Source organism: Pistacia vera, unplaced genomic scaffold, assembly GCF_008641045.1.
Source record: "Pistacia vera cultivar Batoury unplaced genomic scaffold, PisVer_v2 Contig426, whole genome shotgun sequence".
Taxonomy (NCBI): Eukaryota; Viridiplantae; Streptophyta; class Magnoliopsida; order Sapindales; family Anacardiaceae; genus Pistacia; species Pistacia vera.
In genome coordinates, this window is record NW_022196253.1 from 857,476 (window position 1) to 926,607 (window position 69,132).

General features: G+C 38.1%; 8 protein-coding genes and 1 pseudogene across 11 annotated transcripts; 6 read left to right on the forward strand and 3 right to left on the reverse strand.

Moving 5' to 3' along the window:
• The first annotated feature begins 574 nt into the window (after window positions 1–574).
• On the forward strand, window positions 575–7,985 carry LOC116143134 (serine/threonine protein phosphatase 2A regulatory subunit B''alpha-like). The gene is made up of 13 exons (XM_031428551.1): window positions 575–1,263; window positions 1,423–1,683; window positions 2,497–2,602; window positions 2,698–2,797; window positions 3,073–3,178; window positions 3,329–3,419; window positions 3,678–3,819; window positions 4,222–4,369; window positions 4,506–4,615; window positions 5,462–5,618; window positions 5,712–5,837; window positions 6,620–6,770; window positions 7,398–7,985. The coding sequence occupies exons 1-12, from the start codon at window positions 1,114–1,116 to the stop codon at window positions 6,758–6,760; spliced, it is 1,638 nt and encodes a 545-aa protein (XP_031284411.1). The 5' UTR covers window positions 575–1,113; the 3' UTR covers window positions 6,761–6,770; window positions 7,398–7,985.
• Window positions 7,986–8,811: 826 nt separating this feature from the next.
• LOC116143120 (WD repeat-containing protein 55-like) lies at window positions 8,812–13,440 on the forward strand. Its single transcript, XM_031428534.1, has 14 exons — window positions 8,812–9,027; window positions 9,121–9,185; window positions 9,273–9,360; window positions 9,473–9,545; window positions 9,844–9,950; window positions 10,424–10,466; window positions 10,597–10,653; window positions 10,908–10,984; window positions 11,094–11,142; window positions 11,230–11,276; window positions 11,386–11,459; window positions 11,913–11,968; window positions 12,475–12,586; window positions 13,029–13,440. Exons 1-14 carry the CDS (start codon window positions 8,894–8,896, stop codon window positions 13,097–13,099), a joined length of 1,053 nt encoding a protein of 350 aa, XP_031284394.1. The 5' UTR covers window positions 8,812–8,893; the 3' UTR covers window positions 13,100–13,440.
• A 684-nt stretch (window positions 13,441–14,124) lies between these two features.
• On the reverse strand, window positions 14,125–15,846 carry LOC116143156 (60S ribosomal protein L14-1-like). Its single transcript, XM_031428577.1, has 5 exons — window positions 15,722–15,846; window positions 15,489–15,590; window positions 15,048–15,177; window positions 14,839–14,951; window positions 14,125–14,332 (listed from the first exon to the last, which is right to left on the reverse strand). Exons 1-5 carry the CDS (start codon window positions 15,722–15,724, stop codon window positions 14,276–14,278), a joined length of 405 nt encoding a protein of 134 aa, XP_031284437.1. The 5' UTR covers window positions 15,725–15,846; the 3' UTR covers window positions 14,125–14,275.
• Window positions 15,847–18,463: 2,617 nt separating this feature from the next.
• On the forward strand, window positions 18,464–22,772 carry LOC116143149 (TBC1 domain family member 15-like). 3 transcript variants are annotated; one of them, XM_031428566.1, is made up of 10 exons: window positions 18,464–18,666; window positions 18,801–18,896; window positions 19,531–19,634; window positions 20,134–20,345; window positions 20,465–20,587; window positions 20,675–20,763; window positions 21,347–21,452; window positions 22,044–22,141; window positions 22,330–22,575; window positions 22,671–22,772. In XM_031428566.1, exons 1-10 carry the CDS (start codon window positions 18,559–18,561, stop codon window positions 22,749–22,751), a joined length of 1,263 nt encoding a protein of 420 aa, XP_031284426.1. In that variant the 5' UTR covers window positions 18,464–18,558; the 3' UTR covers window positions 22,752–22,772. The 3 variants fall into 3 exon arrangements, with proteins under 3 accessions (XP_031284426.1, XP_031284428.1, XP_031284427.1); XM_031428568.1 differs by lacking the exon at window positions 22,671–22,772 and having other exon boundaries at window positions 22,319–22,454; XM_031428567.1 differs by lacking the exons at window positions 18,464–18,666; window positions 18,801–18,896 and having other exon boundaries at window positions 19,547–19,634; window positions 20,141–20,345.
• Window positions 22,773–25,275: 2,503 nt separating this feature from the next.
• On the forward strand, window positions 25,276–25,950 carry LOC116143145 (pentatricopeptide repeat-containing protein At1g63150-like). Its single transcript, XM_031428562.1, has one exon. The coding sequence runs from the start codon at window positions 25,276–25,278 to the stop codon at window positions 25,948–25,950; it is 675 nt and encodes a 224-aa protein (XP_031284422.1).
• Window positions 25,951–28,798: 2,848 nt separating this feature from the next.
• Window positions 28,799–29,635, forward strand: LOC116143147 (CRIB domain-containing protein RIC7-like). Its single transcript, XM_031428563.1, has 3 exons — window positions 28,799–28,894; window positions 28,994–29,090; window positions 29,193–29,635. The coding sequence occupies exons 1-3, from the start codon at window positions 28,814–28,816 to the stop codon at window positions 29,633–29,635; spliced, it is 621 nt and encodes a 206-aa protein (XP_031284423.1). The 5' UTR covers window positions 28,799–28,813.
• A 471-nt stretch (window positions 29,636–30,106) lies between these two features.
• On the reverse strand, window positions 30,107–31,838 carry LOC116143113 (piriformospora indica-insensitive protein 2-like). Its single transcript, XM_031428524.1, has one exon. It carries the CDS (start codon window positions 31,764–31,766, stop codon window positions 30,372–30,374), a length of 1,395 nt encoding a protein of 464 aa, XP_031284384.1. The 5' UTR covers window positions 31,767–31,838; the 3' UTR covers window positions 30,107–30,371.
• A 1,964-nt stretch (window positions 31,839–33,802) lies between these two features.
• On the forward strand, window positions 33,803–38,095 carry LOC116143112 (glutathione gamma-glutamylcysteinyltransferase 1-like). Of its 2 annotated transcripts, none has more exons than XM_031428521.1 (8): window positions 33,803–34,114; window positions 34,374–34,530; window positions 34,757–34,995; window positions 35,207–35,370; window positions 35,744–35,795; window positions 36,421–36,648; window positions 36,728–37,231; window positions 37,525–38,095. In XM_031428521.1, exons 1-8 carry the CDS (start codon window positions 34,040–34,042, stop codon window positions 37,609–37,611), a joined length of 1,506 nt encoding a protein of 501 aa, XP_031284381.1. In that variant the 5' UTR covers window positions 33,803–34,039; the 3' UTR covers window positions 37,612–38,095. The 2 variants fall into 2 exon arrangements, with proteins under 2 accessions (XP_031284381.1, XP_031284382.1); XM_031428522.1 differs by having other exon boundaries at window positions 37,426–37,548.
• An 18,134-nt stretch (window positions 38,096–56,229) lies between these two features.
• Window positions 56,230–58,428, reverse strand: LOC116143102 (annotated as a pseudogene).
• Window positions 58,429–69,132: the final 10,704 nt, after the last annotated feature.

Below are 69,132 nucleotides of genomic sequence, written 5' to 3' on the forward strand. Positions count from 1 at the left end.
CTTATAATATAATATTATATTAACAAACAATACAGATTGACTCACAAATCATCTTATAAATTTTTTTTTACAACTCCGATATAATAACAAGTAATTAGAAAAACGTGACTTATAGCGAACAAATAAGACCTATTTGTGAGCTATCACGTCGAAAATATAAGAAAAAATTTATAAGATTGGATTATACGTATAGTATTGACAATTGACAAATTCAATCTTTAACCCTTCTAATCAATACTTTAATTTAAATAATAAAAATAGCCGATTGTAAATATTTTTAAAATATTGGGAATGTCTTTTCTCGAAGGTTTAATGTATTTGTCTAGACTCTAGATCTTAAATTTAGAAGATTGAAGATTCTAAAGCTTCATTTGGCCTTTTCGAAATGACAAAAAAGACCTTCGCTCACTCTACAATATAAAATAATAATAAAAAGGAGAGGAAGAGAGAGAACAAGATAAGCATGAGCCACATGTTCGTCCGTGTCTTTGAGTCAACCCAACTGAAAAAGACCGTATAAATATACGTATTTATGTACACAGTAGCCGTTCGATTCTTACTTCTTGTCCAGTCACTCACTGGGGGCTGGGGGCTCTTTCAGTTATACTGTATACCATTCTTTCTTCCCTTCCCACTCTTCATTTTTTTACCTCGCTTCCAAACTCTAATCTCTTAACTGAATATCAAACGCAGCTTCTTGTTATTTCTTTACCAATTCCTGAGCTTGTGTTTTTGGAAAGCGTTTTCCCCGTCAAGTGCATGTTGCCGTTTTAAGACTTGCATTTGAGCTCTGTAATCTTTGTTTCAGGTTCGACCGTGGATTGTATTGTTAACTCTGGTACGCGTACCTAGAGCTTTCAAGAAGTATCCAAGATTTGATTAGTTGAAGCCTAGGGTTACGAGAGCACGCATTCGCGGTAATTTCTTAACAACTGCTTAAAGCCCGAGGTTCTTGAACCGTGGTTTAAGTAAATTGAGTTAGAAACACGAGTGATTGAATGTGGTTGGTCATGATTTTAGTTTGTTAATTGTGTGGTGATTGATGGTTTTTAAGGAGTAGATAGTTGCATTTGTGAATTGAACGTTTAGGTTTCTGAGGTGAATACTCACACAATGGATGTTGATGAAGTGGAGGAAGTTACTTGTTTGGACCCCGAGCTTTTGCAGCTTCAAGAGCTGTCTCCTTTAGCGATCAAACTGAGACCACAACTTGCTGAGGAGTTGTTCGCTCAGTGGCTTTCGCTACCAGATACCGTCCGACTGGTAAATTTTTTTTTTTTGTTTTTTTTGTTTCACTTCATCAAATTAGTTTTTTTTCTGCAAGATCATTCGAGTTTGTTTAGTAAAGGTGAACTTTATTATCTTGTGTTAAATGTGCGTAGCTTTTGTTTTATAAAGATAATTTTTCTGATGTGATTGCAGGTGAAATCTTTGATTGTTGATGCCAAGGCAGGTGCCCCAATAAATGCCCTTGGGAACTCTTCTAGTGTGAATATTTCTGTGAGCAATTCATTGCCTTCAACGTTTCCTGCTGGTAGTGCACCTCCACTGTCACCCAGAAGTTCGTCTGGTTCTCCCCGATCTCCCCGTTCTCCTCGCATTTCAAAACAGAGAACTAGCCCTTCATCTCTTGGGTCTCCATTGAAATTTGCCCCTGAACCAGTGCAAGAAGTCATACCACAGGTTTTACTTGCTTCTGCTGACTTATATTGTCAGAAGAAATACTATTCTGATTTGACATGAACCAGAACAGGGACTTATTTAACAGCTTGATGAACCTTGAAAATATTTCTACAACTGTTATGACTAGCTCTGGCTCCTTGAAATTATTTCTATAACTGTTATGACCAGCTCTGTAGCCAGCCAGAGCCTTCCCAACGGATATTACCCTTGTCAAGTGATAGCTGCCTACACATTAGCTCTAATAACTTGGCCAGTAAGTCCTTGATTACAGTGACCTCGGCTGGGAGGATTTTTTCTGAACTCTGTGTTTACTAGCTGCTTCTGAGCAACTTGTAAGCTCCTAGTGTTTGAAACTTAACTGTCCAGTTCTTCATAGGGTGACCTCTTTTGAAAGGCTATAAATAGGATTGTAATGTTTAGCTTTGAAAGATAATGTATTGGAAGAATATTTTGTTAGCTTTAGTTCTTTAGTATGGTGAGTTGCCATATTCTTTGACATGTGATTCATCCAGTTCTTAGGAGTGGTTTCTATGGTTCTAATGAGTGATTCCTGGAATTCCAGCATGGGGCCAGGTTATAATCCTCTTTTCTTTACTGTCTTTCTGTTTGTGTTATTCTACAATTACTGCAATTTCCATCCTTCGGTTAACTTTATACCACATAATTACAGCCTTGCCTACCTCTTGCTGTTTATCAAGAGAAATTTAAGCTTTTGTGCCCTATATTTTGGTATTAAGCTTCATTGAAAAACTAATTTCTGGTGTGCGACATACTGGAGAATTTAATTTGCATATTGATATATGCTGCTTGCAGTTCTATTTCCAAAATGGCCGTCCACCATCAAAAGAACTAAAAGAAGAATGTCTTTCGAGAATTAATCACCTTTTCAATAATCCTCTTGGTGGATTGCAGATTGACGGTGAGAAGTTTATTTGACCTATAAATACCCTTTTTATATTTAAAATGAAAGAAAGATTTCCTTTGGAAGGAATTAATCACTTCTTTTTTATGCAGAGTTTAAACCAGTTACAAAGGAAATATGCCGGCTACCATCCTTTTTCTCTTCTGCACTTTTTAAAAAGATAGACATTGACTGCACTGGCATAGTGACCAGGTATAAACTTAGGCAACACAACCACCGCCCCACCTTCTCCCTGACCCCTGCTTAATTTTTGTAAAGCATAAGAAATTACCAGGGGCGTTAGATGTGAAGAATCATGGATTCCATTAGAATTTGGCCTTTCTTTTTTGGAACGAATATCTTCTCCTATTTTATTTTGCCAAATTAACCTTTATTTCCTTCTACACCTCATTAAGTCTTGCTGAGTGTACTTAATTCTTTGCATAAATACTATTGCATATTAGCTTAATTGTACCAATTTTCTGTAGGGATGCATTTATTAGGTACTGGGTTGATGGCAATATGCTGACAATGGATACAACAACTCAAATATATAAAATTTTAAAGCAGCCAGACTGTGAATACCTTACTCAGGTTTGTTTTACTGGCCCCTAATATTTTCATTGAGAATTTGTAGACATTAACTGTATATTCATAAGAGCCTTTGGTCCTTATTTTTCTTGTATTTTTACTTAATTCTTTTTCTTCATTTTATATTTAAACCTTTCCGGGACTTGGATAAAGGTTGACTTCAAACCTATCCTTCAAGAACTTTTGGCATCCCATCCAGGTCTGGAGTTCTTACATGGCACACCTGAATTTCAAGAAAGATATGGTGCGTGCTTAATCATTTGTCAAGTGATTTATTTGCTATCTAGTTGCAACAATAATCCATCTGTGTTTTATTACTCTTTTCACATTTTTCTTCCTCGTTCAAAAAAATTCAGTTCAGGAAAAAGAATATGCTTTAAATTCTTGTTTGATTCCTCTAGACCCTTTGAAGCTCACTCGGAAGTTCTTAATTTTTGCACTACGCATTCAATAGTACTTATTACTGATACTGCTCGCATAAATACTTGTGGTAATGGCCCAGCTGAAACTGTCATATACAGAATATTTTATCATATCAATAGATCAGGAAATGGCCATCTTACCCTCAGGGAGCTGAAACGTGGAAATTTAATTGCTGCCATGCAACATGTAGACGAGGAAGAGGACATTAACAAAGTTCTAAGGTTGGTCTTCTGATTAAGCTTTTATATGAATAAGTTCAATATAAACAGTGACCACAAAACTCCTAAGTTAGTCTTTTTCTGAAATGTATGGAGAAAGCTGCAACATGAATCTTTCATTTTGATTGCAAAGCCCAATCTTTTGCATATAATGTTATATAAGATTCAGTATCTATACTTGACTACATCTTAATAATTTGATTTGAACTACGTGACCTGGCATATAATAATATGATTATTATATGTGACAAGTTTCCATTATCATTTCAAAGTTACATTTTTGGCTTTGTTCTTATGTGGATGAAAGAGTTTGGAACATCTGGAACATCACTTGCATCTTTTGTTTATTATGTTAAGTGTTCATAAAGTATTATGATGTGACTATGTTTTTCCTCTCTAAACTAGGTACTTCTCATATGAGCACTTTTATGTTATATACTGCAAGTTTTGGGAACTAGATACAGACCGTGACTTCTTGATTGAAAAGGAGAACCTAATCAAGTATAGCAATCATGCCCTTACTTATAGGATCATTGATAGGATATTTTCACAGGTTAGTAATGTCCTATGATACCTTCCTTTTGAAAATCTAAATGATAGAACTTCTTTTTGCAGAAGAAGGAAACAATTTTTGTTTCTTTTTTTGCAAGTTTTTAGTTTGGTTTTGTTTATGAATTGATTCATCTCAGGTCCCAAGGAAGTTTTCTAGTGGGGTTGAAGGGAAAATGAATTATGAAGATTTTGTTTACTTCATGCTTTCAGAAGAAGACAAATCATCCGAACCCAGTATCGAGTATTGGTATGTTTGCTATTTGATCTTTCCTTATTTTATTTTTCGGTAAAAAAAAAAAAATTATGAAATTCTATGTGACTTCTTTGACAAAATGCAGCCTCTGCAGACTATATATAAGTATGTTTGTAACTATGTGTATGGATGAATTCTCATGATGACATATTTCATGTTATTATTTAGTGTCAATTTACATTTCCCTTCATGAATCTTCTGATATTGTATTTCTACGGAACATATCATCATATCCAGATTGTGAGCATGTCAAATTCTTGAAAGCTTCATGTTAATTTACTTTGATCTGTCTCAAGAGGAGTTTCAGTTTCACTAAGTTGTAATTCCTTGAAAATATAGCATAAGTAAAATAAGTACTATGAGAAACAATTATTTATTTGCAGCTAAATCTGTGTGTTCCTTGCTGGGGTTTGGTATATGCATCTTTGTATCAAGAAATATTGAGCTATTTGCATTGCTTATGTTTGGCATTGTAATAATAATACTCATTCAATCTAATAGGCTATAGGTTTTGAAGTATATAGCAGCTGTCAAATGGTATATAGTGACAGGATGCTAATTACTGAAGAATATTGGTAAACTTGAAAACTGGGAAAGCTTTCCTTCATATCTTAAAATGTTAGACATGTCTTATAATGAGTATTATCATAATTTTTGTTAGATAAAGGTTGAATTCATTTTATATTCAACCTCTGTGAGCTTCATTTTATATAGTGTAGTACTTGAGCTTTTCTTTGTGTCAAGGTGTGGTGTGTAAGACTTCTTCACTCACGTGGTTTTCTGAGTGGCAGTTCCTTTTTGTTACATTAGCTGCAATCATTAATTAGGTTCTTTTTACAGGTTCAAGTGTATAGATTTGGATGAAAATGGAGTGATTACATATAATGAAATGCAATTCTTCTATGAGGAGCAGCTGCATCGTATGGAATGCATTTCCCAAGAGCCCGTGTTATTTGGGGATATCTTATGTCAAATAGTTGATATGATTGCTCCACAGGTCAGGGTTTTTTTTTTGTCTGATAGTCCAGGATCTTCTCCTATTTACTCGTTCATCATGAATTTATTATTAGTTACATGATTTTGCTTGCAGAGGGAAGATTGTATAACACTTCGTGACTTGAAAGGATGCAAATTGTCTGGAAATATTTTCAATATGCTTTTCAATCTTAACAAGTTCGTTGCCTTTGAATCTCGGGATCCATTTCTCATTCGCCAGGTACATTAAGGGTCCGTTTGGTTTGTTATTTTGGATAGAATTTTGGAAATAGTATTGTGTAGTTGAGTAGGGTGATTATTATGAGGTAAAATTTAAAATAAACAAAAAAGCCCCCCAGGTTTGCTAATTTAACTAAATACCCCAATATATAAATTTTTTATAACATGATAAAAACACCCCCACCCACAGTGCCAGATTCCGGCCACCACCGCCGGAATCTGGTCGAAATCTGGCGTTATGACGCAGACCGGTCGGATCTGGCCGGTCATGCGTCAATCTGGCCTTTTCCAGCCAGATCCACCACGAATCTGGCCGGAAAAGGCCAGATCGGTGAATTACCGGCCATTTCTAGTCGTTTGTACGTCATTGTGACAAATTCCATCAGATCTGGCCGGAAAAGGCCAGATCGGTGAATTACCGGCCATTTCTAGTCGTTTGTACGTCATTGTGACAGATTCTGGCTACCACCGATGGTGGTTGTCGGATTTTGACAACTATGGGTGGGTGAGGGTGTTTTTGTTAATTTTTAAACTATTTTCTGAGAGTGTTTAATTAAATTAATAAACTTAAGGGGTCTAAAAGTAATTGAATAAAATATAATAGTATTTCCTAAATAATGAAACATACACTTATTTTGAGAATATGATTAGGAATAGGGTAGGAAATAACAAACCAATCGGACCCTAAACTTTTTGCCAGTTTTTTAGCCATTGCACAAATGTCAATGGTGCTAGTTTAGGCATCTATGAAATAGCCTCATTCACATTTTTGGTGTTAAGCAGGAACGTGAGGATCCATCTTTGACAGAGTGGGATCGCTTTGCACACAGAGAGTATATCAGGCTTTCTATGGAAGAAGATGTTGACAATGTCTCAAATGGAAGTGCTGAACCTTGGGAGGGATCACTTGAAGCTCCTTTTTAAGATCATTGAGGTGAATTTCTTTGAAAAAAAAGTATTTTCCAAAATTGTGCTCTATTTACTGTTTTTATTTAGAAAGAGTACTGCACTTACTAACTACCCATTGAATCTCTTCTGCATAAAATGACTGTGCACTGCAGTGTGATTGTCATCTCATTTATTTTATTTTATTTTCAATTAATACAATTCCATTATTATTAAAATTATGCCATAAATTTCGAGTTTCATTATATCCCAACTTTTGCCTAACAAGTGAATATGATTTCAACATCACTTCAGATGCAAAAGTTGAGATAAAAACTTGGTGCTTTTGAAACATTTTGTTTGATAAATTGGTCCTTTTTCTAGAACAAGGAAGCAAGTATTTTATGGTCTGTGTGTCATGATATATGGATCATATGTGGAAATATGGGATATTGATTGCTGATCTACGCAAAATCACATGTATGAGATATGATGTTATGCATTGAATTCTTGACTCTTTTCTTTTTCTTCCCTTATAAAGATTAAAAAAATGTTTAGCTTTCTGCATATGTCAGAAAGTGTTTGTGGAAAATTCTATTTCTTTATTCATTGTTCTATAGTTTATAATTCTGAAAGCTAGTATCTGGAAAGCACTTTATTTTGTGTGTCACTGCAGGTGCCTACAAAGAAGATGCCATTTTTATTCCTTGATTTGAGCGTTGAATGACAGAAAACTGGTCATGTTGAAGATAATACTTTGAATGGAACTCATCAGGCGCTGCAAACTTGATCATTGAAAATTTGAAGCTTGATCATGTAACCTGATGCACATATTTAACTCAGTAGGTTATACAATTGGCTTTTGCGGTGAAATTAGAATGCTCTAGAGTTCTACAGGGAACTTCTCTATACAAAGAATGTTAGTTGCTCCTTAACAGAGGGAGTGCTAATGGCTTTCCGGTGTCTATTCATCATGGATATCATCGGCCCTGTTTGGGTATTTGTGTTACAAGCAGATCAGCTCCATAGACAAAACGTATTCTTTTGATGCCTTGGTGGGTGGCATGCATGCGTTTCTTTGTAAAGCTTTTGCAGTTCATTCATTGGATGATCATGTCATGCCATCTCCTCCCTCTCCCTCTCCCTCTCGTTTCTGTACAGTGTATATGCTCTTTGATTGGATTACGATAAAAATTGGATAGACGCTCACACTAGTCTCTCACCAGGAAAGTTGGTAAATATTAAACTGTTTTTCTTTTCTTTCCTTTACTGGCACTTTGAGCATTCAAGCACTGAGTTTTTCTGCATTTATATGTTGATTACTGTAAGATTTCAACGCTATTTACATTGAACATGTCAAATCAAATCAAATATGTTGGGTATTTATAGTTATATATCTTAATTTTTTTCTTAGTATTTGAGAGAAATTAAACTTATCAAGTTATACATAATGTAAAATGGTACTATTAATTACCACTCGATGGTCTGATGGTAAAAGAGCAAAAAAGCAAAAAGATGTTGTATAAGTTTATAAGTTTGAGTTCTCTTATGTATTAATAGAGGTGATTATTGAAGTTTTTATTTGGCCGAAAGTTTTAGGATTTTGAAGAATTAGTTATAGTGTGTGTAAACTGGTTAGATATCTCGTCTCTAGTGAAATTAAAAAAAAAAAGTAAAATGGTAGTATTAAACAACAATAAAATCTCGTTTATACTGGAAGAATACAAATATTATGGTGAAGTCCGGCCCTTCGGTTCATTATGTCACGTGTAGGCGTGTAGCTATGGATCGGACGGCCCACAGAAAAGAATCTCTGTGTATCATCACGATCAATAATATTACACATACATCATTCTCATATAACATTTCTCATACAACATTATGTGGCAAGATGTGATTGGATGAAAGTTTAATTTTAACTTTAAATTAGTCAATCATATCTTGTCACATAATATTGTATGAGAAATATTGTATGAAAATGATATATGTGTAGTATTACTCCATCACGATATGGACATCGGTTTTTTTATTCAGTCCCCCGCCCAAAGCCCACTCGGGCCCGAAAAAGAAAATAAATAAATGAGAAAATCTTTTCTCAATACTGTCCTGTAAAACCCTAGGAAGAGTAAGGGAGGGTTTTAGCAATCGGTTGCTTTCGCTGTTACTCTTGCAATGGAGATACAAATAAATTTAGGAAATTTACCTTTTGGTTTGGATTTCCATCCCTCGGACCAGCTGGTCGCTTCTGCTCTCATTACTGGCGACCTTCACCTGTATCGTTACAGCGTTGATGCGCCACCGCGGAAGTAAGCTACAATTTTCAGACACTAGTCTTTCTCTTTTTTGTTAATAACTTCAGTCACTAACTTATAATTGCTTGGCTCTTGTGTCGATATTAGGTTGTTGGATGTTCATGCACATGAGGAATCCTGCAGAGCGGTTCGATTCATTAACGGTGGACAAGGTAATTTAATTTTTTTTTTCATAATTGTGTTCTTTTTGTTTAGTTGTTTGTATTATTAAGTGTGGCATTCGGTATGTGCACGTGCAGCAATTGTGACAGGTTCAGCCGATCGCTCGATTTTGGCCTCTGATTTGGAGACGGGATCACCTATTGCCCGTCTTGAAGATTCCCATGAGTAGTTCACTTACTACTTATTCTGTCTTTGGAAGTTCTTTTTTAAACTAATTTTAATAATTGATGAATAAAATGATGTGGGATTAATGTTTTAATACGTTATAAATTTTCAGGGATGCTATTTATAGTTTGATAAACCTTACAGAGTCAACCATTGCGTCTGGTGATGATCAAGGCTGCATTAAGGTTGTACATTTCCCAAGAAACATAATCTACTACTCTACTAGATAGTTTAAATCGTGTATCAATTATGGTTTGGCATTCCTTGATACACATTTCATAATATATCCTTGATTTATTATATATCCCTGTGAAGTTAAATTGAGTCAAAATTTATCTGGACATTCTATTGTCGCATACCCTTCTTTATGGTCTTTTACATCTCTTCCTTGATGGCATTGGATGGCGGTGGCTAGACTCTTTGAACAATTTGATTGAAGCTAATCACTCATCTTTTTTTTTTTTTATCTTTTTGTTGTTGCAGGTATGGGATACCAGACAACGTACCCTTTGTAATTCCTTTAATGCTCATGAGGACTATGTTTCAGACATGACTTTTGCATCTGATGCCATGAAACTGCTGGGAGCAAGGTATACTGCACTAACCATTTTTCACCTCTTTGAGACTGTTAAGACCATGAGTTTCAACAAGGATGTGGCACTAATTATTTTGATGACCTCTGAGTCATTATTATTACAATACTGAGGGGAGTTCTTTTATTTTAAAATAGGTCCATTAGTTTAAAATAACTTTAACTATATTGTTTCAGTTTCTTTGAAGATGTCTTTCATGATAAGCTAAATTTCAACTTTTTAGAATTTAACAAAAACAAAACTTGAATTAGAGTGCTAGGAAGTGATTTTAGCTTATTACCCAATCTATTTTGTTTTTGGTATCATTAGTTACATTGTTTACGTCTGGTTCCTTTTGCAATAGACTTATTTGTACACAAGTAATATCTTCAACTTCTGCATTCCATTAATTTGCTCTTCCATTTTGTTTCTTTTTCCTTCATTATTTTTTGACAAAGAATTTTTATGTATTCTATCATCACATTTTTAAGTGGAGATGGTACTCTATCTGTTTGCAACCTGCGAAAAAATACGGTAAGCTCCTTTTCTTAATGATAAGCACTTTTATAGTGCTTGATTTATGAGATGCATATTTTTGGACTATTGATTCATAGTTTGGTTTCAGAATATATTAACTTATTAATGCATTCTATGTTAATGAAAGGTCCAAAGTCGGTCTGAATTCTCCGAAGAAGAGCTAACATCAATTGTTATGATGAAGGTGTGATTTCATTTTAAACTTGAAGTGCTGTAATTTTTTGAGTCATAAATACAGCATTTTCTTATTCCTCTGGACATGTCTTCAAAGTAACCTGGAAATGTAAATTAACTTCACAAGATTCCATATTTGTACTTCCTATCATTAATTTTCTGTAAATTTCTTTAATTGAAGATCTGCAAGTTCATATACAAATTTTTTTTTGCTGATTTACCCATTTACTGTTTTTTTGATATGCTATGTAACGACATGGTCAGAATGGTCGTAAAGTAGTATGCGGATCACAGAATGGAACTTTGTTGTTGTATTCTTGGGGATTTTTCAAGGATTGCAGGTTTTTAATTACATTCTTTCTTGTTCTGTCTATATCGCTCTATCTTGCACTCATAGACACACTTATGCTCTTGTGTATGTTGGGTGAAATATGTGTTTTGGATTTGCAGTGATCGCTTTACTGGTTTATCTCCAAATTCTGTTGACGTGTTATTAAAGGTGAGTTTGTTTAATATTGTAACATTTTTCAGTGTTTAGACTACTCTGAAGTTTACTATATTGAAATATTATGAAACTTTTTCTTAGCTTGATGAAGAAAGGGTTATTACTGGATCTGAGAATGGCCTCATCAGGTAAACAGATGTGCTTCATGGGATAAAATTTCTATCTGAAATGTTGGATCATAACTCTCTTATTGTTAACCTAAGTATTTTTTGCCTGGTTTCTCTTTTCTTTCTGTAGCTTGGTTGGCATTTTACCCAACAAAATCATTCAGCCAATTGCGGAGCATTCAGAATATCCAATTGAGGGACTTGGTAATAAAAGCCCCACTATTCTCTTTAGAGATTTATATGCAGAACCAATTAATTGAATTTAGGATGTTGTTTGGTGCATCTGGTTATTAATAAAAATCATATTTTTCATAGTGACAAAATTATTATATGGTGATACTGTAGTAATAATCACATTATTAACAATGACATATCTGTACTGATGACCAGACTATTAAAATGAGCATATACTAGAAGTAACCTTGTTCTAAATAATGACTATATCATGAAATTATAATTATGATGTTGTTGAAATATTGATTATTGTCACTTACCATTTAGAATATCACGTCACATCTCAGATCAAAATTTTTTTTCCTTTAATCTTTTATTCTTTTGCTTTTTTAGCACTTTTATTCATTAAGTTGGACATCTTAAAGCTGGATTAACAGCATTAAAGAATGCTTGTCTAATGAATGTTTTGGTTTGTTGTTGTAGCCTTTTCTTATGATAGAAAGTTTCTTGGAAGCATATCACATGACTCAATGTTGAAGGTATTTCATCTCTCTCTCGTTCTCTCTGTGCATGCGAGTGTGTGGGTGTATGTATATGTCTTCTTTCTTGAAGGTATATCTATGCACTTATGTAATACGCAAATTGTCAAAAGGGCACTTCATATGGTCAATATCAATATGGGTGCATAATGCAAGATCGATACGAAGGTAACAGGGCAATAGTAAATAAGTTGGCACTGTGATTGAAATTGTATAATCAGTAAATTTGTTGAGAAAGTTGGACTACCTTTTTTGGAGTTTGGACAGGTTACATGATCCCAAAATGCCAAATTTATGGTCATGTATTGTGGAAATATTTTTTGATTATCTTAAGTGAAGATTGATTGCTAACATCAAGTTGTTTGATTTTACTTTGTTTCTTTTTTGTAAGTCATATTCTAGAGTTTCAGTTTTCTTATTTGTCATCTTATTTGTATTTTTTATATATGTTGTAGCACCCTTCATTAATTTCTGTAACTCAAATTGGTGATGTTTCCTTAACGCAGTTGTGGGATTTGGAGGACATAATACAAGGTTCTGGAAATAATACAAGTCAAGCTGTGCTGGGAGATAGCGACAGCGACAGTGATGTTGGTGACATGGAAGTGGATAACAAAGGTATCTTGAGTTTCTTTCAAAAATATTTATTTATTAATCTTTCATCTGATGCTTATATGGATGCTGATTATAGGTCTAAAATCAATAGCACTGGACAAGAACATAATAAGTAGAATCTTACATGTGCTGTTGACATCATCAAATATTAGATTGATCATGAATTTTTTCAACCATTTTGTAGACTGTTGTAATCCTCTTCACTTTAGAGAGAAAAATAATATATGGCACTAGTTGCAAGTCTTTGATCATAATAATTATTTTGTTTATTAAAAATTTTGATTTAATTGCTCTATACCATGCAACAAAATGACTTCACCGTGGATCTTCTTTCCCAACTCTTTAAGCTTTCGCCTACTCAAGACAAGTTGGTTTTTTTTTTTGGCCAGTCTCTGCTGCTAACTTTGAAGTATGCCACGATTTCAATTTTTGTCCCCATTTGCAGGCACAAAAAGCACTAACGGTAAAAGTGCAAGTAAAGGAAGCAGTTCACATAGTTTTTTTGCGGATTTGTAGATGGATGGTAGCATACTGCTATTACATTTATACCAACTCAGTTACAAGTTTTATCAATGTGAATATTTTCAAGGAGACTCAACTTATTCTCCTATAATGAGTGATGTTTACCATATGTACCTTGTGGGATTTAATTTAATTCGTGTCACATGGGCTTTACTTGGCATCCTCATTCCTCATTCCTCATTCCCAAGCAGTGATCTTCGCGCATTTTTGAGTGAGCTTGATGTTGATTTCATCCTTTATAGGCAACCAAATTTTAGTTTTGATGTATTCTGAATTTGAGTGGAAGGAAAAGGATCCTTAACATGTAATTTTCTGTTGTGATTTTTTTGCCCTTTTACATTTGTCCAAAATAAACTATTTTTATCAACTTTCCAGAGAATGGTGCCGATAGTAGGAGAAATTTTATCTGCGAGAAAGTTGGTTGATTCATTATTTTTTCTTGACTAAGAGTGAACTTTTGTCACTCGTGCGGTGCGTATGTTTTAATGACATTGTCCTTTTCATTGAAGTAAAGATAACATTTAAGATAATTTTTTTTTTTTCACATACTATGACCAAGTGCACATTAAAATCAATATTCTTCGTCCATCACATGCTGCTCATCTTCATCATATTGGTCCATCTTTTTTTAGCTAGGTGTTTTATTATTATTATTTATTTCATTATATATATTGAAGAGTAGAATATCCCAAATTCAAATTATACTTCCAGTTTTATCCTGAACAATGTATTATTCCTTTTAATCTTCAACCGTTGGTTTAATTTAAAGGGCTTCAGGCTTCCAGTTGACGGGTGGCCACTGAATCTTAATCTACATAGTACATATAAGAAAGAATGCGAGACGGCTCACAAATACAACTCACTGTTTTTGATACAGCAAGCAACTTCACAGACGTATTTGCGCACTTATCTGAGCGGTAAAAACAGATTCCACAATCAACAAATGCTCTCTATTCAGCGTGGCCACAAATAGTAACCTACAGCATTTTCATGGAGGGGGGACTGACATTGAAATATCATTAACAGTTTCTAAAAAGTTCTCAGAATAATAATGATTAACCAAAAATACCAAGTTGGTGGTTCCTCATATCAATCAATACATTAATAAAAATCAAATTGAGACAGTAAAAACTGAACAAAAACAAAAACATATAACTCTATCACAAATTTCTAAGCTGCTGTCTCCTTCTTGAGTTTTGCAAGCTCCTGTCGGATAAGTCCACCTCTCTGCAACCCACAATTATAAAATATACATAAGAAGCTTGCAATTGGTGTTTATGAAATTCTAAATGTCAAACAGCAAATAAAAAATATATCAACTTCAACATCCCCAGTTAATTCATAAAGGGCGCAAAATTGATAATAATTAACTAACTGGCACTCATATTAGGTCCACAAAATTCGAAATAATTAACTAACTGGTACTCATAGTATGGAGGTTGGTGCACTTTTTTAACTCAAGCTACAAGGCATGGCATTTAAAGTTTCCAGATCATATTAATTATGCAAGCAATTCCTGAAACAGGGTGCTGGTTGTGAATTTAACTCAAGAAAGGCACAGTGAGAGGGAAAGGAAACTACAGTGGAGAAAAAAGGAAGGACTTTTACTTACAAAAAACTGCTTACTGATATGATAAGTAATTGATCCATAAAACAAAGGACATGATTATAAGCTTATTGGTTTACAATACCATGCAACACATCAAAGACTAAATATCTAACCAATTGCATACCTTGATCTTTGCCAACATGATCTTGAACCTATCAAAATCATTAAGAGAGGCTCTTCTTTTCTGCACAATCAGCTTCCTGCCCCAGGAGCTGTTGTCCCATTTGTTCTTAACATCTGCCGCAGTAAGATTAAAGATTTAAGGGAAAGCATAAGCAGGTTAAGGGAAAAAAAGAAAAGAAAAAAACTATATTTTTCAATCATGGCACTAACCAGCCTTCTCCATGGCTTCAATCAGAGTCTTCTTCCTGGGACCTCGTTGGATGTCAATCTTAATATCTGTAAGTGAAAGCCTCTTGAAGTTCATTTGGCTCCTCACCATATCAGGTGCATCAACAAGAGCCTAAACCACAATAAAAAAAATTACATGCTTACTCATATCATGCGAAACCAATCCAACCTAATCAAAATATACTGACAAGATATAAATCAATGAAAAATTACAATTATCCTAACCCCAAAAGTGTTTTCATAAGAAAGATCTTGACAAGCAGAATCTAAAGCACTAGAGAAAATAAAAAATAGTGCACACAAATCCAAGCTAAATCTTATCTAAAATTCCTCAGATATTTTTCATTAGTAAGAATCATTAATCAGATTTATGTGTAATTGAATTACAAATATTAAAAACAAAGAGTAAATAAATTAAAGTACCCTGTTTTGGTCGATGACATCAACGATGACGACGAGCTTCCCATAGTCCTTGCCGTAGTTAACCAGCGCCACTCTTCCTATCTCCACGTACCTCTTGAACGGCTACACCCATTTAATAAAAACAAATATAGATTAATTATTACAAATTTAAAACAAAAAAAGGAAAAAATTGGACATGAAAGTGAATGAATATATAAGTAACAGATCCAAGTAGGGTTCAAGAAAGCGCTCACCATCTTTGAAGATCTACGGAGAAAGGCAGTGAAGCGATGAGTTAAGCAAGAGGCTTTAGTCTAGGGTTTGCGAGGTTAAGTTATAGTAGGGTTTTTGACTATAATCCGGTACGAACGAGTCTATGTTAGAATTTTGACGTTCGAATTTTATTGGTGAGAAGCTAATACATTAAGAAATAATAATGGCGAAGATTGGGTTTTTGCATGGTTACCCCTTTGTTTTATGTATTTACTAATCTGGCATATATACGACTCCATACTTAAATTATTTATTTATGAGCAAACGCCATGTTCCCACCTAGGTTTAGCGAAATGTTAAGTTGATAGTGTTGGTTTCATTTATTCTAAATTTTCACCTTAAAAGTAACATCGTAAGTGACAGTTAATTCTGACACCGATGTAGAGACTACAATTACCAATTTGCCCTTCACCTCATTCCAAACCACCCCATTCTAAATCCCACAAACACCACACCTCAGATCTGCCATAGCAGCCACCCAGCCACCACCTAAAATTGCACCATTTCAATAAAAAATAATAATAATAATAATAAACCCAAATCCAAACCACCAACACATGGAAATAAACCCAATCAAGCGCCAATTAAGCCTAATTTCATCAATTAAGCAAATCCCAATTCATTCAAACCGAAAACCCTAAAGATTGGAGGCCAACGAACAACAGCAAATGGTGATTGAACGTTGACTGGAAGTATGGGGGTTTTAGAGAGGGAACATCGATGAATCAATTGGTGGAGTCAGGGGAGGTTTTGAGGTGACCAGATCAGTTAGAAAAGCTTGTGGTGTACCAACTCGAACCAATGCGATGACCGGCGAATGGCGAGGTAAACGCAGGTGGAATGAGAAGGATTTTGGTGGGGGATAGTGGGGAGAAAAATGGCAATGATGGGGAGGGTTGTCGACGACGAATTTCAGCCAATCCTTGGCTGGGGTAGTGAGGAGCAATTGCGCGAAGCAAAAAGCTACGCTAGTCGGCAATTTGGGAGATCTACGGGGTAGGGGACAGAGGGGTTTTGGTGTGGAGGGGTTGGGGGATCGGATGGTGGTAGCAAGGGGTCAAGATGTCGCCAGAATCTTTTGAGATGGGGTTTTGATATGTGGAGTGAAAAAGAAGAAGATGGGCAGAGGAGGCGGAGATGAAGAAGAAATGGGAAGAGAAGGAAAAAAAAAATGACCGTTTTAACCTATACTTTTAAAATAAAGGAAACAGTGTTACTTTTAGGAATGAAACTAGAGGTATCAACTTGGTATTTCACTAAACCTCAGTGGGAAGATGTCGTTTGCTCTTTATTTATTTATTCATTGTTTGTTTGGTTGATAAGGAAAAGAGTAAAAGACATATTCCCACCCAAGGTTTGACGAAATCCTAACTTGGTACCCCAGGTTATATTTATTTCAGATTCTCACCCTTAAAATAACAGTGTTAGCAATTTTTAGGGTTTATAAGGTGCAATTACCATAATGCCCTTAACCGTAAATTAATAAATTATGTTTTAACCCCTAAATTAGTAGAATTATACAACTTACCATTTTATTTTCAAATTATGTCAAAAACACCCTCGGTCATTACACACCCTTATTGGAAATAGCCTGATTTGGGCTGTTTCTGACGGCATCGAACCCCCTGGTCACCTCCATCACCTTCCTCATAGTCTGTCGTCCAAAACCCCATTGGTTCCTGACTCATTGGCCCCTCCAATCGTCGGCGCCGTTAGGCTTAGGGTTTCGGTGTTCTTCGCTGGATTCCGGTCAATTCTGATGGCAAAAATCCAATTGGACACCACCACTGCAACCACCGTCTTCAAATCTATAAAATTCCTACGTCCCCAGCAACCGTTTCATCGCCGTTCATCGGGCGAGAGTTCGTGTTCATTGGTTGTTTTTTGGTGAAGTGGTAGACGGCAAACGGTGAGCTGTCGTGGATGGGAAGGTTAGGGGTTTTGTAAGGGAGGATGCAAGGAGTCAAATGATGGTAGTGGTTGGGGTTGTTGGCGTTCAAAACAGCCAGAAACTGGCAAAAACCAATTGCATGTCCAAGTTGCCATGGTTGGCGATCGACGAGTGATGAGGGATTGTGAAGAGTAGGTTTTGTAGAGGGGAGGATGGGGGTTCAAATGGTGGTGACAACAGTGATTTTGGATGGAAGAATCGCTGGAAAAAAGGCAAAAAATGTCGGGGACATCGTCTACTAATGTGCGTTGGAGGATTGTTAGAGGCGGCGGTCTGTTGACGTGCGCCACCCATGTAAAATGACCAATTTACCCCTTTATCGTTACATCAAACATTTTTCCGTCACTTTAAGGGTGGGAATCTGGAATAAATATAACCTGTGGTACCAACTTAGGATTTTGTCAAACCTTGGGTAGGAATATGTCGTTTACTCTAAGGAAAATGACCGTTTTAACCCATACTTTTTTAAATTAGCGTGAGTTAATTCAACTTAATTGAATTTGTAATTACGTTAAATACTTTCTATATTATCAATTACATTCGAATATAGAAATAATTTGGATTAAAATGCCAAGATTCCTTTCTTGTCACAGTATGAATTGATGGCTCCAAATAAAATAGAATAAGAATTGATGTCCAAGTCCTCGTCAAATATTGTCACTCTAGTGAAAACTTCCGAAAACGAAGGCAGAGAAGAAATTAAGAAAGGAAATTTCCGATGAAGGTGCAAGCGTCTTCATCGCTCCAAAATTTGCAATCCACAAACATCAAAATCAGCATCCCATGAACAGTTTTTATAGTTTTTGTTTTTGTATTAAAGGATTTGCATGAAGATCATCCACTAGCAATTCATTGGTGTTGGAGGGAATGGCGGGCATTTTTCTCAGGAAATCTGCAGATGATGATCTTCATGCCTTCTATCCAATTCGACCCGAATGCGCTGCTGACGTCCCCAAGGCCCGTTTTAGAGCCCGGGTATGTTTCTTGTCTATTCATCTCTTTCGGCAATACCAACTTTCTTTTCCAAAATTTGGATTTCATTGGTTATGATTCTCTTTTGTAGTTTTTTTTATTTATGTTGTTTGAATTTCTACTTTGTTTGCTCACAGGCTGGGAAAACTCTTAGTCCAAGAAAATGGCAAGCTGCATTCTCTGAAGATGGTCATTTGGATATAGCCAAAGTGCTTAGACGAATCCAGAGAGGGGTACTTTTTTTTTTTCTTGTTTTATTGGGCGTTCTCAAGTTATAATCTGGATCTCTCATAGCACTCTCAGACATATATTATGAACACAGACTCTCTGTAAAGCTTACTGGAGGGCTTAATCAGGATGTAAAATTTAATCCCATATTGGCAAGTAGTTGTTTGGAGCCTATCAGCATGAGTTTCTTTCACCCTTCATACTTAGATCGTTAGTATACTGTGGCCAAACTTGATTCAGTCAACAAAAATTGAATGATTGTGTTTTTCACATTTTATTTGCTCCTGTGAGATAGCAAACGGTTTATGAAATTGAATAGTCACTGCATATGGATTTTTTTATCTCTCTCTCACTCTCCCCAACCAATTATACATGTATGTAAGATGTATATCAGTGATCTTGGTACTAGCATTAACGTCCTTCCATCCTTTGATGTTGTTAGTTTACATGCTGGTATGTTTATTATTATGTAACCACCTTTTTCAGATATAAAATGACTCATTTTAGTGACAAATGATAACTTTTGATACTGACGTTTTTTGCTAATGTGTAGTATACTCCACTAGCATGTAGGATGATCCTTTTAATTTGTGAAATGTAAAAGGTGTAGAGTATTTGCTTACTTGGATTCTATGCTAGGGTATTCATCCTTCAATCAAAGGGTTAGTATGGGAGTTCTTGTTGGGTTGCTTTGATCCTGACAGCACCTTTGATGAACGAACTCAACTGAGGCAATGCAGGAGGTAATGTCTTCCTTTAAATTATAATTTAACTTGTATATAAGTAAATGAATTTGAGCACTATGGCAAATAAACTGAATGCTTTATGGTATGGTCTCCTTCCATATTAGTTTTCACTAGGGCTTTAGATGTGTTTTGGAAACTATATACGATTAGACAATAGTATGAGTTTACACGCATTTATGTTGTCAACGTACATTGGTTAATTTCGGGTGAGAAACACACACACAACTACTACATTTTCCCAAACATGCATACATGTCCCATCACATAAAAAAAAAAAAAAAAAAAAAAATCATAAACATGCTTTCTGACAGTCAGCATGCTGAACCATTTGATCTATGAATTATTTGCCATTTCACAATTCGGTCCTTGGTCTTTAAGTTTGAGATCATTATCTTAATTTATAAATAGGTGTCTTTGCATGTTCCCCAATATGGCCTTGTGTGACTGGTTACTAATAACTCCCATATGGCTTAATATCTTACACCAATCATCTTAGGCAGCAGTACGGAAGATGGAAAATTGAATGTCAAAACATGGTTCCCATCATTGGTAGTGGAAAAATAATTACGGCAGCTATTGTATCTGATGACGGGCAAATGTTACAAGATTCTTCAGCAAACAATGATTCACAAGATCAGGACTGGCATGTAAATAGTGCTATTTCCGACAAGAAAGTGCTTCAATGGATGCTCTGCTTGCCTCAAATTGGTATATATGTGGTGCATAATTTCATTTCCACTGAATTTTATTGTTATCTTCTGAGTCTATTTTGTCTTTTATTAACTTTGAGAAGTAATTAGCAGAGCTGGTAAATGTTTGGATTGCAGGTTTGGATGTTGTTCGAACAGATCGAGCTCTTGTCTTTTATGAAAGTGAAATAAATCAGGCAAAACTTTGGGATGTTCTTGCAATTTATTCGTGGGTGGACAACGATATTGGTTATGTTCAAGGTGAATTACTATAAGCTGCATAATTTACTGCAAAACTGAAATAATTCTCAGTTCAAATAGTTATTTTGGGATTATTTTGTTGGGCAGGAATGAATGATATTGCCTCTCCAATGATAATTCTTCTTGAAAATGAAGCAGATGCCTTTTGGTGTTTTGAGCATGCAATGCGAAGACTGGTATGCATCAAATTCATGACATTATTTTTATAAAATCTTTTGTGCAAGTAGCGTGGACTACCTTTTTTACCTTCATCATCCAGGGAATTAGTTTAAATGAGTGGTTAATAGTGACACAATCCAAATGTTTTGGGCCAAATTGACTTGAGTTCCTCGGTAAATTATTTTCTTGATTATGCACTTTACAAGTTTTTAACTTTATTGAGAATAGCCTCTGCATTACTAAGACGCTACAGAAATTGGGATAAAAAGAGAAAATATTCAGGTCATGATCATGAACCTGACAATTTCTTTTCTGTATATATAATTGGTCGGACAGCCTACCCATATGGATGATTTTCTCTTTATACTTAGTATGCATTACTTGGTTTGATTCAGTTTCTGCTGATTGTGATTCTACATGGTGATTTTGGATTGGTATTCCTGAAAGCATTATGTCATTTAATTCAATGCTTATATCTTTTTGTGATTTGCTTTTGTGTATTTAATTTTTCATTCTTTAGGTTCTGTGATGATGAATGATATGTTCATGATTAATGCTTTTCATTCTATCTTTTAATGCCTGCTTTTGTTTCTATAACAGAGAGAAAACTTTAGGTGCACTACAAGTTCAATAGGGGTGCAAACGCAGTTAAGCACACTCTCACAAATTATTAAAACCATTGATCCTAAGCTTCATCAACACCTTGGTATGTAATCCTGTTCATCTATTTTTGGTGCAAGTTTTATGTTTTAATTTGTACTAGTTGTTTTATGTTTTTATTGCATATTGCTTGGTATCGTTGACATTATTAGTTTGATTTTTTACTCTGCTTAGCTAAATCATCCAGGAAAGGTAGCCAAAGAATTAAAATTTCAAAAAATTTGAGACAATGGTGCCTCTGGTTTGCTTTCATTCAAACAGTTAGATTTTGTGCAGCACATATAATTGCATTATGTAGGACTTGATTGTAGTAAAAATTATGTTACTTTTTCAAGCAAATTATTGCGATTGAGCTTAAGAGAAAGTTGCAGGAATAAAGCAGATTACAGTAAAGGTAAGAAAGATTGAAGTTGGGGCAATGAAATACCAATTCCTAGGGTGAGTTACTAGAAGAAGAAAAAATCACTTATTTAACAAGTAGAAAAACACAGTGCACAACGGATTTTGCTAATTCATTTTGCATTCCCTACTCCTGTCTCCTCTCCACAAAAATATGTTCGATGATGTTCTGTCATAAGCATGTCTATGAGATGTGACCTTATTTGTCAGCTAAACTCTCATTTCTTTCATTTGGCAGAGGATCTAGATGGTGGAGAGTATCTGTTTGCATTTCGCATGCTGATGGTTCTTTTCCGGAGAGAGTTTTCCTTTGTGGATGCGTTGTATCTTTGGGAGGTAAGGATGTATTATTCTTGTTTTTTGGATTTCTCTTTGAAATGGAATTTTTTTTTGTTAATTAAAAGCACTGTTTCCTGGGTTTTGACTGAATTTAAGGTCTTATTGATATAGTAATTTGTTACATTCTATTGGTTGAGTTTCTTTATCATAAGTTTATTTTAATATATAAGATAGATCGGTTTCAGCTGATGTGGGCCATGGAATACAACCCAAACATCTTTTCATCATATGAGTCAAGTTCAAATAAAAGCGAAGCATCTAAAGTAAATGACAAGCAGCTAAAGCAGTATGGAAAGTTTGTGAGAAAAAATGTGAAGTCTGGACAATCGGAAAAACAAAGTGCACTCTCTGTTTTTCTTGTAGCAAGTGTTCTTGAGACCAAGAATAAGAAACTTTTAAAGGAGGCCAAGGGTCTGGATGATGTTGTCAAGGTCTTCTTCTCCCTCTCCCTCTCCCTCTCCCTCTCTGTGTGTACATATGCATAGTGCATCAACATTAATCTGATTGTGGAACGGTCTCTTTTCAGATTTTGGGTGACATTACTGGAAATTTGGATGCTAAAAAGGCATGTAACGAGGCATTGAAGATTCCAGAAAAAGTATCTTAGTAAGGTAGTAGAATTCATTCTTTTATCTTTCCCCTGTTTTAACATTCATATACACTCCCTCATCTGTTGAGACACAGAAATTTATTTGAAGAAAGTTTTTACAATTGACCTTTCTAGTGCATTAAACAGGAATTTGGATCCTCTCTTGATTAGCATTTATTTACTTTTCAGAATCTTGTACCATATACCACTATTATTCATTTTTTTTTATTCTATTCTTTTTCTTAACTGCCAATTAATTTTATCTATGCTCAAATAAAATAGATTAGGAGAGATCGTGACTATTAAATGAATGGATTATAGTATTTTATTTTAAAATTAATAATATTGTTGATTTGTGGAGGTTGTCTTCTTTTTTCTGAGTGAAGTTTGTATTGCTGTGCAAAAATCTGATGTAGAAATAGTTAATGTTGTTGGGCATGCAGGCCAAGATGATGGGTGTAGCTCAATGGTATCACTCCCGCACCAATATTTGGTTGCGTTGAGCAGAATTGCAATTTCCTGAGATTTTGGTATGTTTTTGATGGATTATTGTTTCGGTTGTGAGTATTTTCCATCCTTTCCTCGTTTTTTTTGAGTATTTATGATTCCCTTCTTTGGAGAAGTAAAATAAAGAAGTTATGGCTTCGGCAGCATTACAACTTTACCAGTTTGTGATTCGTTTTACGGTGTTGTTTGCTGTATGCATAGTTATTACTTTCATTTTATCATTTTACGCTGCCACGTAAGTTGATATTCAAGCAATATACACAGATTGGCCCTGTCTGAACAACGGTGAGGTACCAACATTTTTGTATGTAATTGCAGTAACAAATCTCATTTTAATAAATTCATTCTTTAAAAATCTCAAGAATTATCTGTTGGCAATCAAGTTAATGGCATAATTTTTGTCACTTGATTCACTTATGTATTAAGAGTTGATCTCGTTTTGCCATATTACTAGTCATCAATAATGGAATTAGTAGATATGTAGGATTCATTTTTCAGTTTTCAAATATATTGTCATATTTTACTAAATCAGCCGGCAATATTTTCTTTTCTTTTCTCTAGAAAAAGAAAACTAAGATTAATAATGGTAATGTCGGCAATCTTAAAATATTTTATCGCTTCATATTAGTTGAAATTCAAGTTATTAAATAATTTCTGGTTCAACATAGTAGTTGAAGTTTAATTATCTCCATCAAATGTGAGGGAACATAAAACATATCTATTACATAAATATTTGACTATGTTGACCAGATTCCGAAGGTTTTTAAGCTTCAATTCTCTGTTTTTTTATCTTTTTTTTTATAATTTGGTAAACGGGGTGTTTGGTCAGTTTGTGTGCATCTCAATTAATTCTGAGGTTCATTGAACACCACATACCCAAATAATCAAGTAAGTCACAATCTTTGCGTAATAACTCAAAGTTTAAACTCTCAAGAAATGGAACAAACCTTATTGATTTTCAGACCAACCTTTGGGGTTATCCCTTCAACCTCTGTTCTTACAGTTAGAAATCAACCTTGAATGTTAAATGTATTCGTAAGTGACTGTAACACGAATCTTTAATACAAATTATTAATTTTAATGAAAGGGTTGAAGTTAATGAACTATCAAAAACATACAATCCTTTGGCTTGTAATTGCATTAAAGTTTCTGATTCTTGTTTTGGATAATAAGCAGGAAGATCACTAATATCATCCATATTGATTAAGAGATTCTTCCCTTCATTAGTTAGTTTTATGTTTAACCAGATAATTATCATCATTCTATAAGCTGCTGTTATGATTCACCAAATCTCAAGGCTCTTAATGGTAAAATTTTCAAATTCCATGCCGATGGTTGTAATTCATTGAGAGCAAAATTGTCTTGTAAGAAAAGCTACGGGAAATAGCAATGCGCCCTTCTCGTATAAAAAATAAGTAGGTAATATTTGTAAATACCATGCCAATAGCTATCTTTCTCTTGATAAATTCTGTTGAAAATGTTTCTTAAAACTTCACTGACTTCTTCAAAAACAGCTTTAAAAACTAGATTCTCATCTTCATTCACTCGTTTAAATCCCCAAGTTTTTCAGTTTCCCATAATCAACTCACGAAACCAACCAAACACACACCCACTGCCATTGCCAAACCCCAAGCTCAACTTGATGAATTTCTCCATGTAAAATTGCAATCAAGTAATTTCTCTCTCGATGAAGCACATGAATTCTTCGATTACATAATTCATGTGCACTCCATTCCTCCTATTTCATCATTTGGTATTTTGGTATTTTGTTTACTGCACTTGCTAAGAAAAAAACAATTTGATCAACTTCTTGTGCTTTTCGTGAGGTTCATTTCAGCTGGGTTGTCGCCTAATTTGATTATTTTAAGTATTTTGTTAATTGTTTATGCAATATGAACAAGGCTTGTGATGGTTTTGTGGTTTTTGGGAGTATGTTTAGGAGGGGTGTTTACCCGAATGTTATAACTTTTGCTTGTCTGATTCAAGGTCTTTGTATTGAGGGTAAGATTAAGAAGGCGACTGAATTGTTAGGAAAATGGTTGCTTTTGGTTGTAGGTTTCGTGTGATCACATTTGGGACTTTGATTACTGGGTTATGTCGAACAGGCAATATCAATATTGCCCTTCAGTTACTTGAAGAAATGGTTAATAGGAATGGTGAATTTGATGTCATTTGTAAGCCTAATATTGTTACTTACACTATCATTATTGATGGTCTTTGCAAAAATGGGTTATTTGACAAGGGGAAACAACTGTTTTTAGAAATGAAGACCAGGGGAATCAACCCAGATGTAGTTACTTACAGCTCTCTAATTCATGGTTTGTGTTGTACAAGCAATTGGGAGGATGCTAAAACATTGTTTATTGAGATGTTGGATGAAGGTGTGTCCCCTGATGTCGTGACATTTAGTGTGCTCTTAGATGAGCTTTGCAAGAAGGGGAAGATTGATGATGCAAATGGGTTGCTCCAACTGATAATTCAAAGAGTTGTGCAGCCCGATACATTTACTTATATCATAATTTTGAGTGGCTATTGCTTAGCAGGAAAAATTGACGATGCGAAACAGCTATTTGATTCTATGGTTAGTAAGGGATGTAACCCTGATGTTGCTAGCTACAATATTTTGATGGATGGTTTTTGCTTGGCAAATAAAATTGGTGATGCTAAGGAGTTGTTTGCTTCGATGATAAGGGATGCAGGCCTAATGTAGTTAGCTACAGTACGTTGATTAATTGGTTCAGCTAGAATGGACATGTTGAAGAAGCTGAGTATTTCTAAGGAAATGACTTCAAAATGAGTTAGGCCAGATGTTGTTACTTATAGCACCTCGCTAGCTTGTTGGACATGCCAGGAGATTATTTGGTGAGATGCAACTGAATAATGTTCCACCCGATTTAATTACATATATTATTCTTATTGATGGGCTTTGAAAAAATGGTTTTGTTTTGGAGGCTGTTGAACTATTTCATACTTGAGAAAATAGAAACTTTCAGCCTGACATCAGAATTTTCAATTGTCTCATTGATGAAATGCGCAAAACAGGGAGACTTGATATTGCCTGGGGCTAGGAGCTATTTCATAGATTGCAAAATAAAGGCTTGGATCCAGATGTTGTGACATATAACATTATGATTGATGGATTTTGTAAAGGGCTCCTAGATGATTTGTTATTAGAAATGGAGCAAAATGGTTGTGCTCCGAATGTAGTCTTATTTAATACGTTTTATGTATGGTTGGTTACTTATGGCATAATGAGACTTCGAAAGTTGTTGTAACTTCTGCATAAAATGGGAAAGAGAAATGCGGTGCCAGATGCATCCACAGTTTCAATAGTTATAGACCTGCTGACAAAGGATGAAAAGTATCGTGAATGTCAAGACTGGCTTCCTCCATTTTGTGCGGGAGAGTCGACTGGAACTTAAACTGTTGGTTAACTATATTTCCAGTGCAATAAGGCTTATCTGTAAAGCATATTTCCAGGTAAATTTATAAATGGAAAAGGCGTGTACCATAATCTTTGTAGTAGTGATTGTATTAATATGAAGCATTTAATGAAGAAGTCAAATTGGTGAAGCTCTTCTGAAAATAATTCTTAGTAAAAAGCTGATGGGATGGATATGCTGTTGGCTGCAATCCAGCTTTCTTTTGATTTTTCCATGGCTGCAATCCAAATCCTGATGGGATGATTATTTTTTGCACCTACATTTATGTCGTTTCTCCTTAATCTCGTAAACGATGAGATGGTGATATACTCAATAATAGTTTTTTTTTTTATTTATTTATTTTAAAATAGGCCTCTGGTAGTCAAAGTTTAGAAAAAGAGTTAAATAAGTTGAAATTATATTTATATATCTGGCATATACACAGTCACTCATGTGCTTAATAAACATATTATGAGAATTTTTGGAGAATTTCACTCTCCAAAAATAAAAACTCAGAATACCTGCTAAACACACACCCACTGCTCAACACCAAGCTCAACTCAGAATATTTCTGATGGGTAAAGTTGGAAATACAATGAAACTATTTGGTGAGATGTAACTTAATAATGCTCCACCCAATTTTAATCACATATAATATTCTTATTGATGGTTGTCTTTTGGAGGCTGTTGATACTTTAGAAAATGGAAAAATTCCAACCTGACATTAAAATGTTCAGTGGTCTAATTGATGGATTGTGCAAAACAAGGAGACTCGAAATTGCCTGAGAAGTATTTCAGAGATAGGAAAATAAAGGCTTGGTTCCAGATGATGTGACATATAACATTGTGATGGATGATGGGCTTTGTAAGGAATGGCTCTTAGAAAAGGCAAATGATTTGTTATCAGATCTGGAACAAAAGGGTTGTGCTCCGAATGTAGCTCTATCTAATACACTTATGAATGGTTTCTTTAAGGCATAATAAGACTTCAAAACTGGTTCAACTTGTTCACAAAATGGCTGTAAGAAAAGTGATGCCATATGAATTCACATTTTCAATAGTAAAGGATGAAAAATACTCTGAATGTCTAAACTTACTTCCATCATTTTGTGCCCTCATGGGGAGGGCCTTGTTGGATGTCGAAGTTTCCCTGTAAACATTAACAAAATGAAAAAAGGTGTGTGTCAATGTCATTGTCATTGTCATAGTTGTGATTGACCCAAAATCAACTTTGTTTTACTTGTAGTGAGTAATCAAATCCATTTTGACCAAATTCCAACTTAATCCGAAGAATATGCGAAAGAAAGCACCAAAATCAACCGTGGAAAACTATCACACAGACATAAATTGCAAAATAACAAATGGATTGGCTTTGGCCCATAAATATCCATTGAAACAGCCTTTCATCACAGTAACAACACCTGTTAAAACCTTGCTAATTTTAGTTACTCTAATACAATATTATTACTCTTGTCCTAAAATCTCGATGAGTTTTTGGTTCTTATTCATGCCTCTTTGGCCATTGATTTACCGAAACTTTTGCTTTAAACTGCATTTCCCTCGTTTGTTCTTCCCTTTTCTCATCACTGCTACCTCCACATACACAAATGTGTCAAAAACAGTTCATTGTTTTTGAACCATTTTTCGGTTTTTCCCTGTCGTTTCTTATTCATCTTCTAACTTGAAACACAAACAAAGATATACTATTTGAACTGGAATCTAATTCATGTGGCCGTGGCTTACCAAGAAAGTGCAATCTAAAACTCTACGTTGCATGAGCTGCTGAATTTGAGCCTGCACGGCAAGTTTTCTCTAATATAAATAAAATTTTAATTTCATATTCATTGCTATTTAGAATAAGAATTACTTACTGTTTTTGTTTTATTTGTTTCAGATCTCTTAATTGCACCTCCAACAAAAGCTACTTCAGGGAAACTTTGCAGTTGATAAAAGCAAATAATATTTCAGAGCAGAAAATGTCAAACAATAAGATGAAGGGCCTCTTAAAAGGCCTAAGATACATTTCTCATATATTTGGTATCTATTAAAATTCTTGGTATTGTAAAGCACAAAATTAATCATGAATTTTGATTAATGATACTGATGCAGAGATGGTCATTCTTATTTGCAGAAAATGAAAAAGAGTCTGAAATGCAGATTGGTTATCCCACAGACGTAAAGCATGTTGCCCATATAGGATGGGATGGTCAATCGGTAAATACTCCAAGCTGGGTAATTTTAAATCACCATTAACGCATCAACATCAAACACCTTTTGTGTCTAATAATTTTCACTAGTCTGATAGAGATACATGTTCTATAACTTGTTCAGATGAACGATTCGAAAGCACCACCCGGATTCTCATCGGCACCTTTAAGTCTTGGGGGAGAGGGTAAGGACGATTCCTCAATCAAATTGGCTAATGAAGGTGTGATATTACATCACTTTAGCTTTGTTTTCCAAGACTTTCTTATTTGTTTTTGTATTTTCTGCCCTGGATTTTGATTGTTGTGTTCATTAATTTGTGCAGAATCGAGCAAAAGTGCAAGATGTTCTCCAGCACGAGACTTGCCTGATATGCCGAAAGCATCAAGACGTCACGCATCCACAGGTTCCTCAGCTGAGACCCCCATGAGGGAGAAACCAGAAAAGACTAAGCAATCAAAAAAGTCATCAAAAGGTGTAAGCAAGGGATTGAGTATTATCAAATCCAATGATTCAAGCAAAAGCCAAGAGGTTGAATCACCCACCAAACGCCCTGAAATTCCCAAAAAATCTCGGAGGAAGAAATCCAGGGACTCCATGGAGGGATCGTCTAGATCTTCAAGAATATCATCAAGGAGAGCTAACGGGTCCAAGTCGGATTCAATTTCTGAATGTGGGTCAGTATCCAGAGCAGACGATCTTTGTCAAACTTCAGGATTAAATTCTTCCGAGGGAGGGGAAGACAAGGGATATATAGGGATTTCTTGAGAAATTGGTGCAATTTTAACTGTTACACTTGTAGCTAGAATCGTTTGCTTAGTTGAGAGCTGAAACCAAACAACACTCATTTTTAGCTTTTTACACATCACTGAGCCTTGTTTGATTAATCAAATAGTACATATCAATTGTTGAATTAATTTAAGTTTTCTTAGCAGTGTGAGTTACTGTTTTTATCTTGTGGAGTTGTTATTAATAATTCATGCAAATTGATCGACCTCAGCATACCCTGATGAAAATGGACAGTCAATAATCCTGACAATGGTCATTACAGCTTATCTGACATCAATGCCAATTGCACTTCATTTGTTATCTTCTTTGTCTGTCAATTACTTATTCCTGGCCCTGCACAAGGTAATGTTTCTTTTTTGGTCTAAAAAATTAATGCTGTGCCTCGATCACAATTCACAACCCAAACGATACAGCATATGTAGGCTATTATATTGCAGTAAGAATAAACAAATTCAGAAGAACGAGGCATAAATAGAGATGGCAACAAACTAAATGAGCTACAGGCTTTAGCATTTACACCGGAAAAAGCAAGTGTGCACAAAAGTGAAACCAGATTAAGCAAACTTCATGTACATTATATGCACCTGTCACTAACAAAAACCTGATAATTACACATTTTCGCCCATCGGACACCCCAAAAAAGAAAGTGTTCATAAAAGTCAGTATAACATGTCCTTCTTGTTAGACTTAAATCACTGTTCTGGACACTTTAATCCTAAGCCATGACCATTAGCATTACCAAGCAAAAAACAAGAAACAACAGCACACGAGAATATGCCATCAGCGCTGAAGAAGAACCACCATTGAATTGGACTGCATTGGGAATCTCTGGCTCCTTACACAACTTCAATTGTCCCAAGCTGCCACTAACATTCTTGTTAATGCTGAAACCTTCAACAACACACAAATCTGGGTTGCCATTTAACTTCAATTTGAGCCCGACTTTTAAGCTAAACTTGGCAGAAAAAGGAACTTTACCACTTAAATTATTGTTCTCCAAATTGATTTCAGCAAACTCCAAAACACCGAACTCCTCAGGCACACTCCCTTGAAGCTTATTGTTATCCAGCCCCAAGTAACACAAGTTCTTCAAGTGCAAACCCATTGAAGCTGGAATTTCCCCAACAAGATTCATCCCAGAAAATCCTATCCCCAAAATACCCCTGAGATTTTCCCATATTTCTGGGATCTGCCCTCCTAACAAGTTACCACTCAAATACACTTCACTCAATCTGGGCATCTCAGCTAAGAACAGAGGCACCCCAAAGTTACCAAAACGGTTGAAACTCAAATCAAGAAACTCCAAACTCTGCAAGGAACCAAAACTCTCTGGGATTTTACCAGAAAAGTTATTGTTACTAAAATCAAGCTTAAACAACTGAGTGAGATTACTCATCTCATCAGGGGCATTTCCGTCAAAATAGTTTTGGCTTAAATCAAGAACTCTCAGTTTCTTCAGCTTAGCCAAACTAAACGAAAACCCACCGCTTAGTTTGTTTCTCGAAAGAGTAATCTCTTCAAGACCAACCAACTCACCAACTTTATCTGGAACGTTACCATAAACACCATTCCCTGAGAAAACTAACCTCCTGAGGTTGGTATAGTTAGCGATAATGCCACTCAGAGAACCAACCAAAGATGGGTTCTCAATAAACACCAGCTCCTCAAGACTTGATCCGAAACTCTCAGGAACATTATAAGGAACCGAAACAGGCGTTTCGGTGAAGCATTGATAGAAGAAGAGCTTGCGCAGGTACTTGAAGGAGGTGAAAATAAGAGGACTGAGAGTAGAGTTTGAAGTACAAGGCGGGTTTGGCGTGTAATCGGAAACATACCCGAAACTCAGCTCAATAATGTGAAACGTCTCGGTTTGAAGGTGAGAAACGGTGTGGTTGGTGGCTTCAATGAAGTACCCACATACGACGCCGTGTGGGGGAGACGAGCAAAGGTCGTCGGAAAAGAGTGAACGCCAAGGAATAGTAGGGTTGACAGAGTGAAGGACTTGATAAACAGCGTCTTGCTCAAGGGAATCAAGAAGAGGTTGTTGGTCGGAGATGACGAAACAGGAAAAGAGAGTTGTGAAGAAGAAGAGAGAAACAGGCACAGCCATTTTGGTAAGATGAAAAACAAAAGTAAGAAGGCAAGTTTTGTAAGGTTTTTGTAGGGTTGAGAGGATGGTTATGGTTTTTGTAGGGTTGAGAGAGAGAAGAGGTGTTGTTGGGTCATGGCGAATTTGTTTGTGTTAGTGGATTTACGGAAATAACCTTTGTCTGTGGCGTTTTGAGGATGAGGGAAATTAACTGTTGGTTAAAAGGATGGAAGATTAGGGATAATGCGATATCACCATGGCTATCAATATCAATAATTAGTCTTCTATTTCTGATTAATGTGAATTGAAAGTTGAAATGAAACAACAATAATGCACCTTGTCACAGCTAATGCATTGATATCATACCCTTATCTACTAGCTTTCGTTTTATTTCATGCACTATTTAATAACTAGATTATTGTAGCAAGTGAATAAATATCTTTAATTTAGAGGATAATTCATTATATTAAGTAGGAGTATAAAATAATGTTACAAAAATTATCACAAGCTATTCCAAAAGTTCCGTTAAATAGCCAACATTTACAAAACAACCCACCAGGGTCATTTTGGACTTTTAACGGTAGACCGTACAGCTTCGCTATTCGCATGTTAAAAGAACACAACTTTCGGGGCCGGAACAAAATTATAGATCACCACAGATACCATAGTACATAACACCTCGTTAATAATAATTCTTAGATCAACGGCTATGATCACTTCAGCGCCCTTTTTATATGCATTTTGAACTTTAACTGTTTAACACATTCTAAAAAATTCCACTTGGTTTTGGCTTCCAAGGAACAGCCGACAACAACCTGCGGAAAAAAAATAGCCGCGGAAGCCGACAATGACACGCCGCAGCCGCCGACTTACTGTCAGATCTGATTGTGTAGAGAGTTGCAGTGAAAGCGACGTTTAACAGAAATGGAACGAAAGAGCCGAGGCGCGAGTGATATGGGTTGGATTACATGTCGACGTGGCAATGGGGGATGAGGGACCGACACGTAGATATAGCAGGCGAAATCGTTTGGGGAAACGACATTACATACAACTCCATTTCCATGAAAGGGCAGTCTAATAGAATTCCAATATTTCTGACAGCGGGTTCTGTCTGAATTACTAACTGTTTTGATTTGCCCTTTGCCCTCGGTTTTGTTCGGCTTTTCACCGTTTGTTTTCTTGCTACTTGTAGTGTAAGAAGTAGTGTGTAGCTAACCAGAAAGAATGTTGAGGAATCAATAAAGTAAACAAAAATAAAAAGATTAAACTGTAAAAGTCAAGGCATAGTTTGTTAATAAAATAATAAAAAAAAGTATTTAATTTTAGACGAATATATATATATATATATAATACTCACTCAAGTCGTTAGATTTGATTAGGTGAATTTTGTAATTTAATTAAACTATGGAATATTCATATCAGTTAATATATAAATTAACATGAAAAAGATTTTTTTGTTAATGTTCGTATCAAAATGCTTTTATGTTTATCAAATTACGGAAATTAGAAATCGCTTTGGATACTTGTATGCTTGAAACTCTTCAACAACAATGGCTGTAAACAAGCTGAATATCAATATCTTCTAGTTAACAAATATAGTATAAAAGATACAATCAAATCTTAGCTTCTTAATAGGGAAAAAAAAAAAGCATTTGATCTCATATATTTTTAAAAAAGGAAACAGGTTTGAAATAGGGAAATATCAGATTTAATAACATTAGAAAATTGCAAATCTTCTGAATAATAGATTGTACAGTTTTAGTTATTTATAAGTTTAAAAATCGAGTTTGATAGGGGATTTAACTACAATAAAAATTTTATTTTATTTACTTGCAAATATCCTTTTTGGTAATTTAAAGTTTGAATATATATTAATAATGGAGTTTAAAAATAATTTTATCGTGACTTAAATAACACTACTAAAAAAATAAGAAAAAAACTCACTTCTAAAACTATGAGCCCAGCCCATCTATCAGTGACTAGCCCACACACAACAACCAACAGTTAGTAAAATTACTAGTCAGCCCCTCTTGAACTAAAGTTTGACATGAGCGGAATCCGGCGTCCAAACGCCAATTCATTTTCTAGTGTTATAATTGACGCGGTGGGCGTCACAACCGCAACGTGCGCTAATCTTAATTCTTCTTATGTTTCTCGTTTGACGTTTGCTTCTCGTCAAACTAGAATCCTAGTTCACACTTTGATCAAGCTTTTACATTTTGCTTAATTTCAACCAAACCTACATTTTCCATTACAAAGAATCCTAGTAAAATTGGGAAAAAATAATTGCAAAAATGGCGATGGCCGGTCTGTATAGACGACTGCTTCCTTCTCCTCCCGCAATTGATTTCGCATCCTCAGAAGGAAAGGTACTTATTTTTAGTTTGAGAAATTTTTTTTTTTTTTTTTTGGGGTATTGTTCTGTTAATATACTTTAAGCTGTACAGTATTGAATTGCATGAAATGTTTGGCTGTATATATATCAAGAAACTAAGTGTTAAAATTGTTTCATATGTTTGGATTCTGTAATTGTGATTTTTTTTTTTTTTTTTTTTTGCTTTTTGGTGATTCTTGTTATTGTTATGATTTGGATGATTGATCAATTTCATTTATGTTTTGGAATTGCAGCAACTTTTCTTGGAGGCTATCCAAGGTGGAACAATGGAAGGTTTTTATAGGTTGATTTCTTACTTTCAGACTCAATCAGAACCGGCATATTGTGGATTGGCCAGCCTTTCCATGGTCTTGAATGCCCTTGCCATTGACCCAGGAAGAAAATGGAAGGGTAACATTTTAACTTCTTTTGCATATAGTGGAAAGTTTGTTGCTTATAAATTACTTAAAACTTGTGGCGGTGAAGTTAGAAGCCATCATATCTGAGTTTTTATTATCTTTATTTTTTCTTTTTGGTGTGGATGAGTGTGGGAGTTGTTGATTTTTTATAGTTTCTGTGTCATTTCTGTTTTCTTCGAGGCTGTAGCTCAGGAGTTCCTGATTTCCCATGTATGTAGGACCGTGGCGGTGGTTTGATGAATCTATGTTAGACTGTTGCGAACCTCTGGAAAAGGTTAAGGAGAAAGGCATCTCATTTGGGAAGCTTGTTTGTTTGGCTCACTGTGCTGGTGCAAAAGTTGAAGCTTTCCGCACAAATCAAAGCTCCATCGATGACTTCCGAAAGTATTTAATAAGATGCTCTTCTTCTGATAATTGTCATGTGATCTCGTCATACCATAGAGGGATTTTTAAACAGGTAATTATCAGCTTGGATTACCTGTTTTCTCCCTGATTTTTATTAGCTGGTGGTACCCAATGTAAGAAATTTGGTATTTTTCCAACATCTTTCCTTTTCATGGTTTTTGGATTATTCTTCTGTTGATTTAATTGTGTAAGCATGCTTTTTAGGCATTATAATTGATAGGATTCATTTTCCTTGTTTTGATTTATTCAACGATGTTATGCAGACAGGAACAGGCCATTTTTCACCTATTGGTGGCTATCATGCTGGAAGGGACATGGCACTGATTTTAGATGTTGCACGTTTTAAGTATCCTCCACACTGGGTTCCACTTTCACTTCTTTGGGAAGCCATGGATAGTGTTGATGTAGCAACTGGACAACAGAGAGGGTAGGTGCTTGCATATGCTTCTGTATTGAACTATCCTATTATATTATACCTAAATTACAGGGAAGTAATAAATGCAATTAAATGAGCCCGAAGAAACTGATTAGGCAACCTCCAGAGGAGAGTGCCTTTTGAGTATTTAGTTTGCTCTTAAGTTTTGATAATTTTATCGATATGCATTTTTACTTATGCTTGCAGAAACTCGCATCTGAGACATTTACAATTATACTGTTTTCTTCCATTTGTATAACATAGTTATTGTTCTGGAAATTTGTGTAGGGTTTATGTGTATTTTCTTGTTAAACCTGATTTATAAACACTAGGTTTGCATTCTAATTTTGATTCTTGTTGATTCATGAAATTTTATGTTTCTCAGTTTCATGCTTATATCAAGGCCTCATAGAGAGCCAGGACTTCTCTATACGCTGGTATGATTACTGAAATTTTCAGCTGCGTGTGCACACACTCACGATACACTAACTTGTGCTTCAGTATTTGTTTTGTTTTATCTCCATGGTCAGTATGCTGGATCAAAACTTTTTTTTTTGTCTTTTCTATCTTTTTCAAAAGGTGAGAGTTACTCTTTGTTGAAGCTCCTCAGTTTGTCAGAATTAAAATTCAGACATAAAAAGCACAGAAAGTTAAAGCCGTCTAGTTTTTTATATAGAAAGTGTAATCCATCAGTAGAATTTATACAGCTTCTTTTTCTCATGGAACCAAATAGACTGAGAACATCATCACAGTTCACAGACACTCGATAGTTATTTGTAAAACCTCACTACAAATGTAAATCTTATCAGCTGTCAACCTTCCTGGAAAAATATGATTATTGATGCTCTGCAGAATAGGGAAATTGAGTAATTTTGCTTGGAGATACTGAGTTTGGTAAAATTACTTTCTTGGAACCATTTGTCTGTAGGGTGGTGCTCTCATTGATTGAATGAACTTCTTTCACTTGTTCACCTTGATTCTAATATCCAATGCTGTATCTGAAGATTTTCTTGTTACATTGTTATGCTGATTTAAGATACATTACTTTGGTGGTTTTCACAGAGTTGTAAGCATGAGAGTTGGGTTGGTATTGCTAGGTATTTAATGGAAGATGTTCCTAATCTTGTGAAGTCAAAGGATTTTAAGGTTATAGAGAATGTTCTCTCTTTTGTTTTCAAATCACTTCCGTCAAATTTTGGAGAGTTTATCAAGTGGGTTGCAGAAGTCCGGAGGCGAGAGGACGGTGATAACAGTCTAAGCCAGGAGGAGAAAGGGAGGCTTGCTGTTAAGGTGCTGAAGTGAGACACTAATCATGCAGTTTTATTAATATACTTCTGAAGTTTTAAAAGCCTAATTTATTTTCTTTCAGGAAGAGGTGCTAAAGCAAGTGCAAGAAACTGGTCTTTTTAAACACGTTGTGGCATTTTTATCTTCAGTAAATTCTTGTTGCAGAAACATGCCATCTTTAGGTCATAAAGATGATTTGCCTGATGTTGCTGCTAGTGTGTGTTGCCAAGGGGCAGAAATTTTGGCTGGAAAGTTTGGTTCCTCAGTAAGGTTTTGTTGCCGGGAAACCTGTGTGAAATGCTTGAATACAGATGGTGATAATCCCACTACTGTGGTGTCGGCAACAGTTGTAGATGGTAGCAGTCAGCAAGGGGTTGATGTGCTGGTTCCTTCATCCCAAATGGGAGACTGTGGCTGTGGCCCAAGTGATTGCATTGGGATGTACCCAGCTGGAAATGATATTTTAACTGTCCTCTTGCTTGCCTTGCCTACAGAAACCTGGTCTGGTATGAAGGATGAGAAGCTTTCGAAAGAAATTCATGACCTTGTTTCAACAGAAAATCTTCCTACTTTGCTCCAAGAAGAGGTAACTACATTATCTTGGACTGCTTTTATTCTTTTGTTTGGCATATAATATTCTTGAAAGTAAAAACATTGTTGGAGCTACAAGGACTTTACTATATTAGAAGGGGTACGGTGGTGGGAAATTTGAGCGTCTGAACCTGCTGCATATTCAGTTTTAGGTGTGTCAGATTTATATTGACTCTGGACGTATTGCAGTACATGTTTGTTCATCCATGGTCTATTTTGGAAGCTATTCCAATTCAAATTTTAATGTGCATTGCCTAGATTTGTCACCATCAAATATGGATTTGGCAGGTTTTGCATCTGCGGGGGCAGCTCCACCTTCTCAAGAGATGCCAAGAGAATAAGGTAGATGAGAATCTCGGCGCACCACAAATGTAGCTTCCTCTTCATCTCTGTATATTAATTTAGTGGTTACCTCTTATGTTGTAACCGAAGAACACATTTTATCTTGTGCTCTGAAAATGTATAATTTCACATACGCATTGCACAAAGCCATTTATTGCGGTTTTTTAGGTTATACTCTGGGAAGCAAATGGTGTATCCCTGGGATCGAAATGTCTTTATCAAGGAGCAAAAAGCGTTTTCCAGAGATCAAAACCTCACTATGAAGAGTTAAGGAGCACACTTCAGAGATCAAAATCTCATGGTGAAGAGGAAAGAGTTGTGTTCCAAAGATTAAAATGTTCAAAATGGAGTCCATTAATATGCTAAATAATTGGTCCAAGTACTGATTTATGTTAGAAATTTATCCGTGAACTGAAATTGTGATTTGGCCTTCATAATGCATGATTATATCTTGAATAATTTAGTATTTTTTTAAAATATAAATTGTAAATGAAAGTGCTTTTTACACTGCTAAAAGTATTGTAATAATTATGAATATAATTATTTATTTATTTTAAAATTATCTACCAAAAACGAACAGGATGTTGATTGCCAGTAACTGTATCTCCATGGTCTAAGGCTTACCATGTAAAAGTAAATCTGTAAATGTTTGTCATAGTCGTAGCAGTATGTGTTCAAAATGAAGTAGTGCAAGAAACAGCTGGAGTACATTCTCGGAAAAGCACAAAAACTTCCCGGAGTTTGTTGCAAGAACGTCAAGAAGATATTGAAGAACATCTGGATAGGCGGGATGAAACACCCCAGCCCATTATTAAACCATTAATTGTATGGGAAAACGTGGTTTACTTGTTTCTAGAAATTAGAAGGGAAACTAAAATTTATAGTTGCAGATTAAGCCAACAACATTCATGATAACGAATCACATAAAAGTAGCCAATTATTGGACACAATGGATAGAAAATTTCACCTTTCAATAAAGTTTTATGCTTTGATCAATAAGATGAAATGGTATCTGCATATCTAATTTTTATGAAACCTTTCTTCCTAATATTAGATTGGTGGATAATCTTTCAAGTATAAACTGATCATAAATTTTTTTATTATCTTGAATCATTTCATTACATTAAATGGATGGATTGTAATTACAAATTATATGTTTTTCTATCCGCATGGTCATAATCTATTTTTCTTGGTATATGATCATAACCCACAGATTTTTCAATGTAATTGTTCATTTTATCACATGAAATAGACGAATTGTAATTATAAATTATTTACTTCTCTATCCACATGATCATAATCTATTTTTTTTGGTATGTGTCATAACTCACAGATTCTTCGATATAGTTGTCCATTCAATTGGAATAGATTCTCATGTAGAATGTTTGCTTACATACAAAATCAATGGGAAATTCAAATTCAATCAATAACATATCAATTCTTCATAAAAGATCCACAAATTAATCCGAATCTGACCTTAAAAATCAAGCTTTTTCCGATCCTTCCAGCCGGATGATTAGCTGCATACTCTTCTTTGCTCAAATTCCTAGCGCCCATCATAGCAATCGCCACCGCGTCCCCAAACACCATTTGAATGGCCGTCAACGTAACCGGTGCCAATCAAACGGAGACAACTCCCCCTCAACCGACAAATGCACGTTCATATCACAAACATTATAACTACTAAGTCATTCTTCTATAATTTGCACTTAGTTAATTCAGGTCACTCGTTTCGCAGCCTATTAACGTAACGGTTTTGAACAGAAGAACTAACAGATTTTCATAAAACTCAGCATTACAGTCTAACAACATGTTACCACTAATTTAATGACGGTGTCAAGATACTAGAATCATTATTCTTCACAGCCCACTTGTGGGAGAAAAGAGGGGAAAAAGAAGTTAAAAAAGAAACGGAGAAAGGGGAAAGACAAAAAACTAAGGGTTTGTTTGGGAGTTTATGGTAGTGATTATGAGAATAAATCATCCAAACGGTTTTAAGAGTAAACCGTCGTAGCGGTTTTGAGGGGTTTTTAAAACACCCAACTTGTGTTTAGGAGTCTATTTTTCAATGGTTCTGACAGTTTTTTAAAACGATAAATTTACATATATGCCTACAAAAATACCCTAACTTTAACCAATATTTGGGAGTTTTGTTTTTTCAATTACAAGGTAATGGTTCTTTATTTGTTTTTTATTTATTAGTATTTTATAACTTCAAATGTGATAAATTCTCCATATCTTTCTTCGTCATTCTTTGCAGCATCTGGAATGATTGAAAAATTGTAGCTTCACTTCTAAAAAAAAAATCTAGAAATGAGATTTTAATAATAGTTTTTTATGATTGCTTAAAATTATTTTATATTTAATATGGTTAGAGACGAGGATAATATGGTTAGATTTTTTTTTTTGGATATAATTGGGATAGTTTTGTAGTGCATAGGGTATTTGTGAAATAAAATTTTAAAACCAATCAAAACACTCTGATTTAGGGTGTTTTATAAACCCCTAAAAAATACACTATATTGATCTGAGGGGTTTTAAGCCAGTCATAATGATTTTAGAATACCTCAAAATCAGTCTAATTAAAAACCCTTCAAAACTAGTAGAAAAAAAAACTCCCAAACAGATCTTAAAGAATTCAAGAAAAGTAAAAAATCCACTCGTAAAAAACTTGAAATCTCAACTATATCCCCTTCAGCTATTTATTTTAAGGGCGTTTTCCATACTTGCAGGTCTTTTGTGTAATTTCCTATACTAATGGGGGGTTTTAAATACCCCTATTGTGACAGTTAAATACTGTTTCTAAGATATTTTGTAACAAATTCGAGCTGGAAGTTGAAGTCACAAATGGATGCGATGAAGTCAACCCACCATCAGGGGCGAAGCTACTCTTTGGTCTTTGGTGGCCCTAGCCACCGTAAGCCAAAGAATAATTCCTCGTTCATAAGTATAAATATTATATATTTATGATAAAATATATACGATTTTACTTATTGGCCACCCCAACCTTAAGTATAATTCCTTGTTTATAAGTATAACTATTATATATTTATGTTAAAAGGCGGTGGATTTGGGTTATATATATGCAAGCTTGGGTCTTGTAAATGTCATAGAATATTACCAAAAATGCTCCAGTTTAATGCAAAAAGAGTTATAATAGTAAGTTTTTATTTAGTCCCATATCTTTGAAATCTCTCACTTTACCCATCTCTGTTTTCTTTTGTTAATCCAACTCTCTACTGTATTATTGTTATGAAACATCAATATTAGTAGTAAAATAGTATTTTAAAAGTTTATGGACGGAAAAATGTCATTAAACCATTATTTGGATGGAAAAAAGATCGTTTACTTGTTTCTAGAAATTAAAAAGGGAAACTATAATTTATAATTGCAAATTGAGCCTAAAACATTCATGATAACGAAACACATAAAGTAGCCAACTACTGGACATAATAGATGGAAAATTTTACCTTTCAATAAAGTTTTATGTTTTAATCAATCAGATGAAATGGTATTTGCATATCTAATCTTATATGGAACTTTTCTTCCTAACATTAGACAGGCGGATAATCTTTCAAGTATAAACGGATCATAAATTTTTTTATCATCCTAAATCATTTCATCACATTAAATGGATGAATTGTAATTACAAATTATTTACCTCTCTATCCACATGGTCATAATCTATTTTTCTCAGTATGTGGTCATAACTCACAAATTTTTCAATAAAACTAGCTCACAGATTCTTCAATGTAGTTGTCTGAATAAATTCTCACGTAGAATGTTTGTCTACCTTGTTAAGACTTGATGATTCATATGTTCACACAAACTTTAAACATAAGTCCTTTTTTATGTCTAAAAAATTTACACTCTGTTATACATTAATTGAGAGTTTTTCAGGCATTTCAAGTAACAGGATGTTGATTGCCAGTAACTGTATCTCCAGTGTAGTAAGGCTTACCATGCGAAAGCAAATAGTCGTAGTAGTATGTGTTCAAAATGAAGTTGTGCAAGAAATAGCTGGAGTACATTCTCGGAAAAGCACAAAAACTTGTTGGAGTTTGTTGCAAGAACGTCAAGAAGATATTGAAGACAATGAAGAGTATCTGGATAGGCGGGAAGTCCGATAAAGACCTTCATCATCATGGAGCTCCTGAAATACAACCCTGCCTGCCTGCCTGCCTTCTCCATTGTCCGGTTAGTAGTATATATTTGGTGAAGTGTTATAATATCCGCTTCAGCTGGAAGAGCTGGTTGCATTGTTAAGCAAATTTAGTGATAAACTCTGTTTTTACTAATGAATATATATTTGATTCAGGCAGGGCATAAGTATGTAAAGGTGCTCAACTGTTGACACAGAAATAAAATTAAAAAAAAAAAAGAAGGGAAAAGGGTAGTCACCTCGTATTCTTCTTGCAAGTCCCTCTATTCATTCTCCATTGAAATGAATGTAAATACTGAATATAATCTGTTCAGCATTTCATTTGTATATCTATCTTCAAGTCACTGTAAGGCCACTTACAAGATGGATAGTTGGTCTATATTTCCAATCTAAGTGTGTTACAACTGCTATTAACTTTCAAAATGCCATTGCAATAAAATAGTACCTTCTGTATCATTAAGAATTTTTATTTTTGTGTTGGGTTTTGAGTTGTGGTACTAGAAGAATCATATATAACAGTTGTTATGCTTGGAAAAGTCTGTCAGAGTAAGTAGTCAAAGCTTAGGTAAGTTCAGCAGCCATTCAGACGCAGTCACGTCGCATGCTGATGCAAGCGGCATGCTCTTGCCAGTGCAGTAGGTGTGCGCCAAGCTAGTGAAAGGCTGGAGGAGATCCACATGTCCAATCCCTGCAAGAGTCGAGTAAATCACTCGAGCAGGTGAATGACGAGATGCAAGGAAGGATTTGTACGGCAATCTGACCCACTTCCTGATTTAGTAATCATTACCTCAGTTGATCCCACTATAAATAGAGGGTTCCTCTCCCGTTTGTGGGATTAGCTGATTTCTCTCTGGAATAGCATATATTCTCTCTCTCTCTCTCTCTCTCTCCCTCTCTCTCTCTCTCTCTCTCTCTCTTGTAATCTCTTGTAAATCAGCTCGCTGAACGCGACCTGATCTCATATATTAATACGATACCAGTGGACGTAGGTTTCGCTTATTTAAGCATCCAAACCACTTTAAATATCGGTTTTCACTCTTTATTTAGCTTAATACCCCCGTACACGTGTGTCTTCTAAGTCAGCTCAGCATTTCCCACGTGCGTTTAATTGGTGTAAAAATCACGCATCAACAGTTTGGCGCTAAAAGGAGGGTCTGATTTAGTATTCGTCCTTCATCAGGAGAATCTCTGACTAATCGGTCCTACAACAACAAATGACTCTCCGATTCGAACCTGAGCGAACCAATCATGGTGAGGAAGAGATCCCCCAGGTGCAAGAGGACACTTCTTCTGAAATGCCCCTAGTCCCGCAAAATCTCGTGGGATATCCCTTTGAGCTCATGGCTTGATCCAGCTGTCATGAGCTACCTGGAGAGGTTCAACAATACTCTCCAAACGATCAACCAAAGGCTGGACCGTTTGGATCGGGTCGTGCCACTTGAATCAAATGAGGTGGTGCCACTGCAAAAAACGACTGTAGGTCGCATGAACGCGCGGACAAGGGCGATAGCCTATGTCGTGCGCACTGTAGCCCGTCAAAGAAAGAGAAAACAGGTGGCGAACAGTGAGCCTAAAGGCTCCAAGGGACCAGCGAACACCAACTGCACCCCGGGTAGAAAACCCGTGGTGCAAAGACTTGGTGACATGTCGATGCCCGAGCTATCCCGTGCCACATCGCGCGAGCACAGTGCAAGGCAGGGAGATTCCCACTATCGCCAAAATGACGACTGTGATCGTCATCGTGCGGGAAGTTCCTACCGTCCGCGGGTCAGTTCGCACCACCGCAGAGGTTGGGAAGGTTCCTCGGACCATTTATAGCCATCGCACGACTCTAGCCAGCGTGTGTCAAGAGCGGCTGGAATTGTCGGTCGAGGTGAGGAGGAATCCGAACTTCAGACTTTCCTCAACCACAATCGCGAGGGCCAAACCCGCATAGGGGAAAGCAATCCCCAAATGGCTCCGCTGCCTCAGATTGAAGAGCTAAAACAAGCTATGGATCAACTAAAGGCTCAGCAAAATGAGCGAGGGCAGATCGTAGAGGCGTCTCCCTTTTCTCTGGCTATGTTAGCCCCCCCTTTCCCATCCAGATTTAGAATGCCCGATATGCAGGTGTTCAATGGGAATTCTGATCTGCAGGATCATTTATACGAATTCAACGACCTGATGGAACTTCAGCAAGTTTCTTACTTGGCAAAATGTCGATGCTTGGCAGTGACTCTTACATCTCATGCCAAGCGATGGTTCAGATCGCTCTCGGCGAGATCGATCAACTCATGGAATCAGATGAGCTCGACGTTCCTGAGACACTTCCAAGCGAACAGGAAGTTCTCAATGCCTTTGAGCTACCTCATCAACATAAGGCAAGAGAGGGATGAATCCCTCCAATCTTACATCGACAAATTTCACAGAGAGCTCCATAAAGTAGCTCACACTCCCGAAGAGTCTGTTCGGACTCTTATCATCGCCGGAGTTCGTCCACAGACAGATCTGTGGAAGAAGTTGCAATCAGAAGACGTTGTTTCTCTCACCCGCTTCTACAGCCTTACAAAAAAATACCTCCGTATCGAGAACTTCGTGGCGGCACTCGACCGCCACCACCCCGGTCCTTCGGGTAGTACGCCAGGTTGGGGGGAAAATAGGAGGGTTGATCTTCGATGGGCTAACGATGATCAGCAAAAAGGAAAGAAACAGCGGTTTGAGCCCAAGAAGTCCTATGCTCCGATTTCTCGTCGCAATTGTGATAGGAATCAATATACCCTTTTGAATGCATCTATCTCGGCCATTCTTGACAAATCAGAAGAGGCCGGCCTGCTCGGAGAACCTGAGCCCATGAAAAATCCCACTTCAGCTAGAAACAGTAAAAAGTATTATCATTATCATCGGGCCAATGGGCATTACACCGATGAGTGCCGAGCTCTCAAGTAGGCAATGTAGGCAATCGAATACCTTATCAAGCAGGGGCATTTCAAAGAGTATGTTGATGACTCTACTCCCATAAAGGAGAAAAATCGAGAGGAACTGGGCAAGAAGCGTCGTGATCGCAAAGGTATCTGTAGCGTGGGGATAATCTTTAGGGGACCACACCTCAAGGGAAACTCACGAGGTGCCCAAGAAAGATATGCTCGCGCAGCCCATCACGACCCTATCCATGTGATGAACACGACGCAGCGACCATCAAAGGTTCGCAGAGAGGAGGAAATCACTTTCTCCAAAAAAGACGTAGTCCAATTGCATCATCCCCATGATGATGCTCTCGTCATCACGCCTAAAATAGGGCGCTGCGACATCCACAAAATGTTGGTGGATAACGGAAGCGTTGTGAATATCTTGTTCCAGCAAGCTTTCGAAAGAATGAAATTGGATGAGGCCGACCTGAAGCCCGCATCTATTCCCCTATATGGTTTTACAAGAGATCACATGATCCCCAAGGGAATGATCTCGCTTCCAGTCACGCTGGGTGACTTTGACGAGGTAACCAGGGTCACTGAATTCTTGGTAGTGGATTGCCCGTCCGTTTTCAATGGCATCCTAGGGCAACCTCTGAAAGATAGATGCATGGAGAATCAAGCATATCATACTATAACAAGTATAGTCATAGTTTAAAAATAAATTTCAATCAAATTGAAATAAGTAAGGTAGAACATGTTACCTTAAGCCCTTAGCAACCTTGGAGACTCTTAATTTCAAGAGNTATTAAATGTAATGTTTATTTGATTAAATAAATGCTTAATTTTATTAAATTAGTATAATTTTTAAAATAATTATTATTTAATAAAAATGTCATTCCCAATATTTAATTAACATATACAAAAATAATGAGTGAAATAGATTAATTGTTGATTATTACAATAAAAGAAAAAAGAGAATATTCTAAAGAATATTCTTTTTGGTGTAATATTTGGTGTTGTGGGTTAGACATGGAATAGTGTTTTGCACCAAATTGGTGTAATGGGTTGGAGATGGTCTAAATGTACTCATTATTATTCTATTTTGATTTAGGATGCAAATGGAGGCGTTAATTGCAAAACGGAACTAATTAAGTGAATTCGGACAGTTTCGACATTGTTTCTTAATCTGGGCATAAATCTCTCATCCAAGCTCCGATTAAGATGATTCAAAATGCTGTGGAACTCTAAGAAAGATATCTACAACGTTCATGTTTTGATTTTAGAGAGATACTCGCTGCATCAAGGTTGTAATCGGGCTTGAAATTGACACACCTGCACTGCCGACGTTCTGGAGCATTCTGCCTTGCCATGCAAGTACAATAGGCAATTTATTATTGGAAGATTTGAAGACCTATTGCACGCAAGTTACAGCTGGACACACCACTTTCCTATATTATTTTAAGACTTTATTTTATTTTCAATTAATCAGAATCAGATTAGGATTAATGTTATTTTGGGATAAAGCTTAGAATATTTTTTAAGAGATTAAGTAGAATTCAAATACTTGAATTGGATTTTGTTAAGGGGAGGGAGATTAGACCAGGATTACACATGCCTCTCTTTCTCCTCTACTGCAACTTTTTCCTTTGAATTTTCGTGATGGCCATGAGTGGCTGATTTTCATAACTTGGTCAAAGGAAACGGAGGCCTCAGAATCAATAAACTGTTAGATCTAATCTATTCTTTTTAGCGTTCAATTTGTGTTTTGAGTATTGGATGTTCTTCTATGCCTATTGTCATGATTGTTGCATTTAATTACCAGGAGGCCTACTAGTTTATTAATTGTTGTAATCTACTGCTAAGTTAGATATCAAATTCGTAATTGTTTGATTCCTTTAACTTGTGAAGTAATTAGGGTTTAAAAATTTGCTGCGTCAGGAATTATTAAGTCTTAAGAAGAACATTCAACTAAATTAAATACAACTGCTTGAGTTTGTGTTGTTTAGCTTCATCGATCTCTCTAGGTCTTAAGGATGCCACTAGATTAAATCTTTAGCGCTTGTCTAGGGTTGTTTAGTAGTAAGGTTAATTAGATCGCTTGTTTCCTAATTAATTACAACTAAGGAGAGATAGGAAAATAGTTCCAACGGTGGATATTCAGGGTATGAATTGATTTAGTTTTGTATCGATGATCAGTTGTAAGATTTCGATGGTGGATGTTGACCTAGACCAAGTTTCGTTATTTGATTGATTTCAATAGTTTAATTTGAATTGTTTTTCCTGAAATTATTTCTGTTTTACTCAAAAGCCCCTAGCCTTGTTCACATAACATTAAACTCGGCTAGACACTCTTCGTGGGAACGATCCCTACTCACATTACTACATGTATTTTTTAGGGTTTTAATTATGGGTGCCTACGACGGCACGCCAGACTCGCATTCATGGCATTCTCCATTTCGGATTCAAAGTGACCAACAATGAGGCCGAGTATGAAGCTCTGTTCGCTGGATTGCAGTTGGCAAGGGAAATGGGATCAACCGCGATCAGTATCCACAGCGACTTCATGCTGGTTATCAACCAGATTTTGGGGAATATCAAGCCAAGGAAGAAAACATGATCGGCTATTTGAAGAAAGCTAAGGTTGCACTCGAGCCGTTTAAGCACTTCACGATCACGCAAATTCCTAGGGACAACAATTATGTCGAGGATGCCTTGGCTAAGATAGCCTCATCGCTGGATTTGGACGTGTCAGAGAGCATTCCTGTTCGATTCATAGAGTCCCCCAATATCAGTTCACCTGAACAAGCCGTGAATGTAACTGAATCAGTCTCCTGGATGACCCTCATCATTCAGTATCTCCAAGATGGGATCTTGTCCAAAGGCAAGGTCGAGGCAAGAACCCTACGAATAAGAGCTGCTCGTTACACACTCATAGGAGATTAGCTGTACAAGCGAGGGTTTAGCGCCCCTCTTCTCCGATGTGTAACCGATGAAGAAGCAGATTGTATTATAAGGGAGATACATGAAGGAATCTGTGGTAATCACACGGCCGCATGATCCCTCGCTAACAAGGTTGTTCGTCAAGGGTATTACTGACCCTTGATTTAAGAAGACACCTACAACTTTGTTAAAACGTGTGACAAATGTCAGCGGTTCGCAAACGTACTGCGAGCTCCTTCCAACCAGCTAGAAACCATGTCCAGCCCCTGGCCATTCTCCATGTGGGGAATTGATCTCATCGAACCCATGCCAGTTGGTAAAAGGGGAGTCAAGTATGCAGTGGTCGCGGTAGATTACTTCACCAAGTGTGTCAAAGCAGAGCCATTGGCCGCGATCATCACCAAAAAGCTTAAGGACTTCATCTTTAAAAATATTGTGTGCCACTATGGGATTCCTCATACCCTTATCTTTGATAATGGGAGGCAGTTCGATAACGAGGAGTTCAAGCATTTTTACGACGAGCTGGGTATTTATAAGAAATTTACCTCAATCGCAAGACCGCAAGCAAATGGTCAAGTTGAAGCTGTCAACAAAACCATCAAGCACACTCTGAAGGCCAAACTTGGTGCAGCCATGGGAAATTGGGCCGACGACCTTCCTGAAGTTCTGTGGGCATATAGGACAACTCCGAGAACCTCTACCTTAGAAACCTTTTTTTCGCTAGCATATGGTTGTGAAGCAATGATCCCTGTGGAGGTAGGAACCGGTTCATTTCGGAAGGACCTGTTTAACGAGGTGCTTATGCGCACAAGTCCGGATCTAGTTAAAGAACATCACAGCAAGGTTCAACTAAGAATAGCAGCCTATCAGCAACGTGCGAAAAAGTTCTTTGAATCTAATGTCAGAAGAAGAGATTTCTAGGTTGGCAACCTCGTTTTAAAAGAAGTCCTTCTCGGAACTAGAGAATCAAGTGCGAGAGTTTTGGGACAAACTGGGAGGGCCCATACTGCATCGCCAAAGTGATAAGACCGGGGACTTATCATCTCAAAAGGTTGAATGGTTCCGAAGTACCGCAAGCTTGGAATGTTGAACATCTCCAGCCATATTATTAGTAATTCTGAACTCAATTTTTCCTTGTAAAGATTTTACTTTTCTTAAACTTTGTAAATAACAAGTGTATAATTCTATTCTTTTGTAATCATTTCCCCATGTGTATAATTTTGTTCATAGACTTGTTCTAATGTTATTATAAACAGTTAGAATGCGATCTCATGTATGACATATAGGTACGAAAATTGTAAGTACTTATGAAAGATTAAGAAAGACATGTATTTATTCATTAATAAAAAGGAAAGTACATAAGCGAGCAGGAAAAAGACTACAAAAACAGATCATCGATCCTCGTCCCCAGGTCCCGGAGGGGCAACCTCAACATCCTTAGGCTAGTCGCGAATCACCTGATCGGGTGCGAGCTCTTTTGGGACATACTCCGAATGCTCCTCTTCCAGGCCAGGTCCCCGAGCTATTTCCTCATCCTCGGCTCATGCCATGGAAGCAAGTTCATCCTGGTACTCGTCGGGGAGGTCAGACAGATCCATCTCAGGATTCTTCGGCCGAAGGGCGAAGATGGACTGAATTGTCCATTCTGTAGCCCTCCTCTCGATCACCACCTCCTGCTACTGCATCTCCACGGTTAGCGAAGTGATGCGACTGTGAGTGAATAGGAGCTCGACCTCAAGCGCCGATTGTTGCTTGTCAGTGGTCTCCCACAACTAGTCCCTTTCCCGCTCTGCTTGTAAGGCCCGTTGGGAGGCTGTTTTCAGCTCCTGGTCTTTCTCGCCAGTCTCCCTAGTGAGTTTGACCACTGTCCTCTTGAGCTCCTTTATCTCCTCTCCGTGCTTCTCCAGCTTGGCCTTCTAAAAGTCCATCGTGCGAAGTGCAGCATCCCTTTCGGACAAATGCTGATTCACCTGAACGATGGATGAGTCACTGTATGCTCGTGCGGCCTCTAGTTCCCTCTTAAGGCGTGCATTCTCTTCCCTCAACTCGACCAGTCCCTTAGTAGCCCTTAGCTGAACCTTCTGTAGGGACAGGTGCATGGAGAGTAGGGTCTACGTAACGAAGAGAATAAAGAGTTAGTCCTTCTTACTAAAAAAACAAATATAAGTCCTCGCCGAGGACATCTCATTTACCTTGCTCAGGTGCTGGAAGGACATGAACATCAGGTCCATGGGGTTGGAGGCCACGAACTGCTAGATTGCCTCCGCTAGCTTGCACTCCAACAGGGTAAAAATCACTGACTGTAGATGATTCGGAAGTTGCCCCATCGAGTCTAGCACGGGTGTGTCTGTGCCCCCAACAGGTAGAGTTCCCTCCGTTGGCTCTTTGCCTGACCTCCTCCCAGGGACTACGGTCTCCCTTTGCCTTGTCTACGGACCCTCAGGGGTAATGGAGATGCTGGTACCGCCCCTAGGTGACCTTCCCAAGCGGAACGCCTGGTAAGGCTGCGACCTCTCAAGCCTCACGCCGCTAGGTGTCCAATTTGCCTCCTCTTCTTGGGCCTCTGGGCCGTCATTTTCTACTTTGGGTGAGCAGAAGAAGGTTGGGGAGCGCCCGTAGGTCAAACTAGAGCACCCGCCGGTGTCCCTCCGACGGGGGGACCATTGGGAACTGTTCCAACCGGTTCGATGGCACTGAATCGGGGGAAGGCAGATTGCCTTGGTTGTGGCGATCTGGACACCCTTGAAGGCATGGTCGCTGCATGCAAACATTGTTAGCAAAACAGTTCGCTACATAAAAAAAAAAAAAGGCTAAGGTTACGAAGCTTACTCGATGTGGTCTCTAGGGTCGCTTCGGAGTTGAAGAAATTGTACTTCCGCAAATTTATGGTTGTCACGAGCAATCTTGCATCGCGACTCTCTTCAGGCAGAAAGACGAAGGTAGTGATCCTGTCCGAATCCTCGAGGAGCGTTAACCTGGTCGTTTTGTTAACTGCGAAGAAACAAAGAGCTCGTTAGCGAAGAACAAAAGTAAGTTCGCAAACTCAAAAGAAAGGAGAACCTACTTGGCTCCTGAAAATGGAAAATGCCATCATGATGAAAGAAAAAGAACTTCATCTCGTATGCCCTTATGTTGTTCTGGTAACTATGTATTCCCGCTTCGATGGTAGGTCGCTTGGAGAGATAGTAGGAATCCTTGTCCTTACTCTTTTTCAAAATGTATGAGCAACCGAGCTCTGGTGCGGTTAGCTTGCCCAATCTGTTTTTGCCGCACGCAATGTACATAGCCACGGCTATCATATACGCATTCGGCGTGAGCTATAATGGTGTAATCCCAAAATGATCGAGGACCGACCTGACAAAAGGGTGGAAAGGAATCAACCCTCCACTCTTGAATATGTTCTCGGAGATCGCAGCCATCCCTCGTGGCGGACTCCGAGCTGTGTGTACCTTATCTCGGAAGGCCTCCACGCTAAGAGCGTATTGGTCTACCACCCTCTGACTCTCCTCGGTAGTAATTATCGATAGGATCTCTTGAAGGGGACCCGTAGGAGCATCCTGCACAGGTGAACTGGTCCTCTCCTCAATTCTAGTCGTTACGGAGTCTATTCTATTGTGGTCTGAAAAAAGCGACATGCAGGGAATCATTCAGTCCTCGTACATTGTTTCGTACGATGACGTGGAGGAGAGCAAAAAGCTTCCTCCCTTAAACCCTAGAAAAACCTTAACAGAATACTTTTATAGCCACTATCGAATGGCTCAAACCTAAGGAGAATATTCCATCTTTGATCAACTAACGGCAGACTATCATCGCATGGCAACTATCGAAAGCAAGAAATAGAAATAAGTGGCAGAGAAACCATCTTTACCTTTTAGAATGAGAAGATGAATCCTCTTGCTTCGAATACTAAGTGCGCACCAGTCTGACAGATAAGGAACCAAGGCTCACAAAATTTTTTGCTCTCTAAGAAGGTGAATATTGTGGCATTACCTGAAGTGAGCTTGGGGTTTTATAATGAAGGAAGTGGTGCTTTGGTTTCCCGAAGTCAAACGACGTTTGGGTGAAAAATGCATCTGACCGTTGATCGTGACCACGTGTCGCGAATCAACGAAAAAGAGTGACCGTCACGCTTCGAGAAACCAAATTATTGTTCTCTTCCGATTGAAACACTCAAGCGATGACACGTTTTTCCGCTCCACATTAAATGCGCCCACATCCTCATTTAATGCTCTGATAGGGAATGTCATTTCAGCATGGCTCGCATTTAATGCTCATGGCTGACACTTATTGCGCACAGGACACGTCTGTCAGGGCAAAAGATATTTCATTAAATGTGTCAGCTACAAAAGTGCAACGGATAACATCTGAAGAGGTCGTTATATAGAACACTCTTTGTCTTATGTCAGTCGCGAAGTGACGTGACCCTTTGATCTTGTTTTATGTCAATTGCAAAGCGAAACGATTCCTCGTCTTCAGCAAAAAATTCCGCTAAGTGCAATAAGGTCGCAGACCTCGGTCCAAAACCAGTCATCATTATGGCACTAAACATGGTCTAAGAATAGGTCGTTGACCCTAAGAGTAAGCCATTTCAGGTCGCCTATATGGAAAAGTTTCTTCGACCTCTTTGTAGTCAGGTCGGATCGACTAGTATCTCTTCAAACGCATCAAATCAAGGCATAATATGTAGTTTCCAAGGTTCAACTCTCAAACCTTAAAAACTAGGGGATTTCTGTTATGCCTGGAAAAGTAGGGCTGACACAAAGCCTTGTCAACGTAAATGGTCAGGGCTTAGGTAAGTACTGTAGCCATTCAAACACAGCCACGTCGCACGTTGACGCAAGCAGCATGCTCCTACCAGTGCAGTAGGTGTGCGCCAGGCTGGTGAAAGGCTGGAGGCGATCCACGTGTCCAATCCCTGCAAGAGTCGAGTAAATCACTCAAGCAGGTGAGCAACGGGACGCAAGGAAGGATTTGTACGACAATCTGACCGACTCCCTGATTTAGTAATCATTACCTCAATTCATCATCTCAATTCATCCCACTACAAATAGAGAGATCCTCTCTCGTTTGTGGGATTAGCTGATTTCTCTCTGGAATAGCATATATACTCTCTCTCTCTCTCTCTCTCTCTCTCTTGTGATCCCTCCTAAATCAGCTCGCTGAATGCGACCTGACCTCATATATTAATACGATACCAGTGGATGTAGGATTCGCTTTCTTAAGTATCTGAACCACTTTAAACACTGTTCTTCTTCTTCTTCTATTTAGCTCACCACCCCCATACACGTGTGTCTTCTGAGTCAGCTCAGCATTTCCCACGTACGTTTAGTTGGTGTCAAAATCACGCATCAACAATGTGGTTTATTTATTTTTAACTATAAATAAATAAAACCTTCTTTTTCCTATTTTTGCACATATTTGTCCCCGAGTTATAATTAATTAATAAAGTTCACTTCATCAAGCTAGTTAGCACTTAAGATGAGTCTCAGCAAATAATTCACCAACAAAGATCTTGATACAGTGAAGGTTGGTATTCATCTCACCAAAAACTTCTATAGTCAGATTGAGTAATGCTGAATTAAGTGTCCCTTTCTTGTGCACCAGCGCAGCTAATGAGATGCATTCCGGGGTTGACCCAACTACAGGCGCCATAACAGAATATAAACACAAACAGAGGAATTGTAAATTGTCGGTTACTACTGGTAACGTTATTGGAATCAGAGAGTTTTAATAACTTACAAAATTATTCTAGTAAGCATATTACCTCACAGAGAACAAGTTATTGGGGAGGGATGGCCTTCTGAGAGGACAAATTTGCTCCGAGAAACCCAAAGTAAAAAAGTGCTACAACTGCATTTTTTAACAATTTGTAGTTGTTCTCTAACACATACTGTGATATTTACATTGTATTTTCTTGTTATTTTTAAGCTACCCGTAAGAAAGCATGGGTGGTCACACAACTTAAATTTAATAAAAGCAGTGGATTGTTCCTCAAAACTATTCATGAGCATGCACAACATTCATAGCTGTCAGGAGAAGTAGAAGAAATAAAGGGGAAAAGTGCTCAACCCTGATTTAAAAAAGATATCTCCATCTTCACCCCAAACATAAGCGATACAACTACACATCAAATAAGACGGACTTCTCAAACTAAATTTTTAAGTTTTTGCAATAAGTTAAAAAAAAAGCAAGTTAAGGTTTAGTTTGAGATTGCAATAACTTCTCTCTTAATCACCTTTGTTCAAACTTTATAAATAATCAATTTTTGTTATAAGTTTATAGGTGTTTGTTTTGTTTAATTTTTAAATTACTTTTACTTTTACAAAATGATATATGATAAACTTAAAATGACAAAAATAGGTTTCTTCCTTTTAAATATGCTTTTTACTATTAAAAATAATACAACTATTAAAAATTAAAAAATGGCCAACAAATTCATTGGATGTCAACCACTAGTGGTGGTTAGACATCGACACGGTGGTGCGTTGGGTGACACCGCCCAATCCATTGGGTATGTCATCAACCGATCTACCCAATGGAGCAATTAAAATGGCTAGATGCTATTGTGTTTTGCTGCAACAAGCCGGAAAATGGTTCGACCAAACATTTCTAGCTAGTTGTAGTGAAACGCCGTGGAATCCGGTTGTTCTGATTGCTCCATTGGGTAGATTAGCCCATTGTTTTAAAACCCGGCCCGGCCCGGCCGGTTTAATCAGTTTAATCGAGACCCGGGAGCTTCACTAGGCCAGGTTAACAATTTCTCTATTCACCTAAAACCTTAGAATTTGGGATGATGATCGATGAACAATTAAAGATCAGGATGTTGGGGCTTTTAAAGAGAAAGTGTTGGTGAGTGCAATGGTGGCAACATAGTTGATTTCTGATGAGTGAATCGATTGGAAATCGATAAAAACAAGCGATGGCAATAGTTGGCTTTTGTCGACGATTGGCGAGGCTAACGGGGATGAGGTGAGGTGGGGTTTGGTCGAGCGGAAGAGGGGAGTATTTTCGGGGTGATGGAGAGGGTTGTTGACGTCGATGTTGGTGAAATCTGACATGGAATGTCGATGTCGACGTCGGTGAGATCTTGGTTAGATTTTTTGGGGAATGGGCTCAAGGAATGATTGGGATTGCATTTTGGGTGTCTCCGCTGCCAACCAGTTGTCGACCAATTTGTATTTAGGGTGTGTTTGCTAAATTTTAAACCTATAGGAAATTTTCAGGGGTGTATTTGCTAAATTTTAGAAGTTTTATTACCTGATTTGACTGATTGGTCAAACCGGTCAACCCAAGACGACCCAAATTTTCCGAGTTTCACCCCGGGTTAGTTATTAAAACATTGGATTGGCAGGCAATCTACCCAATGGCTTGGGTAGTGTCACTAGAAGCGCCTTCGACAACAATGTCCAGCCAGCACCTGTTGGTTGATGTCTAGCCAATTACAAAGTTTTCTAAATTTAAAAAAAAAAAAAATTATTATATTATTTATTTAATTAATAAATCATTTATAATAAAAAATTTAAATTTAAGTTCATCTTAAGGTGTTTTTGGTGATTAACCCTTTCAAAGACAACTTTTGAATTCTAAAAGCTATAAATACCGGCTTTTGGAATTCTTTTATAAAACAGATTATTTCATAATCAGCCTGTTGTATAATCACTTTTCAAATTAGTTTATCAAACGCTTTATAGGACATAGATTATGAAATAAGTGATTATGGGAGAAGCTACAACAATCCCAAACTAAGCCTTAGTTAACCAAAAATTTTCACCCAAATTAAATTCATATTGAGTTACTGAACTGAGAAGTTAATCTGATTGCAAAAGGTTTCTGTCCACCTAGGGACTGAGCAAAAATTGAATCAATGTTGTAACAAATAAATGGTATTCCAAGCTCATACTATCAAAGGACAAAAATAGCGCATAAATTTTAAAGCAAGCTGCAAGCTGACCATTGGTAAAAAAATCAAAACTAGAGCAACTAAGTGATTCTAGGGCCTAGCTTATAGTAACACCCATCCATCAAAGTCGAATAGAAAATCAAACGGGATTAAAGAAACAGACATCAAATACCACTCCACAATTGAGAAGATGAACTTACCAAGCCACAAAGATATCAATGACAATCTCAGTTAAAAAGTTCAAATTGATGAGACAATCTTCAATTTGACAGGTCTTCCTCCATCTGGAAGACAGAACATGAACAGCAGTGCTAGGAAAAGCTAGACTCAGAGATTGCTGCTTTCCTTGTCCATGTGTCTCATGTTTACAGCATACTAGGACAAGTCCTACCTATGATATAAAAAATAAACAGGTAAATAAGCCAATGTGGGAATGTGTTGGACATCTTTACCTAGAAAACAAACATATATAATCACATCTTATACCCTACAAAAAGTTATTATCAAGTATATCATACCCGAATTTCTTTTCCCAGTTTTGAACTCAAAGGATGACCATAACACTAGCACGGTCCATAGAAATCACTGACTACCCATCTCTTGTTGCACGATGCAGCTCCGAAGACTATATTTCCAACTATAATCATTACATCCAAATGCCAAATGCAAATATTGCCAGAGTAAAATGTATGATTCCAATAATTAAATTCACATTCCATCCACCAGAATGCTTCATACATCCCAGTCTGATCCAATCAACTTTAGACAACCCAATTTTCTTCATCCAACTCAGGCACTGCAACATCTTCCCTCATTATGCCAGCGTAATCATCAGTTACATTTGCACCAGCCTGAGCAAACAGTTCCACTACAGCAGGCAATATACCATAGTATCTCTTCATATCATTAACCAGTTTTTTGCCACTTTTTAGATCTTGAACATGCCATACATACACTGGAGGAACCAAATCCTCAACTGTTGCCTCCTGCCATGCATGTTGCCCATCCCTCATCTGGTGCTTATAAGCTTGGCAATTCCTCACTCTGTGACCCTTAGGCCCCACTTGGACCTCTGAACAGTATCCACAGGTTTGGACAGCATACTTATGCATGAGTTTGGATGCGCTCCTGACCGCACGCTCTCCCACGCCTCCATAACTCTAACAGCAACATCTGTATCGATGTCAGAAAAACAGGATGCCTTCATTGAACGACATTCGTTAAGCCAGATGACAAAACATTGAAACAATGAGGACATAATTCTATCCAATTTCACTCGGCTAGAGAATCAGATTGGGAAAAAAAATAAAGAAAAAGAAGAAGATTTTATCAAAGTCATTAATAAAAGATAATAGCAACAAGAAGGGGGACTAGAGTAATGTAAGACACTGAATACGTTTTGGCACTGCAGGGAAGAGTCAAAAGTCAAATTCTGGCCAAAATTTTGACAAATTAATTTCGGATGAAAAGCAAAAATCTGGTATCACTTATACCGAGGAGAAAAAAAGGAAATCAATAATAAACAGAACCTTGTGTATCATCAGACAGTATGTCCATAAGTTTGTTTTCTTCAATTGATTTCTTTCTCTTTCCCCAAAATGCACAGGTGTCCATGCCTTTGCCAGGTGCAACTTCTTTTGGGAACCTTTTCTCCAAATCTATAATTTTACCAGCAATATTGTAAGCAGGAAAAACCCTTCTCCTAGTAGGGTACTCAGGGATGTCAATGCCTGCTTGGATGCACAATTCAACAACTGCTGGAATCCGATCCACTTCAAGCCTCTCATTATGAGAAACAGCTCTCCCTACCCTGTCATATAGAAAAGATTCCACAAGAGGCAAAACATGCTTCATATCCCCGATACTCCAAGTGTGTTCTTTGTTTGCTGGGCTACCTGCAACGTTGCATGTTCTGATCTTATGCGGTGGATGACCAACATGAACTTCTCCACATAAGCTGTAAAAGACAAGTTAACAATCATAAAAAAGGTTTATGTCAAACTATCAATCAGATCAATAATAAAAAAGAAACCAGAATTTCCATTTACACTTCTTTATCCTTTCCACTTTCAAGTTTATCACTGTATATAATTTTGTTTCCAATCCGAGCTCCTAGGTTTGGACTTCAATAGATTGGGCTCACAAGAGAAGTAGGATTCTTCCAGATCGTATGCATTCCTTTCCTTATATGGCTCATAAATATATATGTAACATGGTTAGTTTTCTAAACTTTAGGCATCTGTTTCTAGAACAAGCTAGAACATGTTATACAAAATTACAATTAGAGGTCAACTATTAATTCTGATTATATAAATTCATGCTTATTTCTACCAACAAAATAGCAACATCATTACTCGTTCTTTAAAGGACCACCAGACAAAACCACAAAAAGATGATCAAAAACTACAATACTCTTACCTTTTCTGCTACTTTCCGCACTCATTTAACAAAAACAAACAAACTCCACAGACCAATGTAGAGACAGCATAATTATTAAAAGATTATGCCCATCCACAATTTCCTATACTCAACTCAATAGTCTAGTCTCTTAAACAATGATTAAGAAAGCTGAGTGCTCACCTGCATGTATATATGGAGATACTCTCAACAACTACTGAAACACAAGCAAATAATTCAGTTCTGGCTGCATAAACTTCATGAGCAATTGGTATCAATTCCTTGATCAATAATCCATTTTCTGGAGGCCGTAGTATCTTCTCTTTCACCATCTGCCGCTGTTTCTTTTCACATCTAGCTAAACGCTTAAGTTCATTAATACTTGTGACCAATGGTTTCCGCTCATTTTTCTTAAGCTTCCTTGGGAACTCTGGGTGGATCGACCCAGTAGAGTACATACCACAAGGATGCTTTAACTTATTTATAACAATAATGTTTGCATTAGAATTTTGCATAATCAAATCATGCAAATTCACAAGGCTTCGAATTCCTCTAGGCAGCATTGTTCTGGTATTCAAGATCAGACATTCTAATGTCAGAACAAGAAAGCAACCAGGAATTAAATAAGTAAAAGTGCTAATTTACAGGGGAAAAAAATGTAAACCCAAGACAAGTGTGCCATATCCATATTATACGTGCAATCACCAGGCAAATAACTTTTGAAAAACATTAAACTAATCTGATATGCTTAAGAAATCATTTTGTTACAAAGTCTAATCAATAACACCACAACCATTCACAAATTATTCAAGCACTACATTATGTAAGAAAGAATCAACAATCTTCAAGAGTTTCCACTTATGGTTCAACATTTACAGCAAACTGGACATCTTATGACAAGTGGTACCACAGAAAAACCACTACCAAGAAAAGACAAAAAAAAAAAAAAAAAACTTGTTGATGCGTGATTTTGACACCAACTAACCGCACGTGTGAAATGCTGAGCTGACTCCGAGGACACATGTGTATGGGGGTATTGAACTGAATAGAAGATGAAGAGCAGTGTTTAAAGTGATTCGGATGCTTAAGTCAGCGAATCCTATGTCCACTAGTATCGTATTAATATATGAGAAGCGAGCTGACTTACAAGAGAGAGGAGAGAGAGAGACGAGAGAGAGAGAGAGAGAGTATGCCTATATGCTATTCAAGAGAAATTAGCTAATCCCACAAACAGGAGAGGAACCCTATATTTATAGTGGGATGAGTTAAGGTAATGATTATTAAATCAGGGAGTGGGTCAGATTGCCGTGCAAATCCTTCCTTGCATCCCGTTATTCACCTGCTCGAGTGATTTACTCGACGCTTGTAGGGATTGGACACGTGGATCGTCTCTAGCCTTTCACCAGCCTGGCGCACACCCATTGCACTGGTAGGAGCATGCTGCTTGCGTTAGCGTGCGACGTGGCTTCGTTTGAATGGCTGCAGGACTTACCTAAGCTCTGACCGCTTATGCTGACAGGGTTTTGCGTCAGCTTTACTTTTCCAGGCATAACAGAAGTCCCCTAGTTTTTAAGGTTTGAGAATCGAACCTTGGAAACTACATATTATGCCTTGATTTGATGCGTTTGAAGAGATACTGGTCGATTCGACCTGGTTGCCAAGAGGTCAAAGAAACATTTCCATGTAGGCGACTTGAAATGACTTGCTCTTAGGGTCAGCGACTTATTCTTAGAACATGTTCAGTGCCATAATGATGACTAGTTTTCGACCGAGGTTCGCGACCTGATTACACTTGGAGAGTTTTTGCCGAAGGCAAGGGATCACGTCGCTCCACAACTGACGTAAGATAAGATTGAAGAGTCACATCACTTTGTGACTAACATAAGACGAAGAGTGTTCTACATAACGACCTCTTCAGATGTTATCCGTTGCACTTTTGAAGCTGATACATTTAATGAAATATCTTTTGTTCTGACAGAAGTGTCCTGTGCGCAATAAGTGCTAGCCATGCGCGTTAAATGCGAGCCATGTTGAAACGACATTCCCTATCAGGGCATTAAATGTGGATGGGGGCGCATTTAATGTGGAGGAGGGAAATGTGTCGTCGCTTGAGTGTTTCAACGGAAGAGAATGACAATTTGGTTTTTCGAGGTGTGACAATCACTCTTCTTCATTGATTTGTGACACTGGTCACGATTAACGGTCAGATGCATTTTTCGCCTAAACGTTGTTTGACTTTGGGAAAAAAAGCGCCACTTTCTTCATTATAAAACCCCAAGCTCACTTTGGGTAATGTCACAATACTCACTTTCTCAGAGAGAGCAAAATTTTTTGTGAGCCTTGGTTCTTTGTCTTTCAGCTTGGTGCGCGCTTGATATTTGAAGCAGGAGGATTAATCTTCTCACTTCAAGAGGTAATGATGGTTGCTCTACCACTTTTATTATTATTTCTTGCTTTCGATAATTGCCATGCGATGATAGTCTGTCCTTAGTTGATCAGAGATGAAATATTCTCCTTGGGTTTAAGCCAGTTGATGGTGGCTCTAAAAGTATATGTTAGGGTTTTTCTAGGGTTTAAGGGAGGAAGCTTTTTACTTTCTCCTTTACGTCATCATATGAAACAATGTACGAGGATTGAATGATTCCCTACATGTCACTTTTTTCAGACCGCATTAGAATGGACCCCACAACGACCAGAATTGAGGAGGGAACCAGCTTGCCTGTGCAGGATGCTCCTGCGGGTTCCCTTCAAGAGATCCTATCGATGATTACTGCCGAAGAGATTCAGAAGGTGGCAAACCAATACGCTCTCAGCGTGGAGGTCTTCCAAGGTAGGATACACACAGCTCAGAGTCTGCCACAAAGGGTGGCTGCGACCTCCGAGAACATTTTCAAGAGCGGAGGGTTGATCCATTTCCATCCTTTTATCAAGTCGGTCCTCGATCATTTCGGGATCGCACAACTACAACTAACACCGAACGCATAGATGATAGCGGTGGCTATGTATATTGCTTGCGGCAAAAACGGATTAGGCGAGCTAAAAGCGCTGGAGCTCGGTTGCTCGCACATCCTGACGAAGAGTAAAGACAAAGACTCCTTCTACCTCTCCAAGCGTTCTACGATAGAAGCGGGAATTCATAGCTACCCCAGCAATGTAGGGGCATACGAGACAAAGTTCTTTTTCTTTTGATACGATGGCATTTGCCACTTTCTGGAGCTGAGTAGGTTAACCTTTCCTTTAAGGTCGCGAATTTCCCTTTTGGTCTTCGCTAATGAGCTCTTTGTTTCTTTGCAGTTAATAAAACGACCAGGTTATCACTCATCGAGGATCCAGACAGAATCATTACCTTCAGTTTTCTACCCAAAAAGAGTTGCAATGCAAGGCTGCTAGTGACAATCATCAATTTGCGGAAGTACGGTTTCTTCAACCTCGAAGCAACCTTAGAGACCCCATCAAGTAAGCTTCTTAACCTTAGCCTACTCTTTGATTTTTCATGCAGCGAACTATTTTGCTAACGACGTTCGCATGCAGCGACCATGCCTCCCAAGGTGCCTAGATCGCCACGACCAAGGCAATTTTCCTTCCCCCGGATGGGTGTCACTAGACCAATTGGAGCGGCTCCCAACGGTCCCCCCGCCAGAAGAACACTGTCAGGCTCTCCCCAGCCTTCGACTGGTCGCCCAAAGCAGAAGACAATGGCTCAGAAGTGCAAGAAGTGGAAGCAACTTTAGGCCAAAGAGTCAGAGTCCTAGAGTAAGGGTTTGGGCATCCAACCTGAGAGGTTGCAGCCTTACCAAGTGTTCCACTTGGGAAGGCCAGCCAGGGGCGTGACCGACATCTCTATTGCCTTAGAGGGTCTGCGGTCGAGGCAAAGGGAGGTCACAGGTCCTGGGAGGAGGTCGGGCAAGGAACCTGTGGAAGAGACTGCACTTGTTGTGGGCACGGGCACACCCGTGCTAAACTCGATGGGCCAACTTACAAACCATCTGCAGTCGATAGTTTTCACTCTATTGGAGTGCGAGCTTGCAGAGGCGTTCGAACGGTTCGTGGCCTCCAACCCTGTAGACCTGATGTCCACATCCTTCTAGCACATGAGCCAAGTAAACGAGATGTCCTCGGCGAGGACTTTATATTTGCTTTTTTTTAGTAGTAAGGAAACTCTTTTTATTCTCTTCGTTACATAGGCCCTGCTCTCTATGCACCTGTCCCTACAGAAAATTCAGCTAGGGGCTGCTGAGGGACTAGTCAAGCTAAGGGTTGAGAATGTGTGGCTTATGCTAGAATTAGAGGCCGGACGAGCAGAGAGATATTCAGCCTCCGTCTAGGCAAACCAATACTTGACTGAAAGGAATGCCGCTTTTCGCATGGTGGACTTTCAGAAGGGCGAGCTAGAGAAACACGGAAAGGAGGTAAATAAGCTCTAGAGGACGGTGGCCAGACTCATTAAGGAGGCTGGCGAGAAAGAGCAGGAGCTGCAAACGACACCCCAGCGGGCCTTACAAGCAAAGTGGGATAGGGCTGAGCTGTGGGAGACCACCGAAAAGCAGCGAGAGGAGCTTGAAGCCAAGCTCCGATTTACTCAAGGTCGTGTCACCTTGCTAATTGCGGAGATGCAACAACAGGAGTTAGAGCTTGAGAATAGGGTTGCAGAATGGACGATTCAGTCCATCTTCGCCCTTCGGTTGAAGAACCTAAGGATCAATCTGTCTGACCTCCTCGATGAGTACCGGGATGTCCTTGCCTCCATGGCACGGGCTGAAGATGAGGAAGCGGCTCAAGGACCTGACCTGGAAGAGGAGCATCCGGAGTATGTCCCCAAGGAACCTGTATCCGGGCAATTGATCGGTGACTAGCCTAAGGATGTTGAGGTCGCCCTTGAGGATGAGGACTAGTGATCTGCTTTTGTAGTCTTTTTCCTGCTCGCTTATGTACTTTCTCTTTTTTATTTAATAAATAAAGACATGGCTTTCTTAATCTGTTATGAATACTTACAATATTCGTAACCTATATGTTACACATGAGATCGCATTCTAACTGTATGATAATAATAACATTGGTACAAGTCTATGCGAACAACATTATACACATGGAAAGATAATTGCAAAATTACGTCTTTTGTTTACAAGGACTAAGAAAAATAAAATCTTTACAAGGAAAAATGGAATTCGGAATTACTGATAATATGGTCAGAGATGTTCAGCATTCCAAGCTCGCGGTACTTCGGAGCCATTTAGCCTTTTGAGATGATAAGTCCCCAGTCTTATCACTTTGGCGATGTGGTATGGGCCCTCCCAGTTCGGTCCCAAAACTCCCGCACTTGGTTCTCTAGTACTGAGAATGACTTCCTTCGAAACAAGATCGTCGACCTAGAAGTCTCTTCTTCTGAACTTAGAGTCGAAGAACCTTTTCGCACGTTACTAATAAGCTACTATTCTTAACTGAGCCTTGCTGTGATGTTCTTCAACTAGATCCAGACTTGTGTGCATAAGCGCCTCGTTTTCTGTTTCGTTGTACAGGTCTCTCCAAAATGAGTCTGTCCCGACCTTCACAGGGATCATCGCTTTGTAGCCATATGCTAGCGAAAAAAGGGTTTTTGAGGTGGAGGTTCTTGGAGTTGTCCTGTATGCCCATAAAACATTAGGAAGGTTGTCGGCCCAATTTCCCCTGGCTGCGCCAAGTTTGGCCTTCAGAGTGTGCTTGATGGTTTTGTTGACAGTTTCAACTCGACCATTTGCTTGCGGCCTTGCGACTGAGGTGAATTTCTTATGGATACCCAGCTCATTGCAAAACTGTTTGAACTCCTCGTTATCGAACTGCTTCCCGTTATCAGAGATAAGGGTATGAGGAATCCTATAGTAGCACACAATATTTTTGAAGACGAAGTCTTTGAGCTTTTTGGTGGTGATTGCGGCCAATGGCTCTACTTCGACCCACTTGGTGAAGTAGTCTACCGCGACCATTGCACACTTGACTCCCCCTCTACCAGCTGGCATGGGTCCGATGAGATCGATTCCCCACATGGAGAATGGCCAAGGGCTGGACATAGTTACCAACTGGTAGGAAAGAGCTCGCGGTACGTTTATGAACCGTTGGCACTTGTCACACGTTTAACAAAGTTGTAGGTGTCTTCTTGAATCAGGGGCCAGTGATACCCTTGATGAACAACCTTGTTGGTGAGGGATTGTGCGGCCATGTGATTACCACAGATTCCTTCATGTATCTCCCTCATGATATAGTCTGCTTCTTCATCGGTTACACATTGGAGAAGAGGGGCACTAAACCCTCGTTTGTACAGCTTATCTCCTATGAGTGTGTAACGAGCAACTCTTGTTCGCAGGGTTCTTGCCTCGACCTTGTCGTTAGGCAAGATCCCATCTTGGAGATACTGAATGATAGGGGTCATCCAGGAGACTGATTCAGTTACATTCACAGCCTGTTCGGGTGAATTAATACTAGGGGCCTTTATGAATCGAATAGGAATGCTCTATGGTGCGTTCGAGTCTAGCGATGAGGCTATCTTTGCCAAGGCATCCGCGACAGAATTGTTATCCCTAAGAATTTGCGTGATCGTGAAGTGCTTAAGCAGCTCGAGTGTGGCCTTACCTCTCTTCAAATAGCCTATCATGTTCTCTTCCTTGGCCTGATATTCCCCCAAAATTTGGTTGACAACTAACATGGAGTCATTGTGAATGCTGATCGCGATTGATCCCATTTCTCTTGCCAACCGCAATCTAACGAGCAGAGCTTTATACTCGGCCTCATTGTTGGTCGCTTTAAACTAGAAGCGGAGAATGCCATGAATGTGAGTCCTTTCAGGACTCAAGAGGAGAAGGCCTACCTTGGCCCTTTTCCTATTCGATGACCCATCGACATAGAGGCTCTAGGTCAATAGGTTCTAAATAGTTTCCTAGGTGATCTCGCTGGCCTGTTGCTCGGATTCCTTTATCGGCTGATATGAGAATTCAGAGATGAAATCGGCAACAACCTACCCTTTGATGGTTGCTTTCGGTCTATACTGTAGATCGAACTGACTTAGTTCCATGGCCCACTTGAGCAATTTACCTGATGCCTCTGGCTTTTGGAAGACTTGCTTGAGTGGGTAGCTGGTCATCACATGAATTGTGTGCGCGCGGAAGTAAGGTCATAACTTTCTAAAAGCGATCAGCAGGGCATAAGCCAATCACTCCATTTTTGAATACCGCATCTCGGCATCTAGCAGATGCTTGCTCGTGTAATAAACTGGCCATTGAACCCTTTTCTCTTCCCGAACTAAAGCTGCACTGACCGCATATTGAGAGATGGATAGATACAGTAGGAGAATTTCTCGCGGGAGAGGCTTGGACAGAAGAGGTGGTTTTCCAAGATGCTCTGAAATGCCTGTTCGCACTCGGGAGTCCACTCAAATTATTGGCCCTAAGGATGTTGAAAAATGGCAAGCAACGATCTGTTGCCCTCGATATGAAGCGACTAAGTGCCGTTATTCGCCCATTGAGACTCTAAACCTATTTTCGGTTGATCGGGCTTTTCATGTCAAGGAGAGCTTGGATTTTCTCGGAGTTGATCTCTATTCCGCTCTGGTTTACCATGTACCCCAGAAATTTTCCTGAGGATACTCCGAATAAGTATTTGAAAGGATTGAGCTTCATTCTATACTTTCGGAGGATGTCGAACATCTCAGCGAGATGCGCTATGTGATCTGAAGCAACATGTGATTTGACTAGCATGTCATCGATATAGACTTCCATCAACTTTTTGATCTACTTGGAAAACATTCGATTAATCAGCCGCTGGTAAGTTGCTCCAGCATTTTTCAGGCCGAAGGGCATAACCTTATAGCAATACAGCCCTCCATCTGTAACGAAGGAGGTATGCTCTTCGTTCGGCGCATACATTGGGATTTGATTGTATCCTGAGTATGCGTCTATAAAACTTAGCAGCTCATGCCCGGAGGTTGCATCCACGAGCTGGTCAATCCTTGGTAGGGGAAAGCTATCTTTTGGATAGGCTTTGTTGAGGTTAGTAAAGTCGATGTAGGTCCTTCATTTGCCATTAGGCTTTTTTACTAGAACCGGGTTGGTAACCCAACTCGGGTGGAGCGCTTCTTGAATGGATCCATTACGAAGGAGATTATCTACCTCATCTTTTAAGGCAACATATCGTTCTGGATCCATCGCTCTCCTTTTCTAGAGGACCGGCCTGACTTCACTATCGATGTTCAAGGCATGGCAAATGATGTTCGGGTTGATCCTGCAGGCGTTTTTGGCCATGGCACCGCCTCATTTGATTCGGGTGGCGCGACCCGATCCAAGCGGTTCAGCCTTTGGTTGATCGTTTGGAGAGTATTATTGAACCTCTCTAGGTAGCTTATGACGGCTGGGTCAAGCCATGAGCTTGAAGGGATATCCCCTACGAGATTTTGTGGGACTAGGGGCACTTCAGATGGAGTGTCCTCTTGTACTTGAGGGATCTCTTCCTCACCATGATCGGGTCGCTCAGATTCGAATCTGTGAGACATTTGCTGTTGGACTGATTAGTTAGAGATTCTCTTGATGAAGGACGAATACTAAATCAGACCCTACTTCTAGTGCCAAACTGTTGATGCGTGATTTTGACACCAACTAACCAAACGTGTGAAATACTGAGCTGGCTCAGAAGACACGTGTGTATGGGGGTATTGAACTGAATAGAAGATGAAGAGCAGTGTTTAAAGTGGTTCGGATGCTTAAGTAAGCGAATCCTACGTCCACTGGTATCGTATTAATATATGAGGTCAGGTTGTGTTCAACAAGCTGACTTACAAGAGATTACAAGAAAGAGAGAGAGAGAGAGAGAGAGAGAGAGAGAGAGACAGAGAGAGTATGTCTATATGCTATTCCAGAGAGAAATTAGCTAATCCCACAAACGGGAGATGAACCCTCTATTTATAGTGGGATGAGTTAAGGTAATGATTACTAAATCAGGGAGTAGGTCAGATTGTCGTGTAAATCCTTTCTTGCGTCCCGTTATTCACTTGCTCGAGTGATTTACTCGATGCTTGCAGGGATTGGACACGTGGATCGTCTCCATCCTTTCACTAGCCTGGCGCACACCCATTGCACTGGTAGGAGCATACCGCTTGCGTCAGCGTGTGACGTGGCTTCGTCTGAATAGCTGCAAGACTTACCTAAGCTCTGACCTCTTATATTGACAGGGTTCTGCGTCAGCCCTACTTTTCCAGGTATAACAAAACTCAAGCACAATCCCATCAGTCAGTTATGCATTTTGACAAACAGTTTACATGCAAAAGGGAAAATACAAACCTACAACATAAACTCTTAGTAACCCATTTGGCCTAAAGGCCTATTTCGTGGGTTCAACAAAACAACATATCATACGACGGTTTCAAATGATATTAAAATAGAATAAATAAATAAATAAAATACAAAGCAGAAGAGGAGGCTCCCCATCAAGCCAACATCTTGGACAGGCCCAAGGCATGGCTAGCCAAAAACAAAAGAGCCAAGGACAAAACCTTTACAATCTAGGCCCAGATAAAAAAGAGGGCCTTAGAAAAACAAGAATCCAAAAGCTAAGTACAAAAACCATACAGCCCAACCCTTTTCAGCCATGCCGATCTCAGCCCACCAACGATCAGCAAAAAAATCTCAGCCCAAAAGAAAGATGAGCCCACAAAGAAAACAAAACAGGCAGCCCAAAAAAAATCCAACCAGTCCCCCGGAAAAATCACACCAGGACATCTAGCAAACTATTTGCCAGCATTCAACTCAAACATTCTTGCATAGCCAGCTTCTAAATTGAGCAGCCATCTGCAAATTCCCGTTAATCTGCTGCTCAATAACACCTCATTAACCAGTCAATCACCATAACGAGAGATTCAACAATAGTGCATAACATACCACCTCGTGACGCCTATTTTGACAGAAACCTTAACCCCAAATAAGTAAACAACACAACCAACCAGATAGGACCCCATCTTAAAATTACCAGCAAATCAACACTCTGCTGCCCAAAAATCATGGGACAGCACAGCCTTGATACGAACATAAAACTATGTGCTTTATCCTCTAAAAATCCTATCACAACATCTGCTACCCAACATAACAAGTAGTCTGCAAAGCTCAAGCGAGTAATTTCCTGGGCCTTACAAAGATGGTGGAACTTAAAATCTGCCCCATCCCGGATTCTCCTTCTAATAATGAGACAGAAGACTTGCATTACCAATGTAAAAAGATACGGCGACAAGGGATCACCTTGCCTTAAACCTCTTTCCCCATAAAGAAACCATGGTGGTGACCGTTGATAGAAACCGAGAAGGAAGTAGTGCTGATGCATTCTCGAATCCATCCCACCATCTTAGGAGGGAAACCAAACATCTTTAGACTTTGAAGGAGGAAATTCCAGTCCACACAATCATAAGCCTTTTGGACATCAACTTTAAATGCAAACCTCAGAGCCCCATCATCTCTATGATAATTTCTGAACAGCTCCTGGGCAAGAAGGAAGTTGTCACTGATCCTTCTTCCTGGGACGAAGGCAGATTGGGTATCATCAATAAAGTCTTCTGAACAACCCTTGACTCCGTTGGCAATAATGTTAGATATACTTTTATAGAGCACATTGCAACATGATATTGGCCCTAAAATCGCTAACTCTTATTGGGACCTCAAGCTTTGGGACTAGAGCTGTAACAGTACCATTTAGCTCCTTAAGCAACCTACCGTTATTGAAAAATCTATAACCGCATCAGAGACCTTATCACCAGTAATTCCCCAGGCTTCAGTGAAAAGTTTTGCCTAGTACCCATCAAGCCCGGCGCTTTATCATCTCCAATGGTAAACACAGCTCTCCTAACCTTCTCTCTAGAAACCGGCTGAACCATACAAGTTATGTGCTCTTCAGAGACTTGATTAACAAACATATCCTCAAGACCTTCCAAACTAGTTGTTGGATGACTTGTGCCTAAAAGGTTCTCATAATACGCAACAAACTCCTTTATCAACTTTTTACCCTCGACAATCTCACCTGACTCCATCACAATCTTTTCGACCCTCCTTGAATTATGGTTGGAATTTAACATTTTGTGGAAAAAGGCCACTCAACCAATGAACTTTAGCTTTTTACTTTAGGAACCTTTCCTCATCCAGCAAGGCTGCTATGAAAGCTCATGAAAAAATAGCCTCTTGCCCCCGAATATCATTATTGCGGGGATCCGTATCAAGGGCATATTGGATCTTCTCCACCTTCCTTCTCAAAACAATCACCTTTTG

What these genes read in the sequence shown, in the direction of transcription:
- LOC116143134 (XM_031428551.1), top strand. Translation starts at nt 1,114, where the DNA reads ATGGATGTTGATGAAGTGGAGGAAGTTACTTGTTTGGACCCCGAGCTT. An exon ending in TGCACTGGCATAGTGACCAG is followed by an intron (nt 2,798 to 3,072) that starts GTATAAACTTAG and finishes AATTTTCTGTAG; the next exon opens with GGATGCATTTATTAGGTACT. An exon ending in ACTGTGAATACCTTACTCAG is followed by an intron (nt 3,179 to 3,328) that starts GTTTGTTTTACT and finishes ACTTGGATAAAG; the next exon opens with GTTGACTTCAAACCTATCCT.
- LOC116143120 (XM_031428534.1), top strand. Translation starts at nt 8,894, where the DNA reads ATGGAGATACAAATAAATTTAGGAAATTTACCTTTTGGTTTGGATTTC. An exon ending in ATTCATTAACGGTGGACAAG is followed by an intron (nt 9,186 to 9,272) that starts GTAATTTAATTT and finishes GTGCACGTGCAG; the next exon opens with CAATTGTGACAGGTTCAGCC. An exon ending in CATGGAAGTGGATAACAAAG is followed by an intron (nt 12,587 to 13,028) that starts GTATCTTGAGTT and finishes CCCCATTTGCAG; the next exon opens with GCACAAAAAGCACTAACGGT.
- LOC116143156 (XM_031428577.1), bottom strand. An exon ending in TGAAGCCATGGAGAAGGCTG is followed by an intron (nt 14,952 to 15,047) that starts GTTAGTGCCATG and finishes TTACTGCGGCAG; the next exon opens with ATGTTAAGAACAAATGGGAC. An exon ending in TCATGTTGGCAAAGATCAAG is followed by an intron (nt 14,333 to 14,838) that starts GTATGCAATTGG and finishes TGTGGGTTGCAG; the next exon opens with AGAGGTGGACTTATCCGACA.
- LOC116143149 (XM_031428566.1), top strand. Translation starts at nt 18,559, where the DNA reads ATGGCGGGCATTTTTCTCAGGAAATCTGCAGATGATGATCTTCATGCC. An exon ending in TTAGACGAATCCAGAGAGGG is followed by an intron (nt 18,897 to 19,530) that starts GTACTTTTTTTT and finishes ATTCTATGCTAG; the next exon opens with GGTATTCATCCTTCAATCAA. An exon ending in CGATATTGGTTATGTTCAAG is followed by an intron (nt 20,588 to 20,674) that starts GTGAATTACTAT and finishes TTTGTTGGGCAG; the next exon opens with GAATGAATGATATTGCCTCT.
- LOC116143145 (XM_031428562.1), top strand. Translation starts at nt 25,276, where the DNA reads ATGGTTGCTTTTGGTTGTAGGTTTCGTGTGATCACATTTGGGACTTTG.
- LOC116143147 (XM_031428563.1), top strand. Translation starts at nt 28,814, where the DNA reads ATGCAGATTGGTTATCCCACAGACGTAAAGCATGTTGCCCATATAGGA. An exon ending in CGGTAAATACTCCAAGCTGG is followed by an intron (nt 28,895 to 28,993) that starts GTAATTTTAAAT and finishes TAACTTGTTCAG; the next exon opens with ATGAACGATTCGAAAGCACC. An exon ending in AATCAAATTGGCTAATGAAG is followed by an intron (nt 29,091 to 29,192) that starts GTGTGATATTAC and finishes TAATTTGTGCAG; the next exon opens with AATCGAGCAAAAGTGCAAGA.
- LOC116143113 (XM_031428524.1), bottom strand. Translation starts at nt 31,766, where the DNA reads ATGGCTGTGCCTGTTTCTCTCTTCTTCTTCACAACTCTCTTTTCCTGT.
- LOC116143112 (XM_031428521.1), top strand. Translation starts at nt 34,040, where the DNA reads ATGGCGATGGCCGGTCTGTATAGACGACTGCTTCCTTCTCCTCCCGCA. An exon ending in CCCAGGAAGAAAATGGAAGG is followed by an intron (nt 34,531 to 34,756) that starts GTAACATTTTAA and finishes CCATGTATGTAG; the next exon opens with GACCGTGGCGGTGGTTTGAT. An exon ending in ATAGAGGGATTTTTAAACAG is followed by an intron (nt 34,996 to 35,206) that starts GTAATTATCAGC and finishes GATGTTATGCAG; the next exon opens with ACAGGAACAGGCCATTTTTC.